Source organism: Vicia villosa, linkage group LG2 (assembly GCF_029867415.1).
Source record: "Vicia villosa cultivar HV-30 ecotype Madison, WI linkage group LG2, Vvil1.0, whole genome shotgun sequence".
Taxonomy (NCBI): Eukaryota; Viridiplantae; Streptophyta; class Magnoliopsida; order Fabales; family Fabaceae; genus Vicia; species Vicia villosa.
In genome coordinates this window covers 193339974-193412062 of record NC_081181.1, presented here as the reverse complement: position 1 = coordinate 193412062, position 72089 = coordinate 193339974, and the positions used below count along the sequence as shown (strand labels likewise).

General features: G+C 34.6%; 1 protein-coding gene and 1 pseudogene across 1 annotated transcript; one reads left to right on the top strand and one right to left on the bottom strand.

The window, feature by feature from the left end:
* Positions 1 to 22326: 22326 nt before the first annotated feature.
* Positions 22327 to 25572, bottom strand: LOC131650987 (hydroxyproline O-arabinosyltransferase 1-like; annotated as a pseudogene).
* Positions 25573 to 40208: 14636 nt separating this feature from the next.
* LOC131650986 (uncharacterized) lies at positions 40209 to 70560 on the top strand. The gene is made up of 2 exons (XM_058920681.1): positions 40209 to 41570; positions 70411 to 70560. Exons 1-2 carry the CDS (start codon positions 40209 to 40211, stop codon positions 70558 to 70560), a joined length of 1512 nt encoding a protein of 503 aa, XP_058776664.1.
* Positions 70561 to 72089: the final 1529 nt, after the last annotated feature.

The following is a 72089-nucleotide window of genomic DNA, read 5'->3' as shown; positions in this document are numbered from 1 at the left end:
CTATGTACTATACCGACATCGTACATTGTAGTCTCTCCATCTGGTGCTCGGATCAAAATATCATTTGCCGAAGCCTCTTCCAGCTGCTGACCGATTCTCTTTACTAGCTCTTATTTGTTCCTATCTTCTGATTCAACAAAAATTGCAGCTTTCAATATTTTCATTAAGAACCTACACGAAACACTTCCTTTCTCGGCAGACAACAATTCACAATAGTTTCAACAATTACACGATGCTTCGAGACATCCCCGCATGGGATCATACCCGATAAAACATGGCCGGTACTGGATACGGAAGATCATAAACATAATTCTTTGATGCTTCTTGAATATATAAATCACTAAACAATGTTGCGTAAACACGATAACAGCAATTCGGACCTGCAACCAAGAGATTTCAAGACAGAAAAACAAAAGAACATGGTTCAGGCATTTCACCAAACACTTGGTGTGCATAGATAAATTCAGCACCAATTCTTTAGCGATTCATAAACCACAACCATGAACAACAATGGATAACTTCACAACAAGGATTTCGTATCGAAAATCGAGCTTAAAAGTGAAAGAAAAAGAAGAAGAGAATTCATGACGATTTTCCATCTAAACACATCACTATTTCTTAATGAGAGAGACGATTGACAATGATATTTCGATTTCTTGAGTGAGAGAGAGAGAGAGAGAGACCAGTGCAATGAGATTTTGAAATTCAGGCGAGATAAGGAAGATCCCAGGCAGTTGCCCGGGGTCACCGGGCGCTGGCGTCGCCCCTGGGGAAAGGAGTAACGCCTATTTTTTGACCAAAAATTTTGAAGAGTTTCTAATAGAGTTACAAAACGGCTGAGACATAAGTTTTCTTTATCAAACAATGAATTAAAACATAAACTTACACTGTCTAGCCTATTGGCTTCGTTTGATAAATGCAAGCTTCCAAAACTAATTTTGTCCACTCGAATTATGATTTGTGGGAGGCTTGTAATCATTGAACCACCGACTTGTGATTTAACTGAATATGCTGCAATTAAAAAACAATTTAGTGTTTGCCACATATAGCATGTTGCATTTGAAAGAGAGATTAGTAGTCCCTCTAATTATTGCTTAAATGATCATTAGAAATAGAGTGGCCCAGACTCTGTCTTCATGCTGCTTCTTGAACAAGAACATTTCACCAACGGTAGTTGTGACATTAGTAACATTCTTTAAGACTGTCAGTGTAGCTACATTAATGTACTTTGAACTGCGTGCAATATAAATGAATAAGCAAAATAATACAATCAAGAAAGAGAGATAGAAATTTTTCTACCGGCAATAACACAATAAAAGCCTTCACTACTCTTCTTTGTGAGATAAGTATATATATAAAATTACTGTAGATAAAGTTTGATAAATTCATCAAAACCAGCTTCTGTTATAGAGATAAATCTTAACCCTTTTGGGTCTTTTTTACAATTGGAAAATGCTTGCGCTAGCAATGATTCATATTCCATAAACACGTATATATGCAAGTTATAGCATTGTACACAAACAAGTTTGAACTACACTTGGAATCAATTCAATACACTTTATTTCTACATCTCAACAAGCATTTAGGAAGACAATTTCATTATCAAAGTTGGTACTTTGTAGGGTCATAACTTTACTGGTTAGGATTAGTAAAAAAAAGAAGAAAATCATACAAATCCAACTCATAGAAAAAGTACACTCAAAAGGAATCAATCAACAATAACATAAAAGATAGAGAAAACACATGGTATATGTTTTCTATTGATACGCATTTTCTTCACATGCCTCAAACAACTACACAATGTTTTCTCCTAAGATTAAACATGCAATATACAACACCGAGATTCAAAAATATGTTTTCTCCTATGATTAACCAAAAATTCAATCCTACATGGAGATACAAAGTGCAAGTGCAAGTGCATATTAGAGAACAAGCAAAATGGCATAAATCAATTGGACCATGTAAATATGTGAGAAACTTATCTTTGGTTGGCGGTGGCGGCAATATCATTCTTACTTGAAACACTAGTTTGTAATCACGAACTATCATGATTGTTGATTGTTTGACTCTGTACCACAACAACATAAGTCGTTGAGGACATCTCATTCTCTCAAAATTGCTCCCAGAAAAGTCAATATATGCGAGGATGTATAGTGACATTAGTTAACATGGATGTCATAGAGTAATTATCACATATACGACATCAAAATCACATATACTATAGTTCAAGAAAACCTCTCATATACTTCTCTTTTTGTCAATCAAAAGAGTACCCTTCATTCCACACCCCTGTGAAGAGGCAACACTAAATCAACAATGGCTCATAATTTATGATTTTTCATGCGTTCCCCTTGATTATGAAAAAATCAACGGCGTAAAATAATGGAATACGAGATTTCCTCTTTTTGACTTGCTCTTTTGTCTTCTTCCATCCTTCATATACCAATATCAGTAGGAAGTACTTTTTACAAAAGTTGGAAATACTTTTTCTATGCATGAGTAAAACTTCCACCCGTACAATATTAATTCAGATTAAACATCATAACTTCCCAATATTGTAACAAATCTCCAAAACCAACTCACTTTTCCACCTCATGTCTCAAAGTCTTCTTCAACGGTAGGAATACTCCCTTCTATGATAAAAGTTGGGTTAAGAAACTTTTCCAAAAAAGACATCATTTATATACATCCTCAGAATTAGTCAGTTCCAATAAAGTCGCAACAACTTCAAGCCTTACATAGCTTCCTTTATCATCACATCGACCACTCTCCATGGGCTTGCAAAGCGATGTGTCTTCAAGACTTAGAGCTACACGCTGATGTCTTGAGTTATCAAGAATCTTTATATGGATGAGAATACAAATGCAGAGAGAAATTCCTTCATTTTCAACAAATTTTTGAACAATCTTAGGATTGATTAGCCCCATACTTCTGTCTTTAAGGTTGATATCAACATCTGCACCTCTTTCATATTTTATTTTTGAGCCATAGATATGCATAAGGTTTATTTTTTCATCCCCATTAGAAACGGGTAACTTCAGTTGCAGTAGTAAAGGGACGAGCTCGTTAATCAAAAACTGAAGTTTAAGCATAGTTTTATTGAGACCAAGCATACCAACGTGATCAATATTTCGACATACAATCTCAGTGTCCCTTCTGCCCCAATCTTTCCCATCACCATATTCTTTCTCACTACTGACATCTTCATCATCTAAGCTAGTTACACATATGTCCCCTATCTCTAAGCTCTCTCTCACATGCTCTTTATGATTGTCTTCCATGCTAAATGACACTCTTCTTCCTCTGCCATTATGTTCATCATCTTCCAAACCAATCTGCTAATACCACATCCTGAATGTTAAAAGAACAATTCTCCTTAAGAATATCAATGTCAAACACATAAAACTTTCTTTGACATGAAATCATACAAGTTTAAAAATGTTGATCCCAAACATTCATTCAAAGTAAATAGTGATATGATCATCGCAAATGAAAAGTGATGTTCAGTATTAACAAAAGCATAAAGTAACAGCACACCAAACATTTACGGAAACATCTAACATGCACAATAAAACAAAGAGTTATAACTTTGAAACTCAATTTTCGTTGCACGAAGGCGGACCCAAAAAGATCCTAAGGCATTAGTATAACTCCGAACATATGGGAAACAAAGAGAAGCACAACACTGTTCTGCTTCTCCTTTTTCAATTCATAAATTCAGAGTTATATTAATGCCTTAAGAACTTTTTGGGTCTGCATTTGTGTATCGAAAGTTAAGTTTTCAAAGTTATGACAATTTTTTTTATTGTGCATGGTAGATGTTTGATTAAATGTATGGTGTGCAGTTACTTTATGCTTTTGTCAATATTGAACATAATTTTCATTTGCGACGATCATATCACTCTTTACTTTGACAGAATATTTGGAATCAACATTTTTGAACTTGTATGATTTCATGTCAAAGAAATTTTTGTGTGTTTTCGATCAATATTCTTAAGGAAAAATGTTGTTTTAACATCCAGGATGCAGTATTAGCAAATTGGTTTGGAAGACGACAAACACAATGGCAGGGGAAGAAGAATGTCATTTGGCATGGAAGACAATCGTAAAGAGCATGTGAGAGAGAGCTTGGAGATAGAGGACATTTCTGTAACTAGCTTAAATGATGAAGATGCCAGTAGCGACTGATAATATGGTGATGAGCAATATTGGGACGGTAGGGACACTGAGATTGTATTTCGAAATATTGATCAGGTTGATATGCTTGGTCTCAATAAAACTACGCTTAAACTTTGGTGTTTTATTAACTGGCTCGTCCCTTCACTACTGTAAAAAACGTTACCTATTTCTAACGGGGATGAAAAGGTAAACCTTGTTCAAATCTCTGGCCCTAAAATAAAATATGAAAGATGTGCAACTATTTCATTTTACCTCAGGAACATAAGTAAGGGGCTAGTCAATCCTGAGATTGTTCAAAAGCTGGCTGAAAAAGAAGGAATCTCTATTAGTATCAATATTCTCAGTCATATAAAGATTCTTAATAACTCAAGACATCAACATGTAGCTCTGAGTCTTGAAGACATGTCGCTTTGCAATCCCATGGAGAATGGCCGACGTAATGGAATAGGCAGCTATGTAAGGATTGAAGTTGTCACGACTATATTGGGATTTCTGACTAATTTTGAGGATGTATATAAATGATGGATTTTGAGGCAAAGTTATTAACCCAACTTTATCATAGAAGGGGTATTCTTACCGTTGAGGAATACTTTGAGACATGATATAAAAAAGTGAGTTGGATTTGGAGATTTGTTACAATTTTTTCGACCAGACTCGTCATGCTGACCCAACACACATCCCATTGAATTCTCAAGCACTGTGAGGTACATAATCAAAGGTCTTCCCTCAACTGGAGGAAGCAAAATGGGAGGTTCAAGCAGATATTCTTTGATGTTGTCAAAAGCTTTCTGACAATCTTCATTCCACACACATCCCTGATTTTTCTTTAACAACTTGAAGATGGGCTCACAGGTAGCAGTCATATTGGAAATGAACCTGGAGATATAATTCAAACGTCCGAGGAAACCTCTCACTTGTTTCTCAGTCTTTGGTGCTGGCATTTCCTGAATTGCTTTGACTTTATCAGGATATACTTCAATTCCTCTTTGACTGACAATGAAACCCAATAATTTTCCAGAACGGACACCAAAAGTGCATTTGTTTGGATTTAAGCGGAGACAATACTTTCTCAAACGCTGAAACAACTTTAACAGATCCTCCATGTGCCCTTCCTCTGACTGGGATTTGGCAATCATGTCATCCACATAAACCTCGATTTCTTTGTGCATCATATCATGGAAAAGAGTGGTCATGGCCCTCTGATACGTCGCGCCAGCATTCTTCAACCCAAAAGGCATCACTTTGTAACAGAATGTCCCCCATGGCGTAATAAAGGTTGTCTTTTCCATGTCTTCAGGTGCCATCTTAATCTGGTTGTATCCTGAAAAACCATCCATGAAGGAGAAAACCTCAAACTTTGCCGTGCTATCTACCAACATGTCAATGTGAGGTAGAGGAAAATCATCTTTCGGACTGGCTTTGTTCAAATCTCTATAATCAACACACATTCGAACTTTTCCGTCTTTCTTTGGAACAGGCACAATATTGGCAATCCATTGAGGATATACGGAAGTGACAAGGAAACCTGCGTCTATCTGCTTCAAGACCTCATTCTTAATCTTTTCCGCCATATCAGGATGACTTCTTCTTAGCTTTTGCTTGACAGGAGGGCATTCAGGTTTCAACGGCAAACGATGCTCCACAATATCTATGTCCAACCCAGGCATGTCTTGGTAGGACCACACAAAAATGTCAACATACTCTTTAAGAAGCTCTACCATCCTCTTCTTAACATCTTGACCAAGCAGTGCCCCAATCTTGACTTCCTTTTTATCTTCTTCAGAACCCAAGTTGATGACTTCTAACGGCTCTTTATATGGCTGAATGGTGTCTTCCTCGTGCTCAAGCAGTCGGGACATCTCATCAGGAATACATTCATCACTCTCTTCTTCCGCCTCATACACAGGACACTTGAAGTTAGGAGAGGGTGCATGGTCATTACTTTCAACGATTTTATTGATTAATCTGCACAAGTGATTATTATTTCAGGAAAAAGGAAAGATATATGCAAACATGTAATCGTGCAGATTATGGCAAATGAAACAATTTTTAAGGTTTTTTGTGTTACCACTTTCCAGAAAAAGCAAAAAGATAAAAAGCATGTATATGCAGAAACAAAATGACTTTTATTGATGATTTTAATGTTTAAAACAAACAGGAAAAAGCCCCAACAACTTCACTTTCATCTTGGGCAGAATGAAAGGATTTTGAAAAACATAAAAGCAAATTACTTTGAAGCATGAGTACACTCAGGAATATTAATGGTGATCCAATTCTTAATCATCTTTCCATGGGTCACAATGGTGATCAAATTACTATTTAGATCTATATTTTCATTTCTTTTAAAATATATTTTAATATCAATACATAAATAATGATCAATCTTTTCTTTATCACATGATTTAAAGGATAAAGTTAACATGTGCCGCAAGGGCACATGTTAAGAAACTTAAATATACTAAATTTGTATTGGAAAACGTAATAAACACACTAATTATAAACTTTTTAAAAAAACAATGTACAATTTTTAAGAAAAAATTTCTACATTTAGCTCTTAACATGTGCCATGTGCCCTTAAGGCAAATGTTAGCATCACCTTTTTTTTTTAAATTAGAGAGGTTTTCGGTGCAGTTTAATTCGATTTTGAGACAAAATTATCCAATTTAGAATGTTGGCGGTGTGATTTAGATCAGAGAGAATGAAACCTAATCCAATCCAATTTTGAATTTGTATAATTTTTTGAATATTCAAATTATAAATTATAATTTTATTAATATTATAAAATAATATATTTTATGTAAGTTATAGCATACAATATATTAAAAACTAATATTATAAAATAAAATTTATATTTGAATCAATCTTTAGATATTGAAATTACAAATTATATTTTTATCAATATTATAAAACACTATAAAATAATATATTTGATAGTAATACTATGAACTAAGAATCAATTATGGTTAAAATAAATAAAATATTAAAAATATATTGATTAAATTAAGCTAATCAACAATAATACAAAAATAAGAATAAAAATAAATTAGTTAAATATATCATGCTATAAAAAGTAAATATGTATTAAAGTATGTATACATGTAACTCGATTTGTTTTGGATTGATTTTAAAAAATAAGTTCAAAATTTGATTTAATCAGTGCGAGTTTCACAAAATAACATACCAGCACATTAAATAATATTTGATTTTGATAAAAAAAAATTGATTTTGGTCAAAAAAATATCTGATTTTGGTCAAAAAATAATAATATCTGATTTTTTTGTTGCAATTTTAGATTTTTGAGATCCATTTGGAATTTTTATTTGAATTTTTTTTTAATTTGAACACCCCTTTTGACAACACTTTATATTAATTAAAAGAAGAAAAAAACTCTGATTTTCATTTTTCCATAAAACAAACAAATCTAGAAGACGTATAGGAATGTCCAACAATAAACCTACCTTATACGCTTTCTTTACGCATCGCTCATAGTATTTTTATTGGATTTTTGACCACCACAAGTATATTTTAGATGATCTATGACTAGATCTGAGATAATCTCATCAAAATATCTTATTTTCACCACTCATTCTTCTATTCTTTTCTACTCATTAGAAATTCATTATCATATTGCTGCTACACTGTGAGTATCATATAGTTTTTTTTAAACTTTTCTTGTTTTTTATTTTATTATGTCTCTCTCACACTCCTCCTAATGACAATGATATTAGAATTTCATCTTATATTAGATTATAGTTAGCGTTCAGATTATTCTAAATAAATTGAAGATCGCATGTATGTTTGTTAAAAAAAATCAAATTTAATGGAAAATACTATGATATAAATTTGTTTAAATCCAAACAACCAAATCTTAAGACACCTAAGAGATCTAGTATAATAGATTATGATTTTTATATATGTGTAGATCAAGCAATTTACCAATTTAATCTTAGATTTGATAATTATTACATTTATGAGGGGAAAATTGGATTTTTTTTAAAATAATGTAAGCATTTGGTCTTTTTTATATTAAAGATTTAGAATTATGTTGCTAAATCTTGAAATATATATACACCATGACTAGACCAAAGATCTTGAAATTTTAACTGAAGAATTATAAGTTATTAGGTAGATTTTAAAAGTTGAATCAAACTCGATTTTATAATATTTAGTTTTTTTTTCTAAAAACATATAATTTTGTGTCAGCTGAAGATTAAAGAAAAAAAAGGAATAAAGAGAAACGAAGTCGACGAGCACTACATTTTCGAAAGATTTCAGCGACGATTTAGCTCAGGTATGTTAGGTATGTTTCTGTTGGTTGACTTTATAGTCTATCAAATATCTACAGAGAATTTTTTAAAATTGATATATTAAAATATTATTTGTGATTAATTATGTCACCAAGTAGATGGATACATGTTCTCTCATTTCCTTAGAAAATAGTTATTTAAATACTCTTTTTATGAATGAATTATTTGTGACTTTTGTATAAAAAATGCAAAGAAGATATTATTCAAATGATTAATTGAACTCTTTTTTTTTTGTTTAAAAATAAGGCTCAAATAATTTCATGGATGATATATGCTAGAGGTCCACCCAAAAGAATTAGAAGAAATCGCCAATGTCCTAATATTTTGGCCAGATCTTCTACTTCTTCCTCTAATTCAAGATACACTAATGAAATTGCTGCTATGGATAATGCATCATTGCTCTTTCAGCCATTGTTTAATACAGGTAAATTTTTCTTCTCTTGTTTATATGTTATCCTTTTTTTTTATTTGTATTGATTATTTAGAGTTTTAGAAAACATAATATTCATATTTATGACCACATGAAAAAATCTTTCTCAAATGTAAAAAATTTAAGATTGTATAAATGTATACATGATTTTTCTATGTGTAATGTGTCTAACATTGAAAGTATTTCTTTGGATTTCTTATATGCTGGTTTAGTTAAGATTCTTTAATTTGTTGTTTTGTTATAATTATTCAGAACCCAATACAAATGAAATTTTATTAGAGAGTGCACATATGGGTTTTTAGATACTATAATGAAATAATTTTTACGGCCGGAGAGCTCTTTATGAGTTCGCGGCAGGCGTTTATAGCGCTTTGATAGGCGTTGACACGGCCGGAGAACTCTCTATGAGTTTGCGGCGTACGTTTAGAGCGTCAGGATAGACGTTGAAGTAATGCCTCCAGTGGAGGTCTTGGGTTCATTCACCTGTGACATAGTATTACAAATATGAGTTAAACTATAAAATTCAGAAATCATAAGGTCGAAGAGCTTGCTAAGGATCACATGTTACCCTCCATGGGGGTAAGTAGCTCATACGTTGGAGACGATGTTTATTAGTTGATAACTGGACCTTTGGACCTGCTCAATTCTGGAGATAGTTCTTGCATCACTTGACTATAGCTTGAATTTTTGCCCTTCAACTATAGCTTTCTTTTCATGCATATCTATGCACAAGTTAGAAAGAGAGGGGGTACCTCCTGCCCACGTAGGGGAAAGGAGCAACGCCTATTTTTTACAAAGAATTTCGAAGAGTTCCTAATGGAGTTACAAAACGGCTGAGACATAAGTTTGCTTTATCAAACAATGAATTAAAACATAAACTTGCACTGTCTAGCCTATTGGCGTCGTTTGATAAATGCATGTTTTCAGAACTAATTTTGTCCACTCGAATTATGATTTGTGGGAGGCTCGTAATCATTGAACCACCGACTTGTGATTTAACTGAAGATGTTGCAGTTAAAAAATAATTTAGTGTCTGCCACATATAGCATGTTGCATTTGAAAGAGAGATCAGTAGTCCCTCCAATTATTGCTGAAATGATCATTAGAAATAGAGTGGCCCAGACTCTGCCTTCATGCTGCTTCTTGAACAAGAACATTTCACCAACGGCAATTGTGACATTAGTAACATTCTTTAAGACTGTCAGTGTAGCTACATTAATGTACTTTGAACTGCATGCAATATAAATGAATAAGAAAAATAATACATGGAGATACAATGTGCAAGTGAAATTGCATATTAGAGAACAAGCAAAATGACATAAATCAATTGGACCATGTAAATATGTGAGAAACTTATCTTTGGTTGGCGGGAGCGGCGATATCATTCTTACTTGAATCACTGGTTTGTAATCACATATACGACATCAAAATCACATATACTATAAGTCGTCGAGGACATCTCGTTCTCTCAAAATTGCTCCTAGAAAAGTCAATATATGCGAGGATGTATAGTGACATTAGTTAACATGGATGTCATAGAGTAATTATCACATATACGACATCAAACTCACATATACTATAGTTCAAGAAAACCTCTCATATACTTCTCTTTTTGTCAATCAAAAGAGTACCCTTCATTCCACACCTTTTTGAAGAGGCAACACTAAATCTACAGTGGCTCATAATTTATGATTTTTCGTGCGTTCCTCTTGATTCTGAAAAATCAACGGTCTAAAATAATGGAATGTGAGATTTCCTCTTTTTGATTTGCTCTTTTGTTTGCTTCCATCCTTCATATACCAATATCAGTAGGAAGTACTTTTTACAAAAGTTGGAAATACTTTTTCTATGCATGAGTAAAACTTCCACCCGTACAATATTAATTCAGATTAAACATCATAACTTCCCAATATTGTAACAAATCTCCAAAACCAACTCACTTTTCCACCTCATGTCTCAAAGTCTTCTTCAACGGTAGGAATACTCCCTTCTATGATAAAAGTTGGGTTAAGAAACTTTTCCAAAAAAGACATCATTTATATACATCCTCAGAATTAGTCAGTTCCAATAAAGTCGCGACAACTTCAAGCCTTACATAGCTTCCTTTATCATCACATCGGCCACTCTCCATGGGCTTGCAAAGCGATGTGTCTTCAAGACTTAGAGCTACACGCTGATGTCTTGAGTTATCAAGAATCTTTATATGGATGAGAATACAAATGCAGAGAGAAATTCCTTCATTTTCAACAAATTTTTGAACAATCTTAGGATTGATTAGCCTCATACTTCTGTCTTTAAGGTTGATATCAACATCTGCACCTCTTTCATATTTTATTTTTGGGCCATAGATATGCATAAGGTTTATTTTTTCATCCCCATTAGAAACGGGTAACTTCAGTTGCAGTAGTAAAGGGACGAGCTCGTTAATCAAAAACTGAAGTTTAAGCATAGTTTTATTGAGACCAAGCATACCAACGTGATCAATATTTCGACATACAATCTCAGTGTCCCTTCTGCCCCAATCTTTCCCATCACCATATTCTTTCTCACTACTGACATCTTCATCATCTAAGCTAGTTACGCATATGTCCCCTATCTCTAAGCTCTCTCTCACATGCTCTTTATGATTGTCTTCCATGCTAAATGACACTCTTCTTCCTCTGCCATTATGTTCATCATCTTCCAAACCAATCTGCTAATACCACATCCTGAATGTTAAAAGAACAATTCTCCTTAAGAATATCAATGTCAAACACATAAAACTTTCTTTGACATGAAATCATACAAGTTTAAAAATGTTGATCCCAAACATTCATTCAAAGTAAATAGTGATATGATCATCGCAAATGAAAAGTGATGTTCAGTATTAACAAAAGCATAAAGTAACAGCACACCAAACATTTACGGAAACATCTAACATGCACAATAAAACAAAGAGTTATAACTTTGAAACTCAATTTTCGTTGCACGAAGGCGGACCCAAAAAGATCCTAAGGCATTAGTATAACTCCGAACATATGGGAAACAAAGAGAAGCACAACACTGTTCTGCTTCTCCTTTTTCAATTCATAAATTCAGAGTTATATTAATGCCTTAAGAACTTTTTGGGTCTGCATTTGTGTATCGAAAGTTAAGTTTTCAAAGTTATGACAATTTTTTTATTGTGCATGGTAGATGTTTGATTAAATGTATGGTGTGCAGTTACTTTATGCTTTTGTCAATATTGAACATAATTTTCATTTGCGATGATCATATCACTCTTTACTTTGACAGAATATTTGGAATCAACATTTTTGAACTTGTATGATTTCATGTCAAAGAAATTTTTGTGTGTTTTCGATCAATATTCTTAAGGAAAAATGTTGTTTTAACATTCAGGATGCAGTATTAGCAAATTGGTTTGGAAGACGACAAACACAACGGCAGGGGAAGAAGAATGTCATTTGGCATGGAAGACAATCGTAAAGAGCATGTGAGAGAGAGCTTGGAGATAGAGGACATTTCTGTAACTAGCTTAAATGATGAAGATGCCAGTAGTGACTGATAATATGGTGATGAGCAATATTGGGACGGTAGGGACACTGAGATTGTATTTCGAAATATTGATCAGGTTGATATGCTTGGTCTCAATAAAACTACGCTTAAACTTTGGTGTTTTATTAACTGGCTCGTCCCTTCACTACTGTAAAAAACGTTACCTATTTCTAACGGGGATGAAAAAGTAAACCTTGTTCAAATCTCTGGCCCTAAAATAAAATATGAAAGATGTGCAACTATTTCATTTTACCTCAGGAACATAAGTAAGGGGCTAGTCAATCCTGAGATTGTTCAAAAGCTGGCTGAAAAAGAAGGAATCTCTATTAGTATCAATATTCTCAGTCATATAAAGATTCTTAATAACTCAAGACATCAACATGTAGCTCTGAGTCTTGAAGACATGTCGCTTTGCAATCCCATGGAGAATGGCCGACGTAATGGAATAGGCAGCTATGTAAGGATTGAAGTTGTCACGACTATATTGGGATTTCTGACTAATTTTGAGGATGTATATAAATGATGGATTTTGAGGCAAAGTTCTTAACCCAACTTTATCATAGAAGGGGTATTCTTACCGTTGAGGAATACTTTGAGACATGATATAAAAAAGTGAGTTGGCTTTGGAGATTTGTTACAATATTTTGAAGTCATGATGTATAATCTAAATTAATATTGTATGGGTGGTAGTTCTACTCATGCATAGAAAAAGGATTTCCAACTTTTGTAAAAAGTACTTCCTACTGATATTGGTATATGAAGGATGGAAGCAGATAAAAGAGCAAGTCAAGAAGATGAAAGTTCACATTCTTTTAGTCTAACTCATTGATTTTTCAACGTCAAAGGGAACACATGAAAAAACTCCTAACTTATGAGCCATTGCAGATTCAGTATCGCCTCTTCACAAAGGTGTGCAATGAAGGGTACTCTTTTGAAATGACACACTCTTTAGTCAGTTTCCATCCTTCATATACAAATATCAATAGGAGGTACTTTTACAAAAGTCTGAAATCCTTTTTCTATGCATGAGTAGAACTTTCACCCATACAATATGAATTCAAATCATACATCACGACTTCCCAATATTGTAACAAATATTCAAAGCCAACTCACTTTGCCATCTCGTGTCTCAAAGTCTTCTTCAATGTTAGGAATACCCCTTACTACGATTAAAGTAGGGTTAAGAAACTTTACAACAAAAGCCATAATTTATATACATCCTCAAAATTAGTCAGAAATCCCAATGAAGCCATCACAACTTCAAGCCTGACATAGCCTCCTTTTCCATCATGTCGGCCACTCTCCATGGGCTTGCAAAGCATCGTGTCTTCAAGACTCAGAGCTACACGTTGATGTCTTGAGTTATCAAGAATATTTATATGGCAAAGAATACCAATACCAAGAGAGATTCCTTCTTTTTCAACCAAATTTTGAACAATCTTAGGATTGATTAGCCCCATAGTTCTGTCCCTGAAGTTGTAAGGAACATCTGCACCTCTTCCATATTTTATATTTGGGACATAGATATGCACAAGGTTTACTTTTTCATCCCTATTAGAAACAGGTAACTTCAGTTGCAGTAGTGAAGTGACGAGCCAGTTATTCAAAAACTGAAGTCTAAGCATAGTATTATTGAGACCAAGCATATCAACGTGATAAATATTTCGACATACAATCTCAGTGTCCCTTCTGCCCAATCTTTCCCATCACCATATTCTTCGTCACTATTGACATCTTCATCATCTAAGCTAGTTGAAGATATGTCCCCTATCTCTAAGCTCTCTCTCACATGCTCTTTACAATTGTCTTCCATGCTAAATGACACTCTTCTTCCTATTCCATTGTGTTCATCATCTTCCAAACAAATCTGCTAATACCATATCTTGAATGTTAAAAGAACAATTCTCCTTAAGAATATCGATGCTAAACACATAAAACTTTCTCTGACACGAAATCATACAAGTTTAAAAATGTTGATCCCAGACATTCATTCAAAGTAAAGAGTGATATGATCATCGTAAACAACAAGTGATATTAAGTATTAACAAAAGCATAAAGTAACTGCACACTATACATATACTGAAACATCTACCATACATAATAAAACAAAGAGTCAAAACTTTGAAAACTCAACTTTTGCTGCTCGGAGGTAGACCCAAAAAGTTCCTAAGGAATTAGTATAACTTCGGACATATGGGAAACAAAGACAAGCACAACAATGTTCTACTTCTCCTTTTTCAATTCATAAATTCAGAGTTATACTAATGCCTTAGGAACTTTTTGTGTCTGCCTTTGTGTATCAAAGTTAAGTTTTCAAAGTTATGACACTTTGTTTTAATGTGCATGGTAGATGTTTGACTAAATTTCTGGTGTACAATTACTTTATGCTTTTCATAATAATGAACATCGTTTTCATTTGCGATGATCATATCACTCTTTTCTTTGACCGAATGTATGGGATCAATATTTTTTACCTTGTATGATTTCATGTCAAAGAAATTTTTATGTGTTTGCCATCACTATTCTTATGGAAAATGTTCTTTTAACATTCAGGATGTGGAATTAGCATATTGATTTGGAAGATGACAAACACAATGGCAGATGAAGAATAGTGTCATTTGGCATGGAAGACAATTGTAAAGAGCATGTGAGAGAGAGCTTGGAGATAAATGACATAATTGCAACTAACTTATGATGAAGATGCTAGTAGTGACTGAGAATATGGTGATGGGCAAGATTGGGGCAGAAGGGACACTAAGATTGTATGTCGAAATATTGATCATGTTGATATGCTTGGTCACAATAAAACTATGCTTAGACTTCAATTTTTGATTAACAGGCTCATCACTTCACTACTTCAACTGAAGTTATCTGTTTCTAATGGGGATAAAAAAGTAAACCTTGTGCATACCTATGGCCCAAAAATAAAATATGAAAGAGGTGCAGATGTTGATTTCAACCTCAAAGACAGAAGAATTAGGCTAATCAATCCTAAGAGTGTTCAAAAATTGGATGAAAAAGAAGGAATCTCTCTCGGCATTGGTATTCTCAGCCATATAAAAATTCTTGATAACTCCAGGTCATCAGCATGTTGCTCTGAGTCTTGAAGACACGACGCTTTGCACGCCCATGGAGAGTGGCGGACATGATGGAAAAGGCAACTATGTAAGGCTTGAAGTTGTCACGACTTCATTGGGATTTCTGACTAACTTTGAGGATGTATATTAATTATGGCTTTTGTGGCAAAGCTTCTTAACCCAACTTTTATCATAGAAGGGGGTATTCCTACCGTTGAAGAAGTATTTAAGACATGAGATGGAAAAGTAAGTTGGCTTTAGAGATTTGTTACAATATTGGGGAGTTATGATGTTTTATCTAAATTAATATTGTATGGGTGGAAGTTCTTCTCATGCATAAAAAAGGATTTCCAACTTTTGTTAAAGGTACTTCCTACTGATATTGGTATATGAAGGATGGAAGCAGACAAAAGAGCAAGTCAAAAAGAGGAAATATCACATTCCATTATGAGCCATTGCAGATTCAGTGTCTCCTCTCCACAAAGGTTTGCAATGAAGGGTACTCTTTTGATTGAGAAAAAGAGAATATATGAGATATTTTGTTGAACTATATTATATATGATTTTAATGTCATATATGTGATAATATATTCTATGACGTCCATGTTAACTAATGTAACTTTACATCCTGGCATATATTGACTTCTCTGGGAGCAGTTTTAAGAGAACGTTATGTCCTCAGCGGTTTTTGTTGCCGCGATATAGAGTCACAAGATTGAAATCAACTAAAGATAAGTTTCTCACGTTTTTACATGCTGCATTTGATTTATGTGATTTTGCTTGTTCTCCAATATGCAATTGCACTTGCACTTTGTACCTCCATGTAGGATTTAATTGGTGGTTAATCATAGGAGAAAAAATATTTTTGAATCTCCGTGTTGTGTATTGTCTGTTTAATCATAGGAGAAAACACTGTGTAGTTATTTGAGCCATGTGAAGAAAATGCATATCAATAGAGAACTTACACCATTTATTCTCTCTATCTTTTATGTTATTGGTGATTGAATCGTTTTGAGTGTCTTTTGTCAATGAGTTGGATTTGCTATGATTTTTTTTATCTTTTTTTAATATTGCTAACCATTAAAGTTATGATCCTACAAAGTACCAACTTTGATGCTGAAATTGACTTCCTAAATGCATGTTGAGATGTAGAAATAAACAATGTCTTCCTAAATGCATGTTGGCTATATTATTTAAGATTGAATTCAAACTGATACCTCCGATGTACCTGCATGTGGAACAAGGTTCCATGCAACACATAGTTCATGTTAACTTACATGCACACTTTTCTACAACACTGTTGCTCTCATCATTCAAGTCGATTGATAAATTTGAAGTGTATTGATGTTGAGAAATTTTAGTTCACATCATTTCATGTAATCAACTTTCTTACTCATTCTTCTGCCTTACGCGCCGAAACCGCTCATCACCGGACCTCCTTCGATACAACTTCACCTCCGATTCGTACACTCCGCATCAACACCGTGGAACACCGTTCGCACCACCATCCATCCGCTGACGCCGTGCACACGACGGTCGAACCGCAATGAACTCCACACGCAACAGCCACGCTCGCGCAACCGAACAACCTCCGCCTTCAGCCACGCTTTGTTGCCAACTCAAGAAAATCAGGTACGTATTCAGAGCAATAGCTATCAATCAAATGTTGTTTCATTATTAATTTTAATAGATCAAAGTTAGAGATATATGTGTGTATATTGTATTGTGTATTGAAAAATAAAATGGTTGATAATGAATCTTGTTCTGTGAGCATATCATTCATGTTCTATAGCGAATCTATCTTTGAAAATAATGAACAAGTTATAAAATGTTATGAACATGGTATGTCCTTTATATATCATGTTGTTGGTTGTCTCAGTATATGATATTTGTTTTTTTTAATGATTAGACACATCTATGTTTCTTTTTGGTTTGTAGAACTGTGTCATGTGTTTTTCTAGGTTCAAAATTAGTTTATGGATTTTGTTATGTGTTTGATTAGGTACCTATGTAATGGTCAAGTGATTTGAATTTGAAGGACGGTGTGATGAAATTATGATACTTTGAGTGATGATTTTTTTGAATTTTTTAGAAGCTGAGTCATATGGTTCTGTTTTACTACCTATAAAAATTACTTAATGAGATTAAGGACTTGTTTGTTTCAGTTTTAAAAAAATAATTATTTTTTTGTATATTTGAAAATAAATTTTGCAAATTTTTTTTTAAAATAGTACAAGTTTTTTTATATTTGTTTTTTCTAAAATGAAATACTAATTTTGACATCTTATAACATAAACATATATTATTGAAGATCAAAATTTAGTCAAAATTGCAATTTTTTCAAAAAGTTGTATTTCAAAAATGATTTTTATGAAAATCTATTTTAAATAGCTTCATAATTAAGTGATTTTTTAAAATTTTGATATTCAAAAAAAGTTTAAAAAAAAATGAAATACTTAAAATAATATTTTAAGAATAACTATTCAAACCAAATTTTTATCGAAAATTTCTTTGTGAGTTCTTTTTACACAAAATTATGTAACACTATTAAAATTATTTTTAAAAAAAGCCAACACAAATAACCCTATGTCATGCAGTTCAACAGGAGGTTCAATATGTTTTAATACCTCTAGAATTTTCTTATATGAATGGAGTTAAATGAGCAAAATCATGGAGTTCAACCAGAGATTCAAAGATTTGACTCGACTAATGAATGTCCTTGCCAGGGTCGATGGTAGAATCAATTTTTAAGACATTGATTAACATAATAAGAATTACCATGTTCAGAAGCCATATTATTAAATGTCACTGCAAGTGAGAAAATACAGTGGTTGAATGATACTACAAGCGACAAAAATATTTCTTCCATAGGCCTCCCAAATTCCGTTTTAATTTTTTTGTTACTGTGAGAAAAGAGGTACTGTGAGTCTCAAGCATGCAGAAAAAACAGCATCTCTCAGGTTCGTCAATAAATAAGTAGTATGCATTATCATAAAAATTCATAAAAGTTCAAAAAATGAAAGTGGAATCTGAATAGTATAGGACAAATGTTTCTGGTCCTTAGAAGTATATAGAAGAAGTTTGAAAGAAACATTTCTTACATTTAGCTTTCATGGAATAATTCAATTATGTATATATCTTTATTCTTTTCATATCAAATTTTATCAAAATTATTAAAATTCTGAATATTATAATAGTAAAATTATTTTCATATCTTTCTTGCATTTCGCTTTCATGGAGTTTTTTTTTATAACATTTTTATTATGTTTAGTGATTGATAACTTTTTGAGTTTATAGTAAGAAAAAAGTCGAAAGGGTATGGAAAATGTGGTTAGGAATGTATACCCACACGTATTATCTCATGGGGGGTATCGCTTGCTTGTGGAGACAATTAAAATGAAAGGAGATCATCGACAGATGATTCCACATTAGATGATAATGATAGTCCATCTCCACCGTCACGTCATGAGTTATGGAAGAGAGCACGACAAAAGAAAGGGGGAGAATACACATCAAACTCTACACAAGCTGTTGCTGGGAAAATTGTAAATGAATTTTGAAAAATACTTCTAGTATCATTATATTTGTGATTGATAAAAACTATTGAAATTAGTTGTGGTTTTTGCATTTTGTAGGATTCTCTAGTTAAAGAAGCTAAAAAAGGTGTCTTTGTTCCGGATGGACGTAACTATATCTTAACAGCAACCATTGGAACATCTGAGCATGGCGGTCGTGTTCGTGGTGTTGAAAAAGACCATAAACAAATCACTTACTTTGGAAGATCGTCTTCACGTCAAGGACAACATATAGATGTAAATGAACAACTTACACAATTTTCATCTGAATTAGAAGCAAGACTTAGAGCTGATTTTGATCAAAAGTTACGTTGGTTGAAGAACGTAAGGTATTGCAACAATCTTTTATGGAGACACTTGAGTCTATCGGTTTATCGCAAAACACAGATAATAATAAATACATTGAAAAAATGGAAGTTGTCGATGGAAGCGGAAAAGGAAGTTGTCCAGCTGCAAAAGGAAGCACAAAAGACGTGGAAGTTGACGATGTTTAGAGATTGTTACTCTGGTTATGAAAATGGCCGACACACACTTGGAAATGGAATTAAGTCATTGTCTAACTGTCACTAATTTTTATATGTCAACTAAGTGTATCAGAGAGTTGTTGGTGGATTTTCATTAACATGACGTGTCTACTCTGCAAGTTTACTGCACGTAAATACATTTTTTTTTTATTATTGTCAATATCTATTAACAGGGACGGAGCCACGTTGATGAAAGTGTAGGCATGTGCCCCCACTTCTTTTGATTTCTGGTACTATGTTTTTAATATATATGCAATGCAACCATTTGTTTCTAATATATATGCACATGTCTATGCCCCCATGATAAATCAAAATATATATACAATTATTAAATTCCACCTTTTGAATTTATTTTTATTTAACATTTAGAAAAAACGTCATCTATATCTCCCCCACTTTATTTTCTTTTATTTATTTAATTTTTAGAAAAAAACATACTATTAATACTATATTATTTTTCTATTTGTTTTTGTTTATTTAACTTTAATAGGTAGAAAAAACATACTATTAATAACATATATTTTTTAATTTTATTTTTACTTTACATAGTTTTTTTCCTTTTGTCTAGTTTACACTTTAAAAGATACATGTACAATATTTTGCACTTAAGTTTAACATATTTATTTACTATTTTTAAATATAAAATATGGTATTTTAATCCAAAAATTATTTCAAATATTTGTTTTATATTCTTAATTTTAAAGATAAGAAAATTAAAAATAAATATAAATTTATAGGTAAATACTGTCCCCACTACTCAAATTTTCTAGCTCCATCCTTATCTATTAATATGTTATATCTCTCATCACTTTGATTCTAATTTTTATTTTAAAATTATTCAGGTATATTCATCGTGTATGTATTGATAATTTCACATCAGAAGTATATGGAATTATGGACCCTGCTAGGTGTATGTATGTTGATAATGTAACGAAATCCCAAGCAAGTGTTAAAAAATACATACAAGAGAAGTTACGTGACGAAAACAGATTGTGTCACTTACTACCACTTATTCATGGGTAAGTTTTTATGAAATTGTGTTTTCTATTTTTTAATTTTGATAACAAAGATATTTTATGTGACTTTTGTGTTTCCATACACACGTACAGAAATCATTGCCAATTAATAGTCATTTGTCCAAGAGACAATATTATGGTCGTCTTTTGTTCACTTCATCGGGAAATTGATGAAATCACGAAGAAATTTGTTACAACGTAAGTTTATCTTTTATGTGACTTTTGTTATAATATATTACATATCCTATATACATAAATTGTTACAAAAGTAATTTCATATTTTATGTAACTTTATATGGAAAAAAGGCTATTAGTTGGCAAATGACAATAGAAAAAAAGGCTACATGACTTCATCCCAAGGTAAACGTGATGTAAATTATAATTCTATATTTAATTTTATGATAAGTATCAACTAATTATGTCATTCATTTGTAAACAAAGCAACAACATAACTCTAATGATTGTGGGTACTATGTGATGAAAAATCAGTTGGATATTGTCAGTGCCAATATAACCGAGACTTGGATGCAGGTAATAAAAATAACTTTACTTTGTTATTTACTTTGCGTTTTGCAACTTAATGTGAATTTTTAAAGAATAAATCTATATTGTTATTTACGTATTGTAGGTATTCGATGATTCAACATAATTAACACACGATGATTTGCGACTTCGTTAAGCGAAATGTTTCTTTGAGTTATATAAAGATTAAGCTTTATTTGGTGACACTAGTACAAAAATGTTAATTTACACCCGTTTTTTATTAAATTTACACCCATTATTTTTAATAAAAATCGGGTGTATATCCACAGGGTGAGAAATGTCTAACACATTTACACCCGTTTTACACCCGTTTAAAACGGGTGTAAATACGTTCGTAATTACTCCCTATTTTAAAAATATCGGGTGTAAATATGTTCTACGTTACATCCTATTTTAACAAAAATTGAGTGTAATTACGTTTTTAATTACACCCTATTTTAATAAAAATCGGGTATAATTGGGCGTAATTACGTTTTTAATTACACCCTGTTTTAATAAAAATCGGGTGTAATTGGGCATAATTACAATTTTAATTACACCCTGTTTTAGTAAAAATCGGGTGTAATTGGGCGTAATTACGTTTTAATTACACCCTTTTTTAATAAAAATCGGGTGTAATTGGGGGTAATTACGTTTTAATTACACCTTGTTTTAACTAAAATTGGGTGTAGATACGTTCTTAATTACACCCTATTTTAATAAAAATCGGGTGTAAATACGCCATTTATAAATGAACAATTATATTATATTTAAATCTATTTACATCCTATTTCATATACAGCATTTAGTTATATTTCATTTTCAGTCATAATATTACAAATACTATAAAATCATACACATAAAAAATCATATTTTAACTAAGTCAAAATATTTTTAATATTAACCAAAAAGTATACAAAATCATGTGCATTCATAATATTTCAAGTACTATAAAATCATACACATTTTTTTTAGGGTTAAATAAGTTTTTGGTCCCTGTAAATATCTCAAATTTCGTTTTTAGTCCCTATAAAAAAAATGTCGACTTTTAGTTCCTATAAAATTACTTTTTCATTCACTTTTGGTCCCTGTAGAGGGACTAAAAGTGAATGAAAAAGTAATTTTATAGGGACTAAAAGTCGACATTTTTTTTTTTTATAGGGACTAAAAACGAAATTTGAGATATTTACAGGACCAAAGACTTATTTTTCCCTTTTTTTTATCAAGCATTGAAAAAATATTCATGTTTGCCTCAAGTGTGTACATAACAATTACAGATACACAGTTGCCAACAAGTGAAATGCCAAACAGTTCCAGCATTCTGATTCTTAACACTTTGCAACACCATGAGATAGTCCTATGATGGCCAGTTCGGAATATTCGTTGTGGCTTCTTCATTAACCATTTTTACAAGGGTCACCTAGAAAACGAAAGTCAACTTGTAAAACTCTCTACATAGTAATCTCAATTCTTAAACTTCACAATCATTCTTAACAAGAAAAGCTCGAGGGAAACAAAAAGTAAAGGGAATTCGAAAAAATAACCGAACTAACACAAAGGGAGATGAAACATACCACGCTTTCTGGAACACCAGGTGGAGGCAGTGTCAGATTTTTTTGGAGGAGCAACACCATCATAGGATCTTTTATCAAACCTCCATTCTCCAATCTTCCCATAGGTCAGCTCGCCCTGAATATTTTACACAATAGATTTCGTAACAATTTAAGCTATTATTAGATAAAAAAAATGCATACATGTAGCGTTGTTTTGTTAAGAACTGAATTATCGATGAGTACCTTCATATTATAGTCACAGCCATAAGTGTAGTGAATTATGTACTTGTTGCCGAGTTCTTTGTCCCATGGAGGCTAACACATAATAAACAAAGAAAATGTTTGTAAATTTGAAGATATATATCATCATGCTTTTGATGAATTCAGCGTTTAAAGACCATGTAAACGTGTCTTTAAATACATTATTGTTCAAACGCTATTCTATGTGATTTCTATAGAACACAGAATGCAAATCATGTTATAAACCGGGCCAAAATGCTTCTTAAGCATCTATGAAGCACTGACAGCGACAAGACACTGACATGTCAACACCGATAACAATTAGGAAAAATCAAAGTAATTGACTGCAATCACATATATCACACACACCTTCAATCTGAAGTATCTGTACTACATAGTTAATCACTTATTGTGATATATAGGCTCAAATAAACTCTTCCAAACAAGGCTTCTAGAATCACCGTTCACCGTACTTACTATACTTACACCAAGGTTCATGCAGGCCACGGAAATCCGTTGACTAACTGTGTTTTACTTCATGTCTTGTGTAATGAAACTGATGATCCTAGAATGCCTCAAATATAGTAGTTCTTAATTGGAGACTGTTGTAAGCTTTAATCAAAAGTTCTCACTGCTATCATATATTGCTTATATTGCTACATTAGAACAGTTATAGGCTGACCAAAATAGTCTTAAATTATTTGGGAATCGAGGCTAAGGTAGTTTATATACAACACTTACACTCCTCAACACAAAGAGGCACCTTTTCTAAAGGACAATACCACATAGCCGCAGTGGCGTAGATTTGAGGTCAACCGGAACAAGAACCTTACTAACACACATGACAGTAAAAAATATACTAAAAAGAGAACCTTATTGAACCTGAATCATGAAGTCCTTGTGTAATATGTTACGAACACCATGAAGAGCAGATGCAACCGCATAAGCATACCTAAACCAATGATACAAAATAACACATTGCCATTAATATAAATAACACATTGCCAAATATTTTCAAATCATTTGCCTCACACAAGAGTGAAAGCAGGGTTAAGTTAGTTTTTGTTCCCTATAAAATTGGACAAATACTGCATTGAGAAACTTACAATGGTATTGATTTAACCCAATTTTCCCCTCTTAATATGAGATTAAAGTAAATTGGCAACAGTTATACAAGAAAGATTGAATTGTTATCGATAAAAAAGAGCTGAAATTAGTAAAAATGTATGAAAGGCCTTACTTCTACTATGCATGAAGAGGGACCTTTTGGAAAGAATCGTACAACGCCTCTGCCACATGAGAAATTGAGATTAGATTAAAACTGTGTGTTAAGCATGCTTATGCAGAATGTATTTTTATGGTGATTGTTATCGATTATGGTGATGTTAGGTAATAGAAAACATAACATGACAGGAAAGAACGGAGATGAAATCTTGTTATGCACGGATTTGTATTTGAGTGTCTAACATGAGGAAAGCGAAAACAGCACTTGAGAGGCTGACACATAGTTTTTCGAGGAATAAGATAACGTCTCCGATCACATTAACACGCCCAATCCGTAAGATGTTATAGCAATCTGCAGAAAGAAAAATTAACAGAAAAGAATGACTCACCGAGTAAGTAATGAATTGAAACTACTTTCTCGGGTATAATCTTATCTTCAAACTCAAATTATAGTTTCTATTGGACATATGCTAGTAGATTAGTTCAAACAAGTCAATTCAAACAGACTCCAAGTTACATTTGGGAAAGGGATTGAGATAATTGAGAAGAAAACAATGGTTGAAATTTATGTTCATCTAATATAATTTCTCGTGTGTATTTGACAGAGTATCAACCAGTGACTCAAGTTGATAGCATGGTTTAAGAATATTTTTAAAAATGTAACAAAATAAAAACTTGTTCTCACTTTGGTCAAACTAAAAGTAAGAGAGCTTTCTAAGGAAGGGTTTTAAGGCATACTTGAGAGCATGTAATACTGTCTTCAACGTTATGCCTGTTCCAATTATTGTCATCTGTATAAGCTTCCCAGCGTGAAATGGAAATGCTTTGGTCCAAAATAATCGAACCTGAACAAGAATATATGCAAATTAGCAAACAGATTTAAACCAAGACAATTTCATGTTACTGAATAGGTAATGTTGTGCAATAAAACAAGATGAATTGAATTGAACAGGTAGAAATATCACAATATATTAAGCTAAAATATACTCTCAAATGTAATTGGTGAAATTTTAACGACTTGACAAAGAAGGTAAGAACCTTACATTAAGCAATAATGCAGTTCCCAGGGCATAAGTTTCCTTAAAAGTCACATATGTAGTAGAATCAAAGTTTTTATTTACTTATATTGCCAATTGATTAGTATTGATAATATGAAAAACATTAAGCAATGCAGCCAAAATCAGTAACTCATGGAAGCAGGCAGTAAACAAACAAACAAACCAGAGATTCTTCACTTTCCCCCTCCACAGGCTCTGCTAGTAGAGACACAATATTAGCCAAATGCTTTTGCAGATAAGACATCTGATGTGCTTCTTCATCACCCTGCGACGGCGTAAACCGCTTACTGTTGCTCCGCACAAGCTGCAATTGCAAACCATTCAAAACCAACATCGACACTTTCACAACATCAAGTCAACAGAAATCACTCCAAACAAATTGTGAGCATCTCAATCCAATTACAAGAATTAAGCAATGCATTATTCATAACATCATATGAAAGTGTATTGCAAGGATCGAAGAAAGAAAACGGTGAATTCACCTGAAGCGGCGTGAGAGCGAACAAGTATCCATCAAAAGCGGAAGTGGAAGGCCAAACATCCGCTACAGCGGCGGAATCCTTAGGCGTCCGCGGGAGGAGACTCTTGTAGGATTGAATGTATAGAAACAAAACGAGATCATGAACATCGACGCTATCAGATTCGGATTCGGCAGGGAGAATCGAAACTCACAGCCACTATCTCACTCTTCTTCGCAAACTTGGGCCACTGTAACACAGATTCAGTGAAATGGGCGAATCTCAGTTTCGTGAATCTGGGTTTCGGAGATGAATCAGAGTTTCGTGAATCTAGGTTTAGGTGAATTTGGGTTTCGTGCGTCAATCTCAGTTTTGTAAATATGTTTAAACTATTTTTAGTCTCATTTTTCTTCAGTTAAAATGAATGGTGTGTTACTACTTTCTGATTAAGAGGGTATTAATTTCTTTCATTATTAATATTCACCTACTAAATTGATTAATGTATTTAAAAGAAATAGTTATTAACATAATTGAGTCAGATTATTTATTCACCTAATAAATTTAGTTCATTAATATTCACCTATTAATTTGTTAATAATATTTAATTTATTTGCTAATATGTTAATATTTAGATTAAATATTTTAAGTTATAAAATTAAATATATTTTTTTTAGTCTATATAAATTTACACCCGTTTTTATTTTAAGAGGAGTAATTGAGATTTGATTATAATAATATTTTTAATTTAAACCCGTTTTTAAAAAATAGGGTGTATATTGTCATCTGATAATACTTAAAATGACATTTTATTTACAAAAGTGCCATCGTGTTACTTATTTACACCCGTTTTTAGTATATCGGGTGTAAATTTTAAAATTATATTGTTGTTTTTGCACTGGTGTGAGTTATATAGAATTGTCTCTCTCTCTCTCTCTCTCTCTCTCTATATATATATATATATATATATATATATATATATATATATATATATGATTTGAGTTTTTTGACTTTGGTGTTTCCTGCTGATGTTGATTGGTGTTATTATTTATTGTCAACAAATATGATTTTGGTGTTGTCTACCGAATCTACAACTCATCTTCTTGTGAATTGCATGTTGGTATTTCAAGTGTGGGAAAAGACTTATAAATGGTTGGATATTTTTGTATGTTTTCACTTGTTTTGTTGTTGTAGTAGTCCGTGTCTAAACTTCTTTATAATTTTGTACACTTGTGTGTATCCTAGATTAATACTTTTGTAAATCAATTGTTCATTTTGAAGAATATATATGTGCATCCTAGCTATTTGGTGCAATGAAATTATTCTTCAATGGTTAGAAAAATATGAAAATAGCGCCTTAAATGTGGTATGTGTAATGTTGAAAAAATATGAAAAATAGCGACCTAAATGTGGTATTTGTAAGGGTTGCACCCCTAGTGCGAGCTTTCAATCAATTGCTTATTAAAAAAATGTGGTATATGTGATGTTGGGAAAATATGAAAAATAACTACCTAAATGTGTTATAAGTGATGTTGAAGAAATATGAAAAATTAGGTAAAAAAAAATTACAGGAAATCCACCTCAATTCCACAAAAAAAGCCTATTTTTTTAAGAAACATATTACATCGAACACGTCTTGTAACCGATGTAAATACCTATATTTTACATTAGGCCAATAAGGCAGCCGATGTTAAAACCTATATTTTACATCGGGCCATTAAAGCAACCGAGGTTAAATATTGAAGTTATTTTTTAAAAAAATAGAATTAATCCCCTATTTCACATCAAATATAACAGTCAACCGATGTGGTAGGTGTATTTTTCACATTGGGCTGCTGGCCAATATAAAATGTCTTTGATTTACTACATCACTTGACTTTAAATCGGACTCAGATTCGATGTAAAATGTGCTTTTTATCCGATGTAAAAAGTCCACGAAACTATCACCTCATATTTATGTATATAAAATATTAGTTTTTTTGTTAATCATAAAATGTTATAGAATATTTTTTTTAATCAAAGTTTTAACAATAAAAATTATAATACATTACATTAATAAATTATAGGCTTAATTGCAACTTTAGTCCTTCTATTTTGTCATTTTCGTGATTTTGATCCTTCTATTTTAAAAATCACTATTTTAGTCCCCTTTTTAAGTGTTTTGTGCAATTTTTGTCCCCCTATTTTGCTTTTTTCTGCAAAATTAGTCCTTATTCCTGTCTCTTTTTCAATAGAAAACTCAACAGGGGGACCAAAATCGTAGTTTTAAAAATGGGGGGACTAAAATCGAGAAAATGACAAAATAGGGGGACCAAAGTTGCAATAAGCCAAATTAGACTTATATTAAAAGTATATTAAAAATATGCAAGATAAATGAAAAAAGTGTATGTTGACGAGCTATCAAATTAATGAAAATAATTTGATTTTATAATTTTAAGGGAACAGAATACAACTCTTATAGAAGATAATTGTAATATGACAAAAGTGTATGAAATTTGAAAGTCTGGTATTGGTGAATTGTTTATATAATTTTTGATGAAAATCAATAAAATTTATTTTTTTTAGAAATAAAAGATTATATATAACCAAAAAAACCGTTAATACATGCGACCCTGAGGGTCCAGCATATGGGGACAAACCCAATCAGCTTACATCAATAAGAAAGCTAGTTTTTCTCTAAGTTTAAGAATAGCCCAAATTCTATTCACTATATTCTCTATAATTTGACTCACTATATGACTATCCACTTTTCAGTAGGTTATATATTTACTTATGCAGCTTTCTTGATTGCCTCTACATCAGGTAAATTTGGTTAAACTGATTCTTTATTGTATTTGCAAAAATTTCATGAATTTGTATGAAGAAGGGGAACCACCTTCTTCTATTTATTTCATCACATCATCTCACATATAAGATTCCGCTTGTATCATTGATACTAATAGGAAATCAATCATCATTGCAATAGGGAAAAGAATCATCCTGGGGAGAGAAAATGAATCAACAAAATTTATTACTTTTAATGAAATTATTTTTCATTTTTAAATCAACATTTTATATATTTTTTTACTATCAATAAAATATCCTCAAATTTATTACTTTTAATATATTTTATATATTTTTTTAAATTATTTTTTATATATTTTTTAATGAAATTATAGTTTTTATACATTTTTTTAATGAAATTGTTTATATTGTTTATATTTTTTAAAACCTATATTTTTTTTATACATTTTTAAAATATCCTAACATGGTTACAATTGAGATGTTATTTTTCTGGTAAAAGTTGTCTTGTAATTTCGAACTATTAAGTTTAAAATGCTTTGAAAATAGTTATATTGTTTGAAAGAGATGATTGAAAATTTTTAAGTAATTTAAATAATAAAATTGAAATTATTTAATTTTTTTTTTGATGCAGTTGTTAAGAGTCTCACATTTGATAATATATGGCCAGAACATGTCTTTATAAGTGGGAGTAATTTTCATCCAACCAAATGATTTTGTAGGAATGAATTAGGCTCAATCACATTTCTTAACATTTAAAAGATTTTGTTTTTTCTTTCTATTATACATGGTTAACTCTTTGTAAAAAAATATAATTAACTCGGACACATATTCGTTATAGAGAAAATCGATGATGTACTGACAATGAAAAAATTTACACTCAACCAATAATAACAATAATATATACCGTCAAGTCTGATTAAATTTTTTAAATTAATTATAAGACATAACATATTGATATATTCCAATTAGATAATAATATAAAAAAATTTTACACTGTCAATGTATCACTATTAAACCATTCATTATAATATTTTTCATATAAATATTAAAAAAAATGTCAAATTTATAATTCTATGATAGGTTATATTTTTAGTTGATGGTTTGGTCTCATGTTTTTATTTATTTTAAAAATATTGAGCATAAATAAAAAAAGTAATTATAAACTTTTTTCCTTTTCAACATAAATTATAATAATTGTATATAAATGTTGAATAATATCAAATTTTTAATGATATAACACATTGCATTTTTTTTAATATTTAGATCTATATTTTTAATTATTTTAAAATATTTTAATATAAACACATAAATAATTATAAATATCTTCTTTATCACATAATATTATCAACTAGAGAGGTTTTTGGTGTGGTTTAGTTTGGTTTTGAGAGAAAATTATTTAATCCAGAGTGTTTGTGATGAAGTTTGGATCGATTTTGAAAAAAAATTAATCTAATCAAATTTTATACGATTTAATTTGGATAATTTTTTTAATATACAAATTTCAAATTATTTTCTTATTAATATTATAAAATAATATACTTGATGTAGTCTATAACATGTATTATATTAAAAAATAATATTATAAAATAAAAATGATATTTGAATATATTCAAATAATAAATTATAATTTTATTAATATTATAAAATAATATTAAATAATATGTTGGTTTTAATATACAATATTAAAAATAATAATACGAAATGAGAATGATCGATTATGATTTAAATAAATGAAATATTAAAAATAAATAAATTAAACTAACTAGTCAATAGTATTAAAAAATAAATACCAATAAACAATAAATTAGTCCAATATATCATACTAATAAAAAATAAATAAGTATTAAAATATATACATGTATCTCAATTCGTTTTGGATTGATTTTAAAAAATAAGTTCAAAAATCCAATTTAATCCGAACAGTTTTCACTAAACGACATTCAAACTCATTCAATAATATTTTATTGTTTATTGCTATTTTTAATTTTTTAAGACTGATTTGTAGTTTTTATTTAGATCATTTTAGAAATCACGCCCATAGTAATAATTTAAAAAATTAAAACAAGCTATTCTCAACCCCTACAAAACCTTATATTAATTTTTTTTTTAAAAAGCTATCTCATTTTCTTTTTTCCATAAAACAATCACAAGTACATTTTAGATTATGTGCAACTAGATCTAAAATAATATTATTTAAATATTTGATTTTTACCAACTCACCCTTATTAAAATATTTATTATCGTATTGTCGCTATCTGTGAGTATATCTAGTTTTTTTTATTACTTTTCTTGTTCTTTTATTTAATTTTGTCTCTCTTCCTTAGAATGTCAATATATTAGAATTCCATCTTCTAGATTCGAGTATGGTATAGTTAATGTTGAAATAATTCTAAATAAATTAAAGATCGCATGTAAGTTTCTTCAAAAATATCATATTTGATGAAAAACAACCAAATTTGGAGATACCTAAGGTACTAATAGATTATGATTTTTATATATGTGTATATCAAGCCATTTACTGATTTAAACTTAGATTTGATGATTATTACATTTATGAGGGAAATTTTGGATTTTTTATTTATTTTAAAATAGTGTAAGAGTTAGGTCTTTTTTATATCAAAGACTTGGAATCATGGTGCAAAATCTTGAAATATATACATGGTCATGCTAACGAGTGTTCCAAGGGCACTCTTTAAAGTTTTCATATAAAGAAAATATTCTCTAAATAAATTAATCAATTTAATTTTCAATGCACTGAATACAAGCTTTTTTAATGAAATATGCATTTTTCCTCATTAAAAGAAGTCAATTATTTCTATTTGTAATGTATTAAATATAAGTATATTTAACAAAACATTTCTTTTTTAGACTCTTAACCAGTGCCCCTGGGACACTCGTTAGCATTTCCCATATATATAAACCCTGACAAGACCAAAGATCTTGAAATTTTAATTGAAGAATTATTTATTAGGTAGATTTTAATAGTTCAATCAAAGTCGATTTTATAATCTTTAATATTTTCTAAAGCATATAATTCTGTATCTTAATACATGCAAAGTTTATTGAATATTTACTGGGAATTTTTTTAAAATTGAAATATCAAAATATCAAAATATTAATTGTGATTAATTATGTCATCAAAGAGGATATTTAAATACTATTATGAATGAATTATTAGTGACTTTTGTATAAAAAATCCAAAGAGGATATTCAAATGATTAATTGAACTTTCTTTTTGTCGTTTAAGAAGGCTCAAATAATTTTATGGATGATGCTAGAGGTCCACCCAAAAGACTCCTAATACTTTGGCCAGATCTCCTAATTCAAGACACACTAATGGAGTTGCTGCTAGGGATAATGCATCATTTCCCTTTCAGCCATTGTTTAATATTCAAGGAAAAAATTTCTTCTCTTTTTTATACACTTTTTTTTTTGTTATTTGTTTTTATCATTTATTGTTCTAGAAAACATAGTATACATATTTAATTATTTATGGCCATATAAAAGAATCTTTCTCAAATGTAAAAAAATTTATACAAAGCTTTTTTAAAAAATAAAAAATACATTTGTATAAATGCATACATGATTTTCCTATATGTGATGTGTCTAAGATTTGAAAGTATTTATTCGGATTTGTTATGCTGGTTTATCTAAGATTTTTTAATTTTTTATCTTGTTATAATTCTTCAGCACCTAATACAAATGAAAGTTTATTAGAGAGTGTAAATATGGGTTTTTAGAGATACTATAATGAAACAATTTGCCTAAGGTTTTCTCATCGTTCTCCTATCTGCCGTCAACAACGACGTCCTCGTTATGATCTCCCAACAATTCCTATGCATGAAGTTCCACCAAGTCCTCCACATTGTGATGTAATCCCTCCAAAGGCAAGCTTTAAAAATTTGCTTTAAAAATTTTCAATCTCATGTAGTCTGCTTTAGAATACTCTTTGACATCAAATAAATATAGGAACTCTTTTTTTTTAATACTCTCTCTAACACTTATTTTTAACTTGGTAAAATATTCTCCGTCCATAACACCTACTAAACTCAAATCCCCCCACCATAGAGAGTCGGATTTATTGATAATCGGCCTACTATCAACAAGCATTTTTCGATTTGATATCCACATACCTCAATGATAACATACCAATTAAACAACATTGGAACCATTAAAAGTGTGTCACTTCCACTTACTCAAGAGAGAGATTAAAAATCTCACTATTCTTTACTTCTAACCCGCCTTGTTTCTTCGATTTACACACATTTTGCCAACTATTCTACGTAATTTTGCTTTTCTACGAATATCCATCCCACAGAAAATCTCGTTAAATCCTCACTATCTATTAGATGACACACTTGGGAACCTTATAAAAGGAAAAGAGATAGATTGGAATTGAATTAATAAAATAATTCAATAAAGCCACACGACCTCCTAGTGATATGAATTTTCCCTTCCACATTGATAGATGGATCCTAAGCTTGTCAAACAGAGATCTCCACATAATCATTCTCCTTGGGTTAGCACCAACTGATATGCTAAGAAACTGAAAAGGGGTAGAACTGGTACTACAAGACATAAACGTAGAGGTAACCTCCAAAAAATCATCCTTGAGATTGAGACCTATAATTTTACTTTTGTTAAATTTTACACAGGCTCGTTGCCAATTAGAATCCTCTCAAAGCACCTTTAATTGTCCAAAGATTTTGCCTCGATCCTTCCCCCACAATTATCATATCATCCGCGAATTGCAACAAATTGTACTTAACTTCTTCCAAGACATTGAAAGGCTGAAAAAGTCCTGACTATAACGCATTCTGCATTAGACTCGATAAACCTTCGGCTACGAGCAACAATAGAAAAAGCGACAAATGGTCTCTTTGACGAAAACCTCTTTCCACCTGAAGTCCTTAGTAGGACTGTTGTTTACCAAAATCGACATTGAGCTTGAGAAAATACATGCATGCATCCATCTAATCAACTTTCAACCAAAGCCCATTCTACCCATGACATATCTTAAATAATCACTCGCCATGCAATCATATGCCTTTTCAAAATCGACTTTAAATGAAAAACAATGCTTCTTCTTCCTTTTGTCAAAATCCACAAGCTCTTTTATCACCAACACCCCGTCTAAAATTTGTTTGCCCTGTATAAAAGTTGATTGGTATGGAGACACCAATAATCCGATCACATTTTCTAAGTGTTTTACCTAGTTTTTCCTCCACTTTATGGCTATTTTTCTCAATGATCCAAAAGAAGTTTGAGGAAACTTTCAACTACTCATTTGAAGTATGTAGCAAGGGCTTTCCAAAGAGCTAAGTAGAATGAAAATCCATGGCTCCTTTCATGAGATATGATTTTATCAATATGGCACCATGAACACTTGAAATGAAGAAGTTTTATGAAGAAAGTGAAGAACAAAAACCAAAACCCTTGCAAATCTGAAAGAATCTCTCAAGTACAACCATTTTAACTTGTTCAAATGGCCAAACTCAGATGATTTCACTTGCTTTTGAGCTATGGACCAAGTGTTCCAAGCATTGAGCCTCTAACTTGATCCCTCTGCAGAAAAAGCAAATTGAAACTAACAAGCAAGCCTATAAGATCATATCAAGCATGCTTAAAGTTTGTACTCACCATGGGAACCATAACTTTCTCATTTCTTCACAAAGAAGCAACATGGTACAAGATCACATGTGAGATTCAAACTTCTGAGTTTTTTCCTCCCACAAACCCTAAATCTTGCTTATAAATAGAGGGCATTGCTCATTGCATCCCTTACACCAGAATTCTCCAAGTCCATAGTCACTTGAAATTGTCCATTTTCTCTTCTTTTCACTTTTATAGCGAATTCTTGTTCTAAGAGTTATGGGTGTCAAACAAGGGTTTAAACAACTTCTAAACATCAATTAGAAGCTGTCCATACCTCTCTTAGCCTTTCAAATACTTCCAAACCAAAAATCACTTTTCAACCTCCATTAAAGACCTTTTTAAGCTCATAACTTGTCCTTTTTCAAACCAAACACTTTCAAATCAAAACAACCATTTAAATAGCTTTTATTTATCATTTGGAAGCTAACCATAACATCCAAACACTTGTCAAACACCTTTAACCAGAAATCACTCTTCAAAACTCCATTAAAGTGAACCTTTGAACCAAACACCTTTTATGTTTGTTAGCTTCTAAACATCATATAGAAGCTAACCAAACATCTATTTTGCATCTGGAACACCATCTTCATAGCTAAGTCACCATAACTTTTTCAAGTTATAGGTGAAATCGAGTTCTGTTTTGCAAGCATCTTCAAGAACTTTTGAGCATTGTAAAAGCTTCCCTGAGGTTCATAGAAGCTTTATGAACACTTGAGGCATTCCTAGGTCCACCACATTGCTCTCCAGACCTCCATTTTCAGAGGTATGTGTCATACCCCAAATTTGTCCTACCCTTTAACTTCTAACTGGTTTAGGCTTTGCATTTATGTACATACATCACTTAGGTCATAATCCATATCCATGCATTCATATCATTGGTACTATTCAAAGGACGAGCAAGGAAAAGCTTTCCTGGCAGAGGGTTTCCTACCAAATGTGTGGATCTGAGGTGTAGTCATGTGGCTCTATGTTCATTGAAGACTTCTTGGATTGGGGTGTCTCTCTGCTTCAAATCAGGGCATTGATTAGAGGGTACAAGCTTGCAAATCATCTGGTTCTTTAAATCAGGGATCATTTGACCAAAGTCAACCAGTTGACTTTCTGGTTAACATTTAATCAGGAATGGCTTCTATGTGTGGAAAACTTCTCATGCTGACCTTGTGGAGGTGGTTGTGTGACTGGAATTGATTGGAGGAGATTTAATCGGGAATTTCATTGAAATCGGGAAAAATCAGAACAGCTGACTTTTGGGTCAAAATCAGAAGAATCAGTCAAATATTGACTTTAGGTGGAAAATCAGTCAAGAAAAGTCAAAGAATGGATAAAATCGGGAGTTTGACAAAAGTTGCCAAAAATAGAAAAAAAATCAAAAGTGGAAAGTTCCATACTTAGAAATTTTTTGGTCCTTAAAAAGTTCGATAAACAGTCCACTTCACCATCAGTTTACACGTGGCAAATGACATTATTTGGAGAAATTTCCAACATCAAAGTTGTTCCTCTCATGGAGGAGAACAACTTTGTAGTTGGACACTTTTCCATGTGAAGCTTGGTTGAAGAGTTATCAAGGTGGGAAGTTGAGGTTTTTATTTGAATCAAGTCACAAAGCTGGGCAGATTTTTGGTCATGCGTGAAGCATTTCAACAAACACGTGGCGGGTCATATTCAAGTCCAGTTTTTAAGAGCTACAGGTGTATTTCCAATCCAACGCAAACATTAAGCTCTTGTGTCCCATGATCTCTATCTAATGAGCTAAAAGCCATGAATTTTTGATGGATGGTGAGCAAAATACAAAGCCCCAAAGTCATGCTCACGAAACTGCAGCTGCGTGACTCCTTAGCTAAGGCATACGTGAGGCATTCAATCAAACATATGGCGTGCCATTTTCAAAGCCAATTTCAGAGACGCATAAGCATTCTATTGACTCAACTTTGGTATCAAAACAGTCTCCACCATGCCTTCTACCCTAAGGCCAAAGAATTATACCATTTGATTACTTAATCGTCGAGATATGAAGTGTTGAAGTGAGCTATTGGTAATTTGTAATGTGACCGGCTAAGGTTGAACTGTACACGCGCGTCCAAGGCGTTTGTTCCCATCAGGTTTCATATAATCTTTCTTACACCTCCAGCCATTATTTCAAGGTCTCTCTAACATCAATGTTGTTGTATTCCATGTCCTCTTCACATCGGTCACAAAATTGAGTCAAATGGTGGCCCATGGTGAGAACTACAGGTATGCGAAGCGGGCCCTTTAAATTATGTTTGGCATAAAGCATGGCTGAATATCCAAATATCCAATGCACACAACTTCATGTGGCCATGCAAATTACTGCTAATGTGAAAGCCAAAGGAAAATTACCACAAGTGAACACACTCCTTGCTCACTAAGTCTTGAGAGATAAGATACAATGCAACACCACATACTACACTACACCACTCCTCACCTTAATTCCATGCAACCTCACTCACTTATATAAGCTAAACCCTTCACAAAACTCAGCAACACACATCCATTTTTTCACGCTCTCACACTTCATTCTTGGAACTCTCTCCTCTCTCTCTACTCTCTCTCTCTCTCTCTCAAAAAGTTTGTTACAAACCTGTAACAAACTACAACAACCATAACCAACTTCATCTTCTCCAACCACCTTCAATCACCATCTCTACCTCCAGTCACCACCATCAATACCTCCCTCACCGTCTCCTCCACATAACCTTCACAACACATTCCCCTTCGAAACCTGTCATCATCATTCTGCTACTTTCGAGGTTCATCATGTTGCAAACTAACTCGAGTTCATTCCCTAGTCAAAGATCTGCGTGAGAGAACTGCAGCAAGCGCAGCATCAAGATTCAAGGAATTCACAAGGTAGCTCGAGGATCTCTCTCCTTCTCTTTCCCGGTCACACTAATTCAAAGATTCGCTTCAGGTAAATTACTAAACCCCTCAGCATGTGTAGATTGATAGATGAAGCATACGCTAACATGTGTAGTGCAAATCTGTGTATGGAGCTTTGATGCTTACGTTTGATTTCAGTCTATGTGTCATGGCGTTCGTATACTCGTTTGAACGGCGTACTTGAGCCTTACATAGCATAGGAAAGATGATAATGCAAGAATCCTTAATTTTCATGAAGGTTTTAGAAGCTAGGGCTTTTAAGTTTTTGCTCCGTTAAGGAGATAGGAGAGGAATCAGTGAAATCTAATTGTGGATCTGGACTCAGCTTTGAAAACCGAGTAGGACGGTGGTATTACTTCTGATTTCTGGAAATATCGTATGTCTCCGCCGCCGGTCAGGCCGGAGAAGGTGACCGGAGAAGCCCTCCGTCGCCTGTGCGTGCTGCAGTCCGATGGGGACGCGTGGCGTGTTGTAGTTGGATCATTCCCCACTATTATCCTATTTTGTCTTTTACTTAATCATTGGAGCTTGACGTGGCATGCATGGATTGGTCCAATATTCCATTTTGTCTTATTTCACTTAAAATCCACTTGACCGATTGATGAATGTGTGAACCCTCTTGTCACGTTACATATAATAAAAACCATATGATAAGAAATAATGCATGCTGTATAATAATAGTGAAATATTTGCTGAATAAAGAAGGAAATGAATGATAATGCAATTGGGCCGTAGATTACTTGGGCTTTTCCTTTCTTCTGAATCACACTCCTTCGTTGCTAATGCACCACCATGTAATGGACAGGGCCTGAACACTCTTACTATCCCCACCCCCTTGAATTAGGCCCAGATTGTTGTTAACACAATTTTAGTTCATTAGGAAGCTGCTGATACCCCCCCTGCGGTTTAGGCTTTAGTTTTATTTTAATCTTTGTCTTCTTTTAACTTTTAGCTCATAATTCTTTTTTAACTCAAATAAAAAACCTATAAAAATTTGTTTTAGATATTTTAGGGTGTGTAAATAATTGTCACGATTTTTGTTATATTTTTGTTTAGTTGTTTTAGTATTTTTTAACAAACCTTTTTCTTTGCAATATGGTTTGAATTTTCTTTTGTTTTAATACTTCCTTGTAAATAATCTTGTTAGTAGATTTAGGAATTAATTTTAGTACCGATTGATGTACGTGTGATCGTGAATACCATTTACTTGTTATAGTTCTCAAACTTTATTTGTCATATATTGATTTCCTTTACCTATTTCATGTATAGTTTTTTGTTGTTAATAAATTGTATAGTTTTTCATTTTAAATCCCTTGTATAGACAACTTAGACTAGAATTAGAATAGTTCCCTTCCTTCATTCTTTTCCCTTTCGACTTTTAAAATACCTAATAAATATCGATGAAGATCATACCGTTACAACACTTCATAGTAGGAAAGAAATGATTGGGGCGTAGGCCCCGATGTATGTTCTTTCCTACTTAGCGGAGAAGAAATGATTGAGGTGTGAAGCCTCGATGTATTTCTTAACCGTTATTTAGAGAAACGATTGTGGCGTAGGCCCCGATGTGCATTCTCTAAATATTCACAAAAGAACTCCTTGTTGTATTTCCTACTTAGCGGAGAAGAAATGATTGAGGTGTGAAGCCTCGATGTATTCCTTCACCGTTATTTAGAGAAACGATTGTGGCGTAGGCCTCGATGTGCGTTCTCTAAATATGCAAAACAAAACTCTTTTTGGTATGATCTGAGTCACAAACAAATTCCCATAAAAAACACCAATCAAAAACACTTCAAAAAACACTAATAAATGGTCAGATTTAAAGCAAAGGTAAGGAAGTGATGCGAGACCTTGTAGTGGGTTCTCGTCATCATGGAATTACCCTAAAAGACACAAACCAATCTCTCTTTTTCTTCTTTCTAAGGGCAAGTTATCTCCGCTCCATTGCATCCTAGGCGACCCCTTATGCAAGAGCGCGAGCGTTAACGCCGCCCAACTAAAAAACACAAAAACAAACAGAAAATCTTTAGCCGAGCTACGGTAACTCTGATTCCTGAAAAGGATACGTAGGCAGCGGGGTAGGGCCCGTGCGAGTACAATTCTTTATTTTCCCTACATTCTGCATTCATTTCGCATATAGACATAGACATAGTATACACCCTTTAGATAGAAATAAACATAGGTGGATACCATCGAGTACGATGGGCGCGAGGGGTGCTAATACCTTCCCCTCGCGTAACTGACTCCCGTACCTAGATTCTCTGGTCGCAAGACCCTGTTCCTTCCCTTGTTAGGTTTTCTGATATTCCTTTCCCTTATGGGATAAATATATTGGTGGCGACTCTGTTCATTTTTCGCGAGCGTGCGACAGCTGGCGACTCTGCTGGGGATGTTGCTAGACCTGTTGCTGGTCCATCCATAGCGAGTCGATCCTAGCCTGCGTTTGTTTGTTTATTTACTGGGTGTTTATTTGTTTTTATGTCTATACCTTGTATATATGTTTGCATGTTTATTTTTCTGCTTGCATATCATGTTTATTTCTGTTTGCACATCATGCATATGGATTATATTCTGTGTTCCTTGGGGTCTTCTGTTCTGTTTTGCAGGTTGGGTGGGATGTTCTATGAGGTAAAAGGCCCAATACCCAGGCTATGAGTGCACTTTAGGTACCCTAGGATAGAGTGGGAGCATGGTTTGTCTCGAGGTGTACGTCTCGGGATGGATCATGTGACTACGAGCAGAGTAGTGGTTTCAAACGGAGGTATTATCGTCACCCGCATCCGCGCTGTGATGATGCTTACCTTCGGGCGGACCGTATACTGCGTTTCATGACCTTACCCTGACCTAGATTCACCTGTGAGTGGGGAGGGATATACATGACAGGTACCGTTGGTGACTATTCTGTTCTGTTGGTGACTATTGTTCTTATGGCTGTGTGGCACCTATGCCGAACCTTTGGCCTTATGACTTGTGATTCTGCTCAGAGACGACACAACAACTCTCTCATATTGGGAGAGTCTCCATTGCATCATTTTCATCATGGCATATTTATTTTCAAAAAAAAAAGAAAGAAAAGATGTAATAAAAAAGAAGAAAGAAAAAAGAAAAGAAAAATAGTATTATTTCTCATATGCACGCCATTTTTCAGGGTATCTGAGGTTATTACCTTTCATCCAGGATGGCTAACAACGTGACCGCTACCAGAGAAGCTACAAGGCGTACTCACACTTACAGTTTTCATCGCGAAGGCTTGATTCAGTTGGGGCAATTGGGTGGATTGATCAATGGTCATAATAAAACTGTGTTCACTGAGAATTATGGAAACATCTTGACTCTTTTGGACTCACACGTCGACGAATGGGGTTTATCTACTCCTCTCCAATTCTATGATCCTGACTTGCGTTGTTTCACCTTCTCAGGCTATCAGTTGGCTCCCACTCTCGAGGAGTACTCTCACTTCCTCAATATCAAGATCCAACACAAGGTTCCTTTCGTTTGCGTCCCAGAGAAACCTGATTTGGACCACATTGCCAATGCTCTTTATTTGAGCATTGGAGATGTTCATGGAAATTGGAAAAAGAATGGTAGCACTCAGGGTTTCTATATGAGTTTCTTGGTTGAGAAGGCCCAAGAGTTGGCTAACAAAAAGATGTGGGAGGCCTTCAACGCCCTTCTGGCCGTTTTGATTTATGGGATCGTGATGTTCCCTAACATTCACAAGTTCGTTGATCTGGCTGCTATATGTCTTTTTGTGGAGAAGAATCCGGTCCCTACTTTGCTAGCCGATACGTACTATTCTGTTCACTCTCGATATGGGAAAGGAGGAGCCATAAGAAATTGTTTGCCGTTGTTATACACCTGGTTTAAGTCCCACCTACCTACAAGTGGTCCTTTCGTTACTTCTACTCAGAAATGGCATCAAAGGATCATGGGGCTTACTGGAAATGACATTGTCTGGTGTCCTACTGGGATGGACGTAGAGAAAGTTATAACTAGCTGTGGTACTTTTGACAATGTTCCCCTCATAGGAACAAAAGGTGTTATCAATTATAATCCTAAGCTAGCGCTGCGTCAATTGGGTTTTGCACTTGAAAACAAACCTTTAGACAAAGAAATATTTGAATCTGTTTGCTTTGAGAAGGGAACCGATCTAAAAGGTTTAGAAGAAGTGATGAGTGCTTGGAATGACATCCATACAAGTGATCAGATTTCTCTAGGTGGAAAGAATGCCGTTGCCAAACAAGCCTACACGGATTGGGTTGAAAATAGAGTTAAAGATCGCTTGTTGCCTTTCCCGAAGGTTAACCCGTTGTACGAGCAACCACCTAAGATTTCAATTGCTACTGTGCCTGCTGAGAAATGTACCCAGGCAGATATGGAAGGCACCCAACTGCACGAAAAGAAGACGGATACGCCGCCGAAACATCGTCTTGTGGACCAGAAAAGGGTTGAGTTGACACATGAGGCCAAGGTGCTGAAAGAAGGATCTTTGAGAGTTCAAAAGAGGGCTAGAACGGAAAAAGGTGAAAGAGATACTACTGTTATTGTCGAGGATCATCAGAAGATCCTAAAAAGGGCCATGAAAGAGGCAGAAGAGAAACTCAAGCGAGAGTACCGAGAAGACTTGAAAGCTTATAAGCTCAAGATAGAAAGGGATGCTAGAGTTGAAGTGAAGAATCTGAAAAAGAAACTGGAAGAAGAGACCACTAAAAGAATGGCAATTGAGACTCAACTAAAAGGAAGTCACCTCCGCAATACTCGACTAACAGAAGAAAATGCCAAGCTCAGAGATCGAATGATGGAGGACATATCTGAGAAAGATTATCTCCCAGAATGCAAAGGATGTGACGAACTCAGGGAGTGCTGCAAGAAGCTGGATGGGCATTTGTTTCGCAAAGATGAGGTGATCCAAAGCCTTCTTAAAGGAAGAGATCGAGAAGCAACCAAGAAACTGTTTGATGAAACTAAGAAGTGGAGCGACGAGCACTTCAGACAAGGAGGACCTCTGTTTTATATTCAGATGGATTGATGTTTGAGTCCGTATGTTTCGACCACCACCAGACTTGTTGGATGGGGTCTTTTATTTCCCTTGTTGAACTATCTTGTTGATGTATGGCTTGCCCAAGTTTAAATTTCTGTTATGAATAAAAAAGAACTAGTTTCTCTTGATACTTATCTTTTGTCACATTGTTAGCTATTCTGGATCAATATTAAACCTTGGACACTCTGAAAATGGCACATCACGTCATACGCACACATGCACTCATACATTCACATTATCACATTGCATTTTTCAGGTTATTGTACAAGAAACTAATTGGGGTCCCTTTCAGCAACAGATTTCTTTTCCGACGACGAAGCTGACTTTCTTACATCCTTACCGTACCCGGAGCAACGAGAGACTCATGGATCAATTTGAGCAGAACCAAGCTGCCCTCCGTAGGGATATGGATGTTATGGGGGAGAGAATGGCCCAACTTATGGAGACTCTCCATGCCGTTGTTCAAGGACAGGATGAACTCAGAAAGAGTGTCGCCAGTTTGGTCAAAGATACTCCTACTAATTCTGCTGACGGAGGGGTGAAAACTAAAGAGACTCCTATTAATGAGACACTTAAAGTGGTGGACGACCACCATGAGGTTATTGATCTTGAACATGATCTCACTGCTGAGTTGACCGAGACTGCTAAGATGTACCAAGCTCTTGAAGAACGCCTTAAAGCCGTTGAGGTTGCTAAAACTTCGAGTTTTAACACTGCTGCTATGTGCTTGGTACCTGGGATTGTTATTCCCCCGAAGTTCAAGGTGCCAGACTTTGATAAGTACAAGGGAGTTACCTGCCCAGAGACTCACATTCGTTCCTACTGCCGTAAGATGGCCGCTCACGCTGAGAACGAACCTCTGCTTATGCACTTCTTCCAGGATAGTCTCACTGGAGCCCCGTTGGAGTGGTATATGAAACTCGAGAGGTCTAATGTCAGTACTTGGGGAGAACTTGTTGATGCCTTCTTGAAACAATACCACTACAATACTGCTATGGCTCCTAGCCGTGCACAGCTGCAGAATATGTCACAGAAATCTGAAGAGTCTTTTAAGGAATACGCCCAGAGGTGGCGTGAACTTGCTGCTCGAGTCCAACCTCCTTTATTGGACCGAGAGTTGATTGATCTGTTTATGGGGACTCTGAAAGGGCCGCATCTTCAGCACATGGTTAGTAATACTTCTCCTTCCTTTTCGGATGTGGTCATCATTGGTGAGAGGGTTGAGAACTGTGTCAAAGCTGGCACCATTCAAGGTGTTACTAATCCTAGCAACTCAAGTGGTAATGGTAAGAAGCCGTATTCTGGGTTTGTGAAGAAGAAGGAAGGTGAGACTAGCACCGCTTCTGTTGACCAAAGCCGAGCTCCTGCATATTCTGCTGTTCCACCTCCTTATTATCCGATGCCTTATGCTGTTCCTGGTCCGTATGTCCCTCAAGCATATGCTGCTGCTCTCCCACAACCATGGATGGCACCTCAACAGCCTTTCGTACCACAACAACAAGCTGCTGCTCCTCAGAATCGTCAACAGAACCCTAGGCCTCAAGGTCAAAGGGGCCCGCAAAGAACAAGATTCCAAGATAGGCGTATCGATCCGGTTCCGATGTCATATGCTCAGCTTCTCCCTCAGTTGCTTGCTGGTCAATTGGTACAACTCCGTGAACTTGGACCTCCACCTAGTCCTCTCCCTCCCGGTTATGATGTTAATGCTCGATGTGAATTTCATTCAGGGGCTCCAGGCCATACCATTGAAAAGTGTAGAGCATTCAAATTGAAGGTTCAGGATCTCCTTGACGACAAGCTTATCTCATTCGCTCCCACTGGTCCTAATGTGCAGAATAATCCTATGCCTCCTCATGCTGGTACGACCAATGCTATTGAGTTATGTGATGATCAGATCCTGGTAAATGATGTTAATGAGGTTAGGATGCCGCTAGCAGTTATCAGAGAGTATCTTATGCAACAAAAGGTTTTGTGTGAACTACATGACTACTGTTTGCAATGTTCTTCTAATCCTGAAGAGTGCACTAGGTTGAGAGAAGAAATCCAGGAATTAATGGATGAAGGTGTTCTTAGAGTGGAAAGGGTCGTTCCTGTCGAAGATGTGGCTACTTTAGAGATCCCTTACTACCCTGCTGAGATATCAAAGACTCAGGACACTTCTTTGGTCATTCATGCTCCAAGTACTCCTTTGGTCATTCAGGCTCCAAGGACTCCGTTGGTTATTCAGGTTCCAAATGTTCCTTCGACTCCTTCAACCTCGTCTCTTGTTCCCTCTCCTGTGAATGATTCTAAGGCTGTTCCTTGGAGTTATAATGCCGTGTATATTCGAGGGAAGAAGTTTGACTGTCCTCCAGTGGGTACTTCGAGTATCACAAATATTACTGGCACTAGTGGCATTACCCGTAGTGGTCGGATCTTTGCTGCCCCTCCTCCGCCTCCTAAAGAGACCAACAAAGAGGCTAGTACACAAGCAAAAGGAAAGCAAGTTGCTGTTGATCCTCCTGTAACACGTAATGCCCAAGATGCCGAACAACTCTTGAAAATCATTAAGAAAAGCGATTACAAAGTGATCGACCAACTTGATCAGACCCAAGCCAAGATCTCCATCTTGTCTCTCTTGGTACATTCTGAAGCTCATCGTGATGCTCTGATGAAAGTTCTGGCTTCCGCTCACGTTACTCAAGACATTACAGTGCCTCAGTTTGAAGGGGTTGTGACCAACATTGCTGCTGGTAATTGTTTGGGTTTTTCTGATGATGAGCTTCCACCTGAGGGTAGAGCACACAACAAAGCGTTGCATATTTCCGTCAAGTGTCTGGACGCTGTATTGTCTCGAGTCCTGATTGATACCGGTTCTTCTCTTAATGTGATGCCCAAGGCCACTTTGTTTAAGCTGAGTATGGATGGGATTATGATGAGACCATGCACTATGAGTGTCAGAGCGTTTGATGGCTCCAGAAGGTCCGTAGAAGGGGAAATTGATCTGCCCGTTTTGATTGGCCCTCACATGTTCTATATTGCCTTCTATGTCATGGATATAAGTCCTTCATACACTTGCCTCTTGGGTCGTCCTTGGATCCATGCTGCTGGAGCTGTGACATCTACCCTCCATCAGTGTTTGAAATTTGTTGTGAATGACAAGATTGTTGTGATCACTGGTGAAGAGGATTTGATCGTCAATAATCTGGCGTCATACCGTTATGTTGAAGTGGAGGGAGAGATACAAGAGACACCTTTTCAGGCCTTAGAAATTGTGTCGGTTGATAAACTCCCCGTCGTTGAAAATAAGAAAGAACTCGGAGCACCCCTCTCGTCTCTGAATGATGCTAAGGCCTTCTTAGAAGCTGGTACTCCCCATAGTGCCTGGGGCAAGCTGATTGATGTTCATGAGAAGCGAGACAAGTATGGCCTTGGGTATCAACCATCTTCCTCTACTCAGCTCAGCATAATTCCTGGAAAGAAGGTGATTCCCCCCATTTCTCAAGTGTTCGTCAGTGCAAGCACCAGTTCTGGAAGTCAGGTTCTCGCCGTGGATGATGATGATGAAGAAGATCTCTCCAAATTCATTTGCCATGCTGCGCCTGGACAGGAACTCAATAATTGGACTATCTTGGACATCCCCAGAGTCACTTTTATGGAGATGTAATTTTCTTGTTTCGATAAGTCATATGCTTCGCCCTAAGCATTTTGACCTTTTTGTACAAAGAAGGGCCCCCATGTTGTTTCAATTTGTTTAATATTGAATAAAAAATCATATCTTCGCATGCAATTACTGTTCCATTTCTTTCATTTTTTTGTTTTACTTTAAAAACTTTTTCAAAAATGGCAAAGATTTCCTTTTTTCCTTTTTTATGTGTTGCATTCTAAGGCATAAATCATCCATCGTGCAGATATGGCTCGAACTCCATCAAAAATGATAATGTTACAGTTCCACGTCCTGATATCTTTGAGAATCCAATTGACCAAGCTGATGAGGATAGTGGGGAAGATTGTGAAGTCCCCGAGGAATTGGCAAGACTTTTGAGACAAGAGGAGAAATCTATTCAGCCACATCAAGAAGCCATAGAAATCATCAACCTCGGTACAGAAGAAGCAAAGAGAGAAGTCAAGATAGGGGCTGCTTTGCAAAGTGACGTAAAGAGAAGGTTGATTGAGCTTCTTCGAGAGTATGTTGACATCTTCGCCTGGTCATACGAAGACATGCCTGGTTTAGACACGGATATCGTTATGCACAGGTTACCGCTTAAACCAGAATGTCCGCCTGTAAAGCAAAAACCACGAAGAACACGACCTGATATGGCTTTGAAAATCAAGGAAGAAGTTGAAAAACAGTTGAAGGCTGGTTTCTTATCTGTGTGTGAGTATCCTCCTTGGATTGCAAACATAGTACCTGTTCCTAAGAAGGACGGAAAGGTACGCATGTGTGTTGACTACCGAGATTTGAATAGGGCAAGTCCGAAGGATGATTTCCCTCTGCCTCATATTGATGTGCTAGTTGACAACACTGCTCAGTATTCGGTGTTCTCTTTCATGGATGGTTTTTCTGGCTATAATCAAATAAAGATGGCTCCTGAAGATATGACCAAGACTACTTTCACCACTCCGTGGGGTACGTATTGTTACAAGGTGATGCCTTTTGGTCTTAAGAATGCTGGTGCAACATATCAACGAGCAATGGTGACCCTCTTCCATGACATGATCCATAAAGAGATTGAGGTGTACGTCGATGATATGATTGCAAAATCCCAAACGGAGGAGGAACACCTGGTATATCTTGAGAAATTGTGTGCTCGTTTGCGAAAATTCAAGTTGAGGCTTAATCCAAACAAGTGCACTTTTGGAGTGCGATCAGGAAAGCTACTTGGATTCATTGTGAGTCAACGAGGGATTGAGGTTGACCCTGATAAAGTAAGAGCAATACAGAATATGCCAGCACCAAAGAATGAAAAAGAAGTTCGAGGGTTCCTTGGGAGATTGAATTATATAGCCAGGTTCATTTCCCATCTCACTGACACTTGTGAACCCATCTTTAAGTTGCTGCGCAAAAATCAAGATATCCGTTGGGATGATCGTTGTCAGGAAGCCTTCGAAAAGATCAAGCAGTATCTCCAAGAGCCACCAATTCTCATGCCTCCGGTTCCTGGGAGGCCGCTTCTTATGTACTTAACTGTGCTTGAAGGATCTATGGGGTGTGTGCTGGGCCAACATGACGAGTCCGGTCGAAAAGAGTGCGCCATTTATTACCTGAGCAAAAAGTTTACCGATTGTGAATCCCGCTACTCACTACTCGAGAAAACTTGCTGTGCTTTGGTATGGGCTGCTCGCCGACTGAGACAGTATATGCTGACCCACACCACTCTATTGATTTCCAAAATGGACCCGATAAAGTACATCTTTGAAAAACCGGCCCTTACAGGAAGGCTAGCCCGGTGGCAAATGCTTTTATCAGAATATGATATCCAGTATGTCACACAGAAGGCCATCAAAGGAAGTGTCCTTGCAGATCATCTTGCTCATCAGCCATTAGAAGAGTATCAGTCAATGAAGTTTGACTTTCCTGATGAAGATATCATGAAACTGGATGATAATGAGGGACCCGAACCAGGAGAGCGATGGACTCTCACGTTTGACGGTGCATCAAATGCTATGGGCCATGGTATTGGGGCAGTTTTGACTTCTCCTCGTCAAACTCACATCCCTTTCACAGCTAGAATATGCTTTGATTGCACAAACAATGTCGCAGAGTACGAAGCTTGCATAATGGGCCTCGAAGCAGCCATTGATATGAGGATCAAGATCCTTGAGGTTTATGGGGATTCTGCATTGGTCATACATCAAGTAAGAGGTGATTGGGAAACACGACACCCCAACTTAGTTCCTTACAAGGACTATATTTTGGGGTTGTTGCCCGCTTTTGAGGAAATCACTTTCAATCACATCCCCCGAGAGGAAAATCAATTGGCAGATGCTTTGGCTACTTTGGCAGCTATGTTCAGAGTTAGCTCCCCTAAAGAAGTGCCAGACATAACGATCCTCCGTTACAAAGAGCCTGCCCATGTGTTCCCTGCTCGTTGTCTCACTACTGAAGATGTGTATGACGAAAAGCCATGGTATTACGACATCAAGAGGTATGTTGAGAAGCAAGAGTATCCCGAAGATGCTACGATTGGTGATAAGCGAACGCTTCGAAGGTTAGCATCCAAATTCTTCTTGTCAGGAGACGTCCTGTACAAAAGAAACTATGAGTCAGTTTTGCTCAGATGCGTGGATAGACACGAAGCAGAATTGATCATGCGGGAAATTCATGAAGGATCTTTTGGAACTCATTCCAGTGGACATTCTATGGCCAAAAAGATCTTGCGAGCAGGATATTATTGGATGACGATTGAAAGTGATTGTTATGTGTATGTGAAGAAATGTCACAAATGTCAAGTGTATGCTGACAGAATTCATGTTCCTCCGACTCCTCTGAATGTCCTGACGTCGCCTTGGCCCTTTGCTATGTGGGGCATAGACATGATTGGACGGATAGAGCCACAAGCTTCAAATGGACACAGATTTATTCTTGTTGCTATCGACTACTTCACCAAATGGGTTGAAGCTGCTTCTTACAAGAACGTAACCAAGCAAGTCGTTACTCGCTTCATCAAGAAAGAGATCATATGCCGATATGGGGTTCCAAATAAGATCATCACTGATAATGGGTCCAATCTTAATAACAAGATGATGGCAGAGTTGTGTGAAGAGTTCAAGATTGAACATCACAATTCATCACCCTACCGGCCAAAGATGAACGGCGCGGTCGAAGCTGCTAACAAGAATATAAAGAAGATTGTCCAGAAAATGGTTAGAACGTATAAAGATTGGCATGAGATGTTGCCGTTTGCTTTGCATGGCTACAGAACTTCTGTCCGCACTTCAACTGGGGCAACTCCCTTCTCTCTTGTCTACGGCATGGAGGCCGTACTACCTGTTGAAGTGGAAATTCCTTCATTGAGAGTCTTAATGGACGCCAAACTCGATGAAACAGAATGGGTTCAAACGAGGCTTGATCATCTCAATCTAATTGAGGAGAAACGCTTATCTGCTATCTGCCATGGCCAGTTGTATCAAAAGAGGATCAAGAAAGCGTATGACAAGAAGATTCGGCCTCGAGAATTCCACACAGGCGACCTAGTCGTAAGGAAGATCTTGCCAATTCACACTGATCCAAGGGGCAAATGGACTCCCAACTATGAGGGACCATACATTGTGAAGAAAGCATTTTCAGGTGGTGCTTTAATTCTGACAAAGATGGATGGGGAAGACGTTCCGCTTCCAGTCAATTCAGACTCAGTCAAAAAATACTACGCATAAAAGACCCGCTAGGTCGACGCACCTAGGCAAAAATAAGGGCGTCCCGGCAAACCAAAAGGGTTTGGGCAAAAAATTAGGGATAAAACAAAAAAAAAGAATAACCCGCTAAGTTGAAAACCCGAAAGGGCGACTTAGGCAAAAAGGGGTATCCCGCTGGATTGAAAACCCGAAAGGGCGATCCAGGCAAAAGTTAGGGATCAAAAGCGAGAGGCTGCAGTCTGAATACCCTTCACAAAGACCACTATACGCCCTTGGCAGAACGGACAGATCAATCCAACCATTACCCTTCTGAAGCAAAGCATTGAGAGGATCGAAGATATGGGAATTGTAGCAATATCAGTTTTAATGGAAATTCGAGCATTTCTCTTTGCCATTTTGCTTTTTGCATTTTATTTTCCTTTCGCAACTACCTCATTTAGGAGTTGCTTCCTTGTACAGAAGCCTATTCACAGGCATTCCATCAATAAAATGATCTTTTGATAAGAAGTGTTCTTTCCTGCTTTTCATTTTTTTCGCATGCGAGGTGTGATTTAATTCGTTATTAAACATTGCATTGAAAACATGGGGAATAATAATCACAAAATCAAAACGAAACATGATGTTACATAAACATAAAAGTGCTCTAAGGGGCACCATTTGCGTCCAAACGTTGTTTTCCGTGCAGGTTGCAGGTTCTAGCCGTCATCTTGGCTTACGACATGCCACAAAGGTCGTCATCATCCCGCGTGAAAGTTCAAGCGTATAATTCATCAGTACTGGTAAGCATGGGGCACCTGAAAAGGTCCATACTCTCTCAAGACTCGTGATCCCCCAAGCAGCATAGGATGTAAGGAAAGTCGAGCAAAATCATTTTATCCCCAGCCGGGATATATTCCAACCCTCAACGCAATTGCCAACAATCTTTGGCACTGTAGGGCTCCAATATCAATTCACGAGGATGGTTCAAGATCACAAGGCAACGGACCCCAATGATCCTACTCTCCGGTTCCACCGAAGGCTTTTATTTGGCACTCTTTGCATATAGAATCCATTGCATATAGCATTTGCATCCTCAAAAGCGTAACATATCTGTCAAAAGCGGAGCATTACGCCATAGAAAAGGTCAAACATGCATACAAAGCATAAGCCAGATAATACAAATCATCCCTCAATCAGAACAATGACCCATCCTCTCAAGTTGTTACCTGTACAAACTTTGCCTGATATCTGCTATCATACTACAAACACTTCCAACCGCGGTGCCGATGCGAGGTATCTTCGATCTCTGATAGGTGTCGGACACAATGCCTTTTTCCGTCCCTCGATGTCGAGTCGATGTTGAGTCATAAGATCGCTACGAGATCTTATTCCTTTTCAAAGTGTGGAGAATCGCACGAGATTTTCTTTCGATATTGAGTCATAAGATCGCTACGAGATCTTATTCCTTTCCAAAGTGTGGAAAATCGCACGAGATTTTCTTTCGATGTTGAGTCATAAGATCGCTACGAGATCTTATTCCTTTCCAAAGTGTGGAGAATCGCACGAGATTTTCTTTCGATGTTGAGTCATAAGATCGCTACGAGATCTTATTCCTTTCCAAAGTGTGGAGAATCGCACGAGATTTTCTTTCGATGTTGAGTCATAAGATCGCTACGAGATCTTATTCCTTTCCAAAGTGTGGAGAATCGCACGAGATTTTCTTTCGATGTTGAGTCATAAGATCGCTACGAGATCTTATTCCTTTCCAAAGTGTGGAAAATCGCACGAGATTTTCTATCGGTGTTGAGTCATAAGATCGCTACGAGATCTTATTCCTTTCCAAAGTGTGGAAAATCGCACGAGATTTTCTTTCGATGTTGAGTCATAAGATCGCTACGAGATCTTATTCCTTTCCAAAGTGTGGAAAATCGCACGAGATTTTCTTTCGATGTTGAGTCATAGATCGTAATAGATCTTATTCTTTCAGCCCTGAAGATCATGCTTAGGTCCTCTTTTGTTGTCGAGTCGATGTTGAGTCGTAGATCGTACGAGATCTTTTTCCTTTCGATCATTGTTTCATACAACCATTCTCTTCGAAAACCCCGTGTCGGCACCGTTACCACGTTACAAGCTATCACCATCCAAATCCATTGCCCACTGTAAATATATCCACCAAAAAACAATAAACTTCTCTTTCCCCAGCAGATATCAAAACAAAATAACACTTACACCATCTTCTCTTCAGGACAAATTTCAGGTCTTTGGTATTTAATCTCCTTAAACCTTGAATGTTCGAAGGGCTGTCGCCAATCTCACTTTCAGGTTCAAGACGATTAAATAGGGGCAGCTGTCATACCCCAAATTTGTCCTACCCTTTAACTTCTAACTGGTTTAGGCTTTGCATTTATGTACATACATCACTTAGGTCATAATCCATATCCATGCATTCATATCATTGGTACTATTCAAAGGACGAGCAAGGAAAAGCTTTCCTGGCAGAGGGTTTCCTACCAAATGTGTGGATTTGAGGTGTAGTCATGTGGCTCTATGTTCATTGAAGACTTCTTGAAATGGGGTGTCTCTCTGCTTCAAATCAGGGCATTGATTAGAGGGTACAAGCTTGCAAATCATCTGGTTCTTTAAATCAGGGATCATTTGACCAAAGTCAACCAGTTGACTTTCTGGTTAACATTTAATCAGGAATGGCTTCTATGTGTGGAAAACTTCTCATGCTGACCTTGTGGAGGTGGTTGTGTGACTGGAATTGATTGGAGGAGATTTAATCGGGAATTTCATTGAAATCGGGAAAAATCAGAACAGCTGACTTTTGGGTCAAAATCAGAAGAATCAGTCAAATATTGACTTTAGGTGGAAAATCAGTCAAGAAAAGTCAAAGAATGGATAAAATCGGGAGTTTGACAAAAGTTGCCAAAAATAGAAAAAAAATCAAAAGTGGAAAGTTCCATACTTAGAAATTTTTTGGTCCTTAAAAAGTTCGATAAACAGTCCACTTCACCATCAGTTTACACGTGGCAAATGACATTATTTGGAGAAATTTCCAACATCAAAGTTGTTCCTCTCATGGAGGAGAACAACTTTGTAGTTGGACACTTTTCCATGTGAAGCTTGGTTGAAGAGTTATCAAGGTGGGAAGTTGAGGTTTTTATTTGAATCAAGTCACAAAGCTGGGCAGATTTTTGGTCATGCGTGAAGCATTTCAACAAACACGTGGCGGGTCATATTCAAGTCCAGTTTTTAAGAGCTACAGGTGTATTTCCAATCCAACGCAAACATTAAGCTCTTGTGTCCCATGATCTCTATCTAATGAGCTAAAAGCCATGAATTTTTGATGGATGGTGAGCAAAATACAAAGCCCCAAAGTCATGCTCACGAAACTGCAGCTGCGTGACTCCTTAGCTAAGGCATACGTGAGGCATTCAATCAAACATATGGCGTGCCATTTTCAAAGCCAATTTCAGAGACGCATAAGCATTCTATTGACTCAACTTTGGTATCAAAACAGTCTCCACCATGCCTTCTACCCTAAGGCCAAAGAATTATACCATTTGATTACTTAATCGTCGAGATATGAAGTGTTGAAGTGAGCTATTGGTAATTTGTAATGTGACCGGCTAAGGTTGAACTGTACACGCGCGTCCAAGGCGTTTGTTCCCATCAGGTTTCATATAATCTTTCTTACACCTCCAGCCATTATTTCAAGGTCTCTCTAACATCAATGTTGTTGTATTCCATGTCCTCTTCACATCGGTCACAAAATTGAGTCAAATGGTGGCCCATGGTGAGAACTACAGGTATGCGAAGCGGGCCCTTTAAATTATGTTTGGCATAAAGCATGGCTGAATATCCAAATATCCAATGCACACAACTTCATGTGGCCATGCAAATTACTGCTAATGTGAAAGCCAAAGGAAAATTACCACAAGTGAACACACTCCTTGCTCACTAAGTCTTGAGAGATAAGATACAATGCAACACCACATACTACACTACACCACTCCTCACCTTAATTCCATGCAACCTCACTCACTTATATAAGCTAAACCCTTCACAAAACTCAGCAACACACATCCATTTTTTCACGCTCTCACACTTCATTCTTGGAACTCTCTCCTCTCTCTCTACTCTCTCTCTCTCTCTCAAAAAGTTTGTTACAAACCTGTAACAAACTACAACAACCATAACCAACTTCATGTTCTCCAACCACCTTCAATCACCATCTCTACCTCCAGTCACCACCATCAATACCTCCCTCACCGTCTCCTCCACATAACCTTCACAACACATTCCCCTTCGAAACCTGTCATCATCATTCTGCTACTTTCGAGGTTCATCATGTTGCAAACTAACTCGAGTTCATTCCCTAGTCAAAGATCTGCGTGAGAGAACTGCAGCAAGCGCAGCATCAAGATTCAAGGAATTCACAAGGTAGCTCGAGGATCTCTCTCCTTCTCTTTCCCGGTCACACTAATTCAAAGATTCGCTTCAGGTAAATTACTAAACCCCTCAGCATGTGTAGATTGATAGATGAAGCATACGCTAACATGTGTAGTGCAAATCTGTGTATGGAGCTTTGATGCTTACGTTTGATTTCAGTCTATGTGTCATGGCGTTCGTATACTCGTTTGAACGGCGTACTTGAGCCTTACATAGCATAGGAAAGATGATAATGCAAGAATCCTTAATTTTCATGAAGGTTTTAGAAGCTAGGGCTTTTAAGTTTTTGCTCCGTTAAGGAGATAGGAGAGGAATCAGTGAAATCTAATTGTGGATCTGGACTCAGCTTTGAAAACCGAGTAGGACGGTGGTATTACTTCTGATTTCTGGAAATATCGTATGTCTCCGCCGCCGGTCAGGCCGGAGAAGGTGACCGGAGAAGCCCTCAGTCGCCTGTGCGTGCTGCAGTCCGATGGGGACGCGTGGCGTGTTGTAGTTGGATCATTCCCCACTATTATCCTATTTTGTCTTTTACTTAATCATTGGAGCTTGACGTGGCATGCATGGATTGGTCCAATATTCCATTTTGTCTTATTTCACTTAAAATCCACTTGACCGATTGATGAATGTGTGAACCCTCTTGTCACGTTACATATAATAAAAACCATATGATAAGAAATAATGCATGCTGTATAATAATAGTGAAATATTTGCTGAATAAAGAAGGAAATGAATGATAATGCAATTGGGCCGTAGATTACTTGGGCTTTTCCTTTCTTCTGAATCACACTCCTTCGTTGCTAATGCACCACCATGTAATGGACAGGGCCTGAACACTCTTACTATCCCCACCCCCTTGAATTAGGCCCAGATTGTTGTTAACACAATTTTAGTTCATTAGGAAGCTGCTGATACCCCCCCTGCGGTTTAGGCTTTAGTTTTATTTTAATCTTTGTCTTCTTTTAACTTTTAGCTCATAATTCTTTTTTAACTCAAATAAAAAACCTATAAAAATTTGTTTTAGATATTTTAGGGTGTGTAAATAATTGTCACGATTTTTGTTATATTTTTGTTTAGTTGTTTTAGTATTTTTTAACAAACCTTTTTCTTTGCAATATGGTTTGAATTTTCTTTTGTTTTAATACTTCCTTGTAAATAATCTTGTTAGTAGATTTAGGAATTAATTTTAGTACCGATTGATGTACGTGTGATCGTGAATACCATTTACTTGTTATAGTTCTCAAACTTTATTTGTCATATATTGATTTCCTTTACCTATTTCATGTATAGTTTTTTGTTGTTAATAAATTGTATAGTTTTTCATTTTAAATCCCTTGTATAGACAACTTAGACTAGAATTAGAATAGTTCCCTTCCTTCATTCTTTTCCCTTTCGACTTTTAAAATACCTAATAAATATCGATGAAGATCATACCGTTACAACACTTCATAGTAGGAAAGAAATGATTGGGGCGTAGGCCCCGATGTATGTTCTTTCCTACTTAGCGGAGAAGAAATGATTGAGGTGTGAAGCCTCGATGTATTTCTTAACCGTTATTTAGAGAAACGATTGTGGCGTAGGCCCCGATGTGCATTCTCTAAATATTCACAAAAGAACTCCTTGTTGTATTTCCTACTTAGCGGAGAAGAAATGATTGAGGTGTGAAGCCTCGATGTATTCCTTCACCGTTATTTAGAGAAACGATTGTGGCGTAGGCCTCGATGTGCGTTCTCTAAATATGCAAAACAAAACTCTTTTTGGTATGATCTGAGTCACAAACAAATTCCCATAAAAAACACCAATCAAAAACACTTCAAAAAACACTAATAAATGGTCAGATTTAAAGCAAAGGTAAGGAAGTGATGCGAGACCTTGTAGTGGGTTCTCGTCATCATGGAATTACCCTAAAAGACACAAACCAATCTCTCTTTTTCTTCTTTCTAAGGGCAAGTTATCTCCGCTCCATTGCATCCTAGGTGACCCCTTATGCAAGAGCGCGAGCGTTAACGCCGCCCAACTAAAAAACACAAAAACAAACAGAAAATCTTTAGCCGAGCTACGGTAACTCTGATTCCTGAAAAGGATACGTAGGCAGCGGGGTAGGGCCCGTGCGAGTACAATTCTTTATTTTCCCTACATTCTGCATTCATTTCGCATATAGACATAGACATAGTATACACCCTTTAGATAGAAATAAACATAGGTGGATACCATCGAGTACGATGGGCGCGAGGGGTGCTAATACCTTCCCCTCGCGTAACTGACTCCCGTACCTAGATTCTCTGGTCGCAAGACCCTGTTCCTTCCCTTGTTAGGTTTTCTGATATTCCTTTCCCTTATGGGATAAATATATTGGTGGCGACTCTGTTCATTTTTCGCGAGCGTGCGACAGTATGTAACTTGATTTCGAGCTCCCTCAAAAGGAGCTCAATTTATGTGTTTCTTGATACCAAAATGTTTGTTATAACATGTTGAATGATAGCCCTAAGGTTTTGAGAATTGATTGTTCAGAATAAGCATTTAATTTTAATTTGAAATTTCTAGGGTTCATACGAATTTCCAGAAATTCTTGAGTTTTAATGTGTTTTAATTATTACTAAGCCCACTGTTAGAATCATGAGTCAATTCTGATCATGTTAGGGTTTTGATTTGTCAAAATTGGTTGAGTATTGATAAAGTTTGAATTTGTGCCATGGGTGTTCATACACGAGCTCAATGAGGAAGATGAAGTTGCTAGAAAGTTTTAAATTCCATTTAGCGCGCTTTTTTAAATTATATTGTGTTGAAGTTGTTTGCTAAATGACTACATCATTTCAGCACAATTGGTTACACTCTCTCCTCTTAAAGCGCTCATGACCCTTAGGTCTGGGGTTCGAATCCCCCTCGCCCCATACCTTTTTATTTCTTTTATTTTTCAAGGTTTTCTGGCTTGTTTTGATATTTTGACAATTGAATGGGCCTTATGATCACCAACTGGCGCTTGGCCCAGTGGTCTTGTTTTGAGCTGGTAAAGTGAAGTTCCTGAGTTCAATTCCCCAAGGGCCAAACGTACTTTTCTATCACTTGTTTTATTTCTTTTTTACTTAACTTCAAAAAATCACCAAAAATAGAAAAATTAGCCTTTTTAATCCCTTCTTTTTTGTGTGTCTTATTTAATTAGTGTATTTTAATACCATGATTAAAAATCCCAAAAATATTTATCTTATCATCATTTAAAAAATTAATCAAAAACAATTCTTTTATTATTGAAAAATCAACAAAAATAGGTTTCTTTTTTGAATATTTCTCTAAGGTAACTTAGCATACTTTTGTCAATACTTGTTTAGGGTTAGGATAGAATGTCATTGACTTTCTCATGTACCCTTAGACCATCTCTCTTAAAGAAATTGGTATTTAACAATTAAAATCAATTAGGTTTAGGTTTAAAAACCCTAATTTAAAACCCTAATTTGAGAACCCTAACTTGAAAACCCTAGGTTTAAAACCTTAACAAAAAATTTACAACATGTTGATCTTTGTCTATCCATGTTTATCTTTGTACATACTTGTTGATTTTCTAATCCATGCTTTGTACTTAAATGTTAAATCTTTGTCTTATACATATATTTGTTGATTTTATATCCATGTGATTTGTACTTGTTATTATTTTGTTTATCTAACCCAATGTTTAATCATCACATTAATCATTCATCATTCTTATATGATTTAAATCCAAGGGCTTAGATACATCCATCTCTTGCTTGTTAACACTCACTTGTTTGTTCTTGTACATACATGAGGTATTTGTTGTTAATTGTTTAAGCTTGATGTTTTATCAAAAGGATGGGAATGATATTGACTAAATTGTCAAGGTACTTAATTTCTTTTCCAATCTCTTTTATGTTTGTGCAAAGTGTAATACGCTGAACTGACTTTAATCGAAATGTCGCGGTAAGCAAGAGCCGCCACCGACTTTTATTTTATCCAAACATCGGAAAGGCTAAAAGAACAGAAAAAAAACCTTTTTAAAGAAAACAGGGTTCGGAGGGTAATTTATGCAAAGGGAAGGTGTAAGGCACCCTTTGCATCCAGGTTATCCACGGGCTCTTAATTGCTTTGCTCGTTTGAAAAGAAATGTAGAAGAAGAGAATACGGACTTTAGCTCATAAATGAGCGTAGCCTTATTGAAGGTTAATGAAAAAGTGTAAGAAAAAGATTTAAGCCAGAGCAAGGCAATTAGGAGCAATTACCTTAATATTTGTAGAAAAAATTCTTTTAGCCTTTCAGGGTGAAAGAGTCTATCCATGCCATAAGAGGGCAGGAAGTCTTTCGTTTGGATGTTTACGGGTCATCGAGTTATCGTTTGCCTTAAAACTGTCCCATGCCATGGAAGGGCAGGTAGTCTAAAGGGAAGGATCAGAATAGCCTTCTTCGTTAGGCAACCAGAGGATACCTCAGCCCTTCGTAGGCAACTTCCGAGGGACGAGATCATATTTAGTGTATCGAAGGCAGCATCATTAGAGACTTATGATCTTTGCATTAGTCGAGGCAACATGGCTGAGGTATCCTCGTATTCGAGGGACATGGCTATTCTGCAAAAAACACAAGGCAACAAGGCAACAGGCAACAGGCAACAAGAGAGGTTACTAAAAAAGGGTGCGTGGGTGTAACAATCACGTGATCAGATTCGATTATATTATCTTGTAATTAGGTGATTCTAATTTAATTAACAGTTATCACTCCCTAGGATTACTAACCACATCCATTAATATGGGGAAAGGAAAAGAGAAACCAGCGGATCAATAATGCAATTGGTCTAAACAAGTAATAATTATAAAAAGGTAATCAGGGTTTTAGGGTTACCGACTATTGAGCTTTGGTGGTTGGCTAACCCTGAAAAATTGGAAAAGGAAAAATAAACACGAAGGGGTGAGTGTATTATCAATTCAATGACAATTAGGGCTAAACCTAATTTGATAAAAGAGGGCAAAATAAATACTTAAACATAAAATAAGACTTAGCTTTTTGATTTGATCTCGTAGTCGGAGGTAGCCTCGAGGTTAACCCTGAAAATGGGCAAAAATAGGCAAGATACGTGAGTGCAAAAGAGTCCATTGACTTTTGAGGTTTTAACCCTAATAACAATTTTATAATGCAAATAAATATTTAAATGATAAAAAAAAAAAAAAGGATAGAGTCGGGACTTAGCTTCGTAAGAGGCGTGGCGCACTCCCCTGTTGTTAACCCTGAAAAATGCACATAGAAATATTTTTTCAATGTAGGGACGTTCTTCGTAAACCCTGATTATTGTACGAATTAATTACGACTAATAGAACAAATAAAACATAAATTAACTAATTATTGGTTTTCAACCTAATTAATTAAATAAATTAAATTAAATTTTCTAATTCTAATAAGTATTAAAATATTTTTAACCATTTAATTATTTTTAAATAAAAAAAAGGAATATTATTAACAATCAAATTAATCATTTAAAAAGTAAATATTCTTATGAAAAGACAATAAATTTAGAAGAAAAATTAAAAAGGATTTTGAAGAAATAAAATTAAACAAACAATAAATAAAAATAAAAGAATTAAAGAATGCTTAGCTAGTGATCAGGTGTGATGCGCCTCTGAGGGACCATGGTAGATCTGCAAGTTCTGAGCGTCAGATCAGCGTGGATGATGCGCCCAAGGTATGGATCTGAGGCTGCATCGTGAGACCTCATAGATGATGCATACAGGATTACAAATCAAATAATTCATAAAAATATACATTGCAGCGGGGGATCGAACCCCCTCACTCACACATGGAGACCTTACATTACTTCCCTCTGCCACTCAACCAAAGTCTGTTCGCTAATGTATACACGCAACGAAAGTAATATAAAGAAAAACAAGTTTTAAGAAAACTTTAAAAGAAATCTTCGCGCCCAGTACTGTTCTTCTTCTTCGTGGGATTTAAACAAAACCAGACACATTCAGCCACGGTTTTTCTCCGTGGCCATAGGCCCTGCAACATCAAGAATACAATATATGCCATGTAAACTCAAAGTGAAACCATGGTTAGCCTCGGTTTGATTTGGCGAATCCATCCATGGCCTCAATTTTGTCCAATTTCACCTGTAACAAAAATCCCTATTCTGAAACCCTAAAATTCATCAATGGTGAATCTTTCACACGAGCAAATTAATGCAATTAATTTTCCAGAAACATCAAAAGCATCGAGATAAACACTAACATGCCATCCAAATTCATGTATGATGCATATAATATCGTAATCGAAGGAAAATAAGAGTAGGCAAACCGTGAGGTGTAAGGGAGTGTTCTTGATGCTTCCAAGCTTGAAACCGATTGGAGAACGGTCAGTGATACCTTAGGAATATGTTTGGATCCTTAAAACGCCCTGACTCAACCTGCAAAATCAAGAATGATTATCAATTTTTCTTCAATTTGCATGAACTCGGTTATGGACTTATGGTCTTCTAGAGCCTGCAATCCTTGAAAAAAAAATCCTTTTAGGTCTGAGTAGTATCCATATATATATATATGTGAGGGATTTAGGTTAACAGATTTTGATTGAATCTTCCTTGAATCCAAAAATTGAAATTTGAAGAAAATTGATTTGTAAATCTTTCTAAATATGCCCAATCTCCATCTAATTTTACCAATCTTGTTTAGCACGAAATTGAATCATAAATGTGATATTCAGATGATTGGAATTGATTGGAACATGAAGCTAAAACAAATCTTTTGTATTTCCTTTTAATTATTTGATTTAAATTGACTTTTAATGAATAAAAAATTCACATAAAATCAAAAAATCACAAATAATTCGTGGCATTCAGATTGGATCTCTTGGGTTACTTGAGGAACAAGGTTGGGCCATAAAAAGTTGGGCCTCTTTACAAAAAAATCCATTTTGAAGCCTTTTACTTCACATTTTTTCCTTTAAAATTAGCCGACTTTGACAAAGCATATCTCCTTCAATTTTTAAGATATGGAGGAGTTTTAGGACTTTTTGGAAATCTCAAGATTTCCTCTACAAGCCACTTTGGAAGCTTTTTTCCATTTGAAGATTATATCTTGGTGATATGGGCTTTGACAAAAAACTGCTTTCGGTTGACTTTCAAAAAGGACCTATAATCTTTTGATCCATATCTCTCAAATGAAGAATTTTTAGACTTGGCATGTGAGAGACAAAATTGTAGAGAATTCAATTTCCTTCAAAATGAGCTTTGGATGGAAAATTTCTGATGTTCCATGTAGGAGTTATGGCTGGTCAAAGTTCAGTTGACTTTCTCCAATGAAAACCCTAATTTAGAAACTTTTTGGAATTGTTGATTTCTGATCTTTCCTTGATGAACCATGATCAATTATTGATAAAATGGTGAATGATACTTCAATATGAGGATGTTGACAAAAAATCAGGAGTTTTGACTGTACTTTGACCACAGTTGACTTTTAGGTCAACCTAGTCGACTGTTAACTTTCTGAACAATTGAGTGATCAATCTTTTGAGTTGAGACCTGAAACTTGTCATGGAGGTAATGTGAGACATCATAGATCATATGGGATGCCTTGGAGCCACTGGTTCATTGATTTTCCTTCAGAACAACAAAACCCTAATTCTCTGATCTTTGTTTAGGAGAGTGTGTCTTGGAGCTTTGTACCTTGATTTTAAATTTGAATAGGAGAAATAGTATGGGCAAATTTTGGGGTATGACATAAAGTATTTTAAAGCTTTTCACTTATTTATGGTTTAGTATTGTTAAAGCTTAACCAAACCCTTTTTGTTTTAAAACCTTGGTATTAAGAATAGAATTATTCCCGATGAAACTATTCTTGATCCATTGATCTTGTTTTTAAAACCTTGGTGTTAAGAGATGAATTATTCCCGGTGAAACTTCTCTTAACCCCATTGACTTTGTATTTTAAAGCTTGATCCTTTTATTTTTTTTAAATTTGTTAAGTATTTTAAAGCTTGACCTTTCAAACTTATTAGGTATTTTAAAGCCTAATCTCCTTTTAAACTTGTTAAGTATTTTAAAGCTTAACCTTTTCAACTTATTAGATCTTTTAAAACTTAATCTTCTTTTTAACTTGTTAAGTATTTTAAAGCTTAACCCTCTTTTAAAAATTTGTGAGTATTTTAAAGCTCACACCCAAAAAGATTTTGGCCACTTTGGCCCCCTTTTCTTTTCCCTTTTTTAAAAAGAGGAACTACAGAAGCTCTGACTTCCCTGTTGCACCTAAGGGGTATGTAGGCCTAAGATGCGATGTCTTATCGAGCTCACTTTAAAAACCTTCTCTTCCCATCCCACCCTCTATTTGAAACAATTTTTTTTCACATAGGATTTTCACAAAAAAAGGTTATTTATAAACAAAAGAAAATAACATGAAAACAAAGAGGTTCCCATGGAGTACCATGGATATGAGGGGTGCTTAAAACCTTCCCCTTGTATAACAAACCCTTCGTAGCCAGATCTTTGATAAGTTTATTAGTTTTGATTTTAAAAAATTTTGTGGGTTTTATTCGCTCTTTCACCCATTCCTTTTTGAAAATAATAAAGTGCGGTGGCAACTCTGATTAAAATGAGCTAAATCTTCCCATGACTCTAGTCTCACCAAATTCACCGCTACAGTAACACATGTTCCCTTTTGACTAGACTCTCCCTTCTCTCCTCAATGCTCCACAATCTCCAAGCCCATTGGCCCGCCTCTGCTCCCTTTTTTTGCATGTGCCTCTTCAAAGGCAACTAGTTCCCTATTTCTTGGGAACTACTCCATCTGTTGCTTTATAAGTGTCACTTTTGTGAAAAAAAATTGTTTCAATTTAATTGTCACTTTCAAATTTCAACATAGTAATCATTATAGTTTTTCAAAATTGCCCCTAACTAATTATTATGAGAGAGAGAAAATTATATTGAAATGATTAAAAGTTAGGGGTATTATAGACAAAATAAAAATTATAACTTAAAAAGTAACAACCATTATTAATTTTCTTGGTATGTGTAAAAAGTCAAAATGTGCCAATTAAAAAGGAACGGAGGGAGTACCACCTAAAACTTACTTTTGAACGATGCACTTAAGAAATCCGTTTTCATCACCTTCCTCATTAGCAAGAGACATATCATCACCTATCCATTCATCGAACAATTCTTCAGACAATAATTCTGATGAAGAGGCTAAACCTTCGTGAAGAGACATTGAGAGTCTTCAATTACTTTGATTCAAAACACATCTTCATTAATCTAAACATTGAATGTTTCATTCAAAATCAAAATGTATTAGGTTATTACAAAAAAAAAGTGACGTCCATGTTTATTTGATTTTTAGTGTTGTTGTCTGAACACATGTACAAACAGAAAAGAGCCATGATGAACTCAAAGAAACCTGGAGACCAAGCATGTCAAGGAATGTCGTAACACCAAACCCAAGTAACATGTTCTCTATCCACATCAGACGGTTTCCACTTTCTGACTTACTCAAATCATTGATAGAGCCAATCACAATCTTCCTCCATTAGCGCTTTGAGTTCTTCTTCCCTCTCCTCTAGCAAACATAAATTGGATCCTAAAGAGGTTTGTCGAATGGAAAAGTAACCTTCTGTGTTAAAAAACTTTTGGATGCTATATAAAGATGTGCATTTTCAACCACCCCAATATAGACCTTACTGAATCTATCCAACTCCGATTCATCAATGTTAAATTCTAAGTGAGCAAAAAAACCGGTTTATTCTCCGCTGCTTTTGGCCCATTTCTTGAGTTGTTCTTGACTATATTTGTATAAGAACATTGGTCTCCATATTTCTTGAAAGATGTTTCACCCATAAAAATCAAACGTGCGGGGTTGTTGTTGAACGCGATATCCATCTTACCACATTTTTCCTACCTTCTCAGTTCCTTCTCCTTGAGTTCAGGTAAATGGGAGTAAAGGTAGCTCTAAAAGGTGGGATTACGTAGGCGGTTTGAATTCAGGTTTGCATGGTGATAAGAGGGCAACATCATTTTTTTTTTTACATAAATAATTCAATTGAAATTCTTTCATTTATATTTTTTTTTGTTAGGCGGAGTGTTAAAATTACTCACTATTGAATTTTTAGGTTCAATTTTTTTAATTTTAAATATTTATGTCAAATTTAAAAGTTGAAAAATAGGGACCGTGTTGCAATTTTGAAAAAAATAAGGAACCAATTTGTAAAATTATTAAGGATCAATATTCAATTTTTCTAAATTTTGAAAGGACAATTTATAGATTTTAGAAAATATGGAGACCAACTAACAAATTTTAAAATAATAATAATATTTAATTTGACATTCATATTTTATGGAGTACGAAAAAAATTCAAATTCTTTTATTTTATGTGTTATTTCAAAATCATTAAATTTAACTTGGACAAAATATTTCATAGATTTTCGTCATTTTAATAATTCTTCATATTTTTCTATCTAAATAATGAATTTTGTCCAAATCATTTAGATTGTCTGAAAATATTTCATTCTCTCATTAAAATATTCTATCCAAACACACTCTATTTGAATTTTTTTCCTAATTTATTGTTAAAAGTTAAGATAATTATTGACAAAATATTTTTTTTTAATAAGCAATTTGTACCTAGCGAGTTTTAAACCTGAGCCCTTGAGAGGAGCACACTCTCAGGACCCAAGCGTTAATTTCACCGCTAGATCACACACACGCACACACATTATTGACAAAATATATTCCTTTCATTTTTAAATATAATTTGTTTAGACTATTTCACGGGTATTAAGAAATGTGATAATTGATCTATAAAAAAATTATAAATATTAGACAAAATTATTTTTTATCAATGATATGTGAAAAAAGAAATTAAAATAATTGAAAACAAAAAACAAAAAAAAATACTTAATGATATAATGAATAATAATATTAATGGTTCATTAATATTGTAAAATATTTTATAGTTTGACACAAATATTTATCTTAAATTCACATATAATAAAAAGAAAGAATAGTTTATGTTGTTTTGACTGTTGAAAACAAAAAATAAATAGGAAATGACTGAACAACTAAAAGGAATTGAGAAAACACGGTGTATCTTACAATGTTTTATAATCATTTAAATATTTTGTCTTACTTTTTTACTATTATTATTATTATTATTATTATTATTATTATTATTATTATTATTATTATTATAATATAACATTAACTCTTTATTAAAAATATAATTAACACGGACACATATTCATTATAATATTTGTCATATAAATATTAAAAAATGTCAAATTATTAATTATATGATATATTGTATTTTTATAGGATGGTTTGATCTATATTTTTATTTATTTTAAAAATATTTAACATAAATAAAAAAGTAATTATAACTTTTTCCTTTTCAACATAAATTATAATAATTGTATATAAATGTTGAAGAATATCAGCTTTTTTTAATGCTATAGCACACTGAACTTTTAATTCAATATTTAGATCTATACTTCCAATTATTTTAAAATATATTTTAATATAATTACATAAATAATGATAAATATTTTCTTTATCACATGATTTTTTAAATTAGAGAGGTTTTCAGTGCAGTTTAATTCGATTTTGAGACAAAATGATCGCGGTGTAGTTTTGATCGAAGAGAATGAAATCTAATCCAATCCAATTTTTAATTTGTATAATTTTTTGAATATTCAAATTTATTAATATTATAAAATAATATATTTTATGTAAGTTATAGCATATAATATATTAAAAAATAATATTATAAAATAAAACTTATATTTTAATCAATCTTTAGATATTGAAATTACAAATTATATTTTTATTAATATTATAAAAACACTATAAAATAATATATTTGATGTAATATACAATATTGAAAGTAATACTATGAAATGAGAATCAATTATGGTTAAAATAAATAAAATATTAAAAATATATTGATTAAATTAAGCTAATCAACAATAATAAAAAAATAAGTATTAATAAAAATAAATTAGTTAAATATATCATGCTATAAAAAATAAATACATACTAAAATATGTATACATGTAACTCGATTTGTTTTGGATTGATTTTACAAAATAAGTTCAAAATTTGATTTAATAAGGGCGAGTTTCACTAAATAACATACAAGCACTTAAATAATATCTGATTTTGGTTAAAAAAAATTTGATTTAGGTAAAAAAAAATCTGATTTTGGTCAAAATAATAATAATAATTTCTGTTTTTTTGTTGCAATTTTAGATTTTTGAGATCCATTTGGAATTTTTATTTGGATCTTTTTTAATTTGAACACCCTTTTTCTCAACCCCTTTTGACAAAACTTTATATTAATTAAAAGAAGAAATAAAATCTGACTTTCATTTTTCCATAAAACAAACAAATCTAAAAGACGTATAGGAATGTCCAACAATAAACCTACCTTATACGCTTTCTTTACGCCACGCTCATAGTATTTTTATCAGATTTTCGACCACCACAAGTATATTTTAGATGATCTATTACTAGATCTGAGATAATCTCATCTAAATATCTTATTTTCACCACTCATTCTTCTATTCTTTTCTAGTCATTAAAAATTTATTATCGTATTGCTGCTACCACTGTGAGTATCATATAATTTTTTTAAAACTTTTCATGTTTTTTTTTTTCATTTTGTCTCTCTCACACTCCTAATGACAATATATTAGAATTCCATCTTATATTAGATTCGATTATGGTATAGTTAGCGTTCATATAATTCTAAGTTCATATAATTCTAAATAAATTGAAGATCGCATGTATGTTTGTTCAAAAAAATTAAATTTGATGGAAAATACTATGATATAAATTTGTTTAAATTCAAACAACTAAATCTTAAGACACCTAAGAGATCTTAGTATAATAGATTATGATTTTTATATATGTGTAAATCAAGCAATTTACCAATTTAATCTTAGATTTGATAATTAATACATTTATGAGGGGAAATTTGGAAATTTTTTTTTTTTTAAATAGTGTAAGCATTTGGTCTTTTTTATATTAAAGACTTAGAATTATGTTGCAAAATCTTGAAATATATATACACCATGACTAGACCAAAGATCTTGAAATTTTAACTGAAGAATTATAAATTATTAGGTAGATTTTAAAAGTTGAATCAAACTCGATTTTATAATCTTTAATTTTTTTTCTAAAAACATATAATTTTGTGTCAGCTGAAGATTAAAGAAATAAAAAAGGAAAAAAGAGAAATGAAGTCAACGAGCACTACATTTTTAAAAGATTTTGCGACGATTCAACTCATGTATGTTTCTGTTGGTTGACTTTAAAGTCTTTCAAATATCTACGGAGAATTTTTTTTAAATTGATATATAAAAATATTATTTGTGATAAATTATCACACCAAGTCGATGGATACATGTTCTCTCATTTCCTTAGAAAATAGTTATTTAAATACTCTTTTTATGAATGAATTATTAGTGACTTTTGTATAAAAAATGCAAAGAAGATATTATTCAAATTGAACTTTTTTTTTTTCGTTTAATAAGGCTCAAATAATTTCATGGATGATGCTAGAGGTCCACTAAAAAGAATTAGAAGAAATCGCCAATCTCCTAATATTTTGGCCAAAATCTTCTACTTCTTCTTCTAATTCAAGATACAATAATGGAGTTGCTGCTAGGTAAATTTTTCCTTTCAGCCATAAGCCATTGTTTAATGTACAAGGTAAATTTTTCTTCTCTTGTTTATATGTTATCCTTTTTTGTTATTTGTGTTGATTATTTAGAGTTCTAGAAAACATAATATACATATTTATGACCACATGAAAAAATCTTTCTCAAATGTAAAAAATTTAAGATTGTATAAATGTATACATGATTTTTCTATGTGTAATGTGTCTAAGTATTTCTTTGGATTTCTTTTATGCTGGTTTAGTTAAGATTCTTTAATAAAGAGTGCACATATGGGTTTTTAGAGATACTATAATGAAATAAATTTTATGGCCGGAGAGCTCTTTATGAGTTCGCGGCAGGCATTCAGAGCATTTCGATAGGCGTTTGACGCGGCCGGAGAGTTCTCTATGAGTTCACAACATACGTTTAGAGCGTCAGGATAGATATTGACGTAATGTCTCCAATGGAGGTCTTGGGTTCGTTCCCCAGTGATATAATATTACAAATATGAATTAAGCTATAAAATTCAGAAATCAAAGGTCGAAGAGCTTGCTAAGGATCACATGTTACCCTTCATGGAAGTCAGTAGCTCATACGTTGGAGAAGATGCTTATTAGTTGATAACTTGACCTTTGGACTTGCTCAATTCTGGAGATAGTTCTTGCATCACTTGACTATAGCTTGGATTTTTTTCCCTTCAGCTCAGTTGTAGCATTCTTTTTCTTGCCTATCTATGCACAAGTTAGAAAGAGAGGGGATGCCTCCTGCCCACGTAGGGGAAAGGAGCGACGCCTATTTTTTACAAAGAATTTCGAATAGTTCCTAATGGAGTTACAAAATGACCGAGACATAAGTTCGCCTTATCAAACAATGAATTAAAACATAAACTTGCACTGTCTAGCCTATTGGCGTCGTTTGATAAATGCATGTTTCCAAAACTAATTGTGTCCACTCGAATTATGATTTGTGGGAGACTTGTAATCTTTGAACCACCGGGTTGTGATTTAACTGAATATGTTGCAATTTAGAAACAATTTAGGGTCTGTCACATATTGAATGTTGCATTTAAAAGAGAGATCAGTAGTCCCTCCAATTATTGCAGAAATGATCATTAGAAATATAGTTCAAGAAAACCTCTCATATACTTCTCTTTTTGTTAATCAAAAGAGTACCCTTCATCACAAACCCCTGTGAAGAGGCAACACTGACTCTGTCGTGGCTCATAATTTAAGATATTTTTTTGTGTTCCCCTTGACTCTCAAAAATCGACGGCGTAAAATAATGGAATGTGAGATTTCCTCTTCTTGAATTGCTCTTTTGTCTGCTTCCATCCTTCTTATACAAATATCAATAAGAAGTATTTTTTCAAAAGTTGGAAATCCTTTTTAAATGCATGAGTAGTACCTCCACCCATACAATATTAATTCTGATTATACATCATGACTTCCCAATATTGTAACAAATATCCAAAGCCAACTCACTTTGACATCTCATATCTCAAAATCTTCTACAACGGTAGGAAGACCCCCTTCTACGATAAACGTTGGGTTAAGAAACATTGCCACAAAAGCCATAATTTATATACATCCTCAAAATTAGTCAGAAATCCCAATGAAGCCATCACAATTTCCAGCCTTACATATCTGCCTTTTCCATCACGTCGGCCACTCTCCATGGGCTTGCAAAGTGTCGTGTCTTCAAGACTCAGAGCTACACGCCGATGTCGAGTTATCAAGAATCTTTATATGGCTGAGAATACCGATACCGAGAGAGATTCCTTATTTTTCAGCCAACTTTTGAACAATCTTAGGATTGATTAGCCCCATACTTTTGTCCCTAAGGTTAAAATCAACATCTGTACCTCTTTCATATTTTATTTTTGGGCCATAGATATGCACAGGGTTTACTTTTTCATCTCTATTAGAAACAGGTAACTTCGGTTGCAGTAGTGAAGTGACGAGCCAGGTAATCCAAAACCAAAGTCTAAGCATAATTTTATTGAGACCAAGCATATCAACGTGATCAATATTTCGACATAAAATCTCAGTTTCCCTTTTTCCCCAATCTTTCCCATCACCATATTCTTCGTCACTACTGACATCTTCATCATCTAAGCTAGCTGCAGATATGCCCCTATCTCTAAGCCCTTTCTCACATGCTCTTTACGATTGTCTTCCATGCTAAATGACACTCTTCTTCCTCTGCCATTGTGTTCGTCATCTTCCAAACCAATCAGCTAATACCACATCCTGAATGTTAAAAGAACAATTCTCCTTAAGAATATTAATGGAAAACACATAAAACTATCTCTGACATGAAATCATACAAGTTTAAAAATGTTGATCTCAAACGTTCATTCAAAGTAAAGAAAGATATGATCATCGTAAACGAAAATGATGTTCAGTATTAACAAAAGCATAAAGTAACTGCACACCAAACATTTACTGAAACATCTACCATACACAATAAAACAAAGAGCCATAACATTGAAAACTTAACTTTCGCTGCATGGAGGCAGACCCAAAAAACTTCCTAAGGCATTAGTATAACTCTGAATATATGGGAAACAAAGACAAGCACAACAGTGTTCTGCTTCTCCTTTTTCAATTCATAAATTCACAGTTATACTAATGCCTTAGGAACTTTTTGGGTGTGCCTTTGTGTATCAAAAGTTGAGTATTCAAAATTATGACACTTTGTTTTATTTTGCATGGTAGATGTTTGATTTAATGTCTGGTGAGCAGTTACGTTATGCTTTTGTCAATATTGAACATCGTTTTTGTTTAAGATGATCATATCACTCTTTACCTTGACCGAATGTTTGGGATCAACATTTTTGAACTCTTATGATTTCATGTTAAAGAAAGTTTTATGTGTTTGCCATTAATATTCTTAAGGAAAAATGTTCTTTTAACATTCAAGATGTGGTATTAGTAGATTGGTTTGGAAGATGACAAACGTAATGGCAGAGGAAGAAGAGTGTCATTTGGCATGGAAGACAATCGTAAAGAGCATGTGAGAGAGAGCTTGGAGATGGAGGAGATATCTGCAACTAGCTTAGATAATGAAGACACCAGTAGTGACTGAGAATATGGTGATGGGCAAGATCAAGGCAGAAGGTACACTGAGATTGCATGTCAAAATATTAATCACATTGATATGCTTAGTCTCAATAAAACTACGCTTAGACTTCAGCTTTTGATTAATTGGCTTGTTACTTCACTACTACAACTGAAGGTACCTGTTTCTATTGGGGATGAAGAAGTAAACATTATTCATAACTATGGCCCAAAAATAAAATATGAAAGAGGTGCAACTGTTGCTTACAACCTCAGGGATTCAAGTAAGGGGCTAATCAATCCTGAGATTGTTCAAAAGCTGGCTGAAAAAGAAGGAATCTCTCTCGGTATCACTATTCTCAATCATATAAATATTCTTGATAACTTAAGACATCACCGTGTAGTTGTGATTCTTGAAGACATGGCGCTTTTCAAGCCCATGGAGAGTGGCCGACGTGATGGAAAAGGCAGCTATGTAAGGCTTGAAGTTATCATGATTTCATTGGGATTTCAGACTAATTTTGAGGATGTATATAAATGATGGCTTTTGTAGCAAAGTTTCTTAACCCAACTTTTTACAATAGAAGGGGGTATTCCTACCGATGAAGAAGACTTTGAGACATGAGATGGAAAAGTGAGTTGGCTTTGGAGATTTGTTACAATATTGGAAAGTTATGATATAGAATCTAAATTAATATTGTATAGGTGGAAGTTCTACTCATGCATAGAAAAAGGAGTTCCAACTTTTGTAAAAAGTACTTCCTACTGATATTGGTATATGAAGGATGGAAGCAGACAAAATAGCAAGTCAAGAAGAGGAAAGCTCACATTCCATTAGTCTACGCCGTCGATTTTTCAATGTCAAAGGGCACGCACAAAAAAATCCTAAATTATGAGCCACTCAGATTCAGTGCCGCCTCTTTACAAAGTTGTGCAATGAAGGGTACTCTTTTGATTGACAAAAAGAAAAGTATATGAGAGATTTTGTTGAACTATAGTATATGTGATTTTAATGTCATGTATGTGATAATATACTCTATGACGGCCATGTTAACTAATGTAACTATACATCCTTGCTTATATTGACTTCTCTGGGAGCAGTTTTGAGAGAATGTGATGTCCTCGGCGGTTTTTGTTGTCCTGGTAGAGTCTCAAGGTCGAAATCAATGATAGGGATTACAAACCGGTGATTTGAGTAAGAATGATCGCGTCACCACCGCCCACCAAAGATAAGTTTCTCACTTTTTTACATGCTGCGGTTGATTTGTGTGATTTTGCTTGTTCTCTAATATGCAATTGCACTTGCACTTTATACCTCCATGTAGGATTTAATTGTTGGTTAATCATAATAGAAAAAATATTTTTGAATCTCGGTGTTATGTATTGCCTATTTAATCATAGGAGAAAACATTGTATAGTTGTTTGAGCCATGTGAAGAAAATGCATATCAACAGAAAACATACACCATGTTTTTTCTCTATCATTTATGTTATCGGTGACTGATTCCTTTTGAGTGTCCTTTGTCTATGAGTTGTATTTGCTATGATTTTTTTCTTT

Bases quoted from the DNA above. Each gene is read 5' to 3' on its own strand.
- LOC131650986 (XM_058920681.1), top strand. From the start codon at position 40,209: ATGGCTAACAACGTGACCGCTACCAGAGAAGCTACAAGGCGTACTCAC. The intron at 41,571-70,410 runs GTTATTGTCGAG...TGGTATTAGTAG, and splicing joins AAGGTGAAAGAGATACTACT to ATTGGTTTGGAAGATGACAA.